General features: G+C 42.1%; 3 protein-coding genes across 4 annotated transcripts in view; all 3 read left to right on the top strand.

Moving 5' to 3' along the window:
• HAVCR2 (hepatitis A virus cellular receptor 2) overlaps positions 1-6,965 on the top strand; it is a 19,791-nt gene extending 12,826 nt beyond the window's left edge. Inside the window, exons 6-7 of the mRNA XM_075543174.1 lie at positions 2,698-2,734; positions 5,641-6,965. Of these exons, the coding sequence (XP_075399289.1) occupies positions 2,698-2,734; positions 5,641-5,800 (197 nt within the window). The 3' untranslated portion in view covers positions 5,801-6,965. The remainder of the gene's footprint in view (positions 1-2,697; positions 2,735-5,640) is intronic.
• A 15,656-nt stretch (positions 6,966-22,621) lies between these two features.
• HAVCR1 (hepatitis A virus cellular receptor 1) lies at positions 22,622-57,866 on the top strand. 2 transcript variants are annotated; one of them, XM_075541883.1, is made up of 7 exons: positions 22,622-22,946; positions 27,637-27,969; positions 36,044-36,148; positions 44,252-44,307; positions 51,413-51,524; positions 53,289-53,325; positions 55,987-57,866. In XM_075541883.1, the coding sequence occupies exons 1-7, from the start codon at positions 22,901-22,903 to the stop codon at positions 56,090-56,092; spliced, it is 795 nt and encodes a 264-aa protein (XP_075397998.1). In that variant the 5' UTR covers positions 22,622-22,900; the 3' UTR covers positions 56,093-57,866. The 2 variants fall into 2 exon arrangements, with proteins under 2 accessions (XP_075397998.1, XP_075397999.1); XM_075541884.1 differs by lacking the exon at positions 36,044-36,148.
• LOC142438889 (lysine-specific demethylase 4D-like) lies at positions 38,746-40,284 on the top strand. The gene has a single exon (XM_075540909.1). It carries the CDS (start codon positions 38,746-38,748, stop codon positions 40,282-40,284), a length of 1,539 nt encoding a protein of 512 aa, XP_075397024.1.
• Positions 57,867-72,089: the final 14,223 nt, after the last annotated feature.

The raw sequence follows: 72,089 nt of genomic DNA, 5'->3' as shown, positions 1-72,089 counted from the left end.
TTAATTTTTTCAACCTCAACCTGAAATTGCATATGAGCAATTGATTTCCAGTTTCACCGTCAGACCCTGACCTGGCTTTGGCTAACGCTATTGAGCTCGATTGTCTCTTTAGTCAATTTGATTCCTTTGTGTTTGCAATAGCATTCATTAATTTTGTAATTTAAAAATGAGAGCGAGAGAGAGAAATGGACAGAAAACAAATCACCATCTATGATTATGCTTTTGGGAATAGTCCCATACCCTGATATCCATCCAAGACTCAGTTTCAAATGAATTCCTCAGAGGTCAGATTGACAACAAAAAATGCTACCCAAACCATAAATCTCTCATAATTTGATTTTATCTGAAGTTCGATATAAAATCATTCATCATAAATAAACTTAAGATAGAGAGAATGGAAAAAAATTAACTGAAAAAATACTACTTTCTGTCCTTATTTCCTTTTAAAGATTAATTACTTGCTTTTCTTTTTAGATTACAGAGAAAATCATGTTCATTTCTAATAGATTTTGAATTTGTTTTACTGTAAATGAACAAAGAAATCCAACAACAACATAAACACAACACACAGGGAGATACAAAAAATAAAAAATTAACTTGGAGTGCTTTTCTCCTCCAAAGCACCAGACCACACAATCCCCTTGATCATTCACTTTAGTTCCTATTCAGTCAGAGATGCCAGTTCATTTCAAATGTGTGATCACAATGGTGTGGGAAGAAATCTCTCTCCAGGTCATAGGGAGTTAATACTGCTTATTCAATTACCTAACCTACATCTCCACTTAGATGTCCCATACATTCACCATGTCCAAACTTGAGCTTTAGATTCTATATTTAACTCTCCCAAACCTAAGCGCGCTATCTCTGGTCTTCCCCCTCCACCGTCTATCTGATAACAAGCCAGATCATCCCGAATCCCTTCTTTTCTTACTGTGAACGTACAATCCATCTTCAATTCCTAAATCTACCTAAAATTGATTTTTGACTCTATATCTCTCCTGCCTTACACCAAGGTACTATCTTTTCATTTCTTTTTTTCTTTTTTTTTTTTAGGGTACCCTCTGTGTAGCGGGCTCAAAAACTTGTGCATCTCTTTTCCCGAAAGTACTTGTTAAAAAGAAGAAGGTTCACACAACCAAAAAGCGAGGAGCATTCTTTTCATTTCTTTAATCATCATTTTTAGCCATTTCATTATTCATCCTTTCACTTCTTTATTCATCTTTCTTCTCCATTTTCAAAACAGTGACACCTTCTTGAAACATAAATCAGATCATACATCTACCCTTCGGTGATTCTCTATTGTTCTTAGAATAGAACCAACAGTCCTGATTATGGTTGAGAAGATTTATCCTTGTCTACTCTTTAGACTGTATGTTGGCTCACTTCCTTGCTCCAACCAAATCCTCAGCATGTCCTCTATCAGGATTTCTGTTTACTCTCAATGTTCCCCTGCTTCTTCACTTCGATGACTAATTCTCTTCTTTCATAACTGAGTATAAAGGTCACATCCTCTGAGTGTTCTCCATGACCACACTCTTAGGTCAAAGACTTGTTAGTTTCCTTCTTAATACACCTCATTATGAAGTTATTTTGCTTTACCACTTAATGGTTTTTAAATACTTTTTAAAATATGCCTCCTATACTGGAAAAAAAAATGGCTTGGAAGAAATACCGCCTGAATGCTTCTTAGAGGCCAGGGTGGAGACTTCTATTGGGCATCTAATCAGGAGAGACCTCACCCACTGCCACTAAGTTTATCCAACTCATAGCAAACACATGGGACATTGGAGAGATGCCTCCATGGATTTCTGAGACCGTGACTCTTCTTTTAATTTTTTTTTATTTTAACAATTTATTGGGGCTGATACAATTCTTTTCACAGTTCATACATATACATACATCAATTGTATAAAGCACATCTGTACAGTCTTTGCCCTAATCATTTTTTTCTCTTTTCTTCTTTTACATTTTATTAGGGACTCAAACAACTCTTACCACAATCCATACATATACATACATCAATTGTATAAAGCACATCCATACATTCCCTGCCCCGAGACCGTGACTCTTTATGGAAGTGGAAGCCTCGTCTTTCTCCAGAGGAACAGTTGGTGGTTTTGAACTACTGACCTATCAGTTAGCAGCCCAATGAGTAACTATTATACCACTAGGACTCCTTTTATCAAGGGAGACCCATCCTGGAAAAGCACATCATGCCTGGTAATACAGAGGGGCAGCAAAAGAGAGGAAGACCCTTGACAAGATGGATTGACACAGTGGCTACACCAATGGGTTCACACATGAGCGCACTTGTGAGGAATGTACCGGACTGGGGCTGTTTCCTTCAGTTGTACACAGGGTCATTCTGAGTCAGAACCAATTCAACAGCACCTAACAACACACTGGAACATCATTTTCATGAGATCAGGGTTTATAATTTGTTGTTGTGTCCAGTGCCCAGAAAACTGTCAGACACATAATTGGTTCTCTGTAATACTTGTTGTATATAAGAAATGCAACTTTATCACTTGTATGGCCCATGTAATAAACCAAGACACACCTTGGGAGTTAGATTTAACTCAGTGTAAGGTGAGGCCAGAGCTTCCCAAACAGCTCTACTCTCTAGGAAGTCTATTTTATTTATCTCATAGTGCTATGAAAGTATTTTTATTTATTTTCTTCCCCCTTTTTATCTAGGGTATTTTCATAAGAAAGAAGAGTTACAGGATTTAAGGTAAGATTACGGGTGGGAAACATTGGAGTCTTAGAGATTTCTGTTCTTTGCCCTGAGAAGTCCTGCAAGGAGCTTTGAGATCTAAGTTTATGCAGTATTTCCATTTTGCCAAGGCTTCAATTACAAAGTGCAAATTCCACCAGGGCTTTGCACCAGTTCATTCTTGGTTTGATCCCATATTTGCATTTCCACCTATATACATATATTGAATCAGAATCTAAAATTTAACAGCTCATGTAGACCTAAGAAGCACCCAGGAACCTGTAAGAATCACCAGGGGAGGTAGATAAGCTGTAGGTTCCAATTCAGTGTGTCTGGGGTGAAAATGCCAAGTCTCAGCAGGAGTCCACCCAGAAGGAGCTAAGTCAAAGCCCTGATTTCAACATTCTCTCTCTCTCTCTCTCTCTCTCTCTCTCTCTCTCTCTCTCTCTGCCATCAAGTCAGTGGTGATTCGCAGGAACTCTCTAGGCCAGAGTAGACTTGCCCCTGTGGGTTTCTGAGACAGTAACTCTTTACGGGAACAAAAGCCTCCCCTTTCTTTCGAGGTGTTACTTGTGGTTTCTAACCTTGACCTTGTGGTGCTTATAGTGTTGACCTTGTGGTTTGCAGTCCTATCACTACACTTCTAAGGCCTCTTAGAGAACCACCTAAGACATGCACAATCTCAATGCAGGGCCTTCCCGGAACAATTACATCAGATTCTCTAGGGAGGAGGCACAAGTGAATTACTAAAAGCTATCCAGGTGATTCCAACGGGCAACCAGGATTGAGAACTACTGGTCTATTTTATGCCTGTCTTAATCTTCATTCCTGAACACACACACACACACACACACACATTCTATTCCAAATAAACATGTTGTTGTTGTTAAGTGCCATTGGGCTGGCTTCAACCTATAGCAACTTATGCACAACAGAATGAAACACTGACTGGTCCCTCACCGTCCTGACAATTGTTCCTGTGCTTGAGCCCATTGTTGCAGCCACTACGTCAATCCATCTCCTTGAGGGACTTCCTATTTTTCACTGCCCCTTTATTTTATCAAACATGATGTCCTTTCCCAGGGACTGGTTTCTCCTGACAACATGTTCAAAGTAAGGAAGGCCTGGCTTATATAATTTTTTACTAGATTTTAGTGAGAACCACTACATGGGTATGATGCAATATAATTCAAGGAACAAAAAGACTATCCATTAAATAAGGAACCCCATGGCCCAAGATTGAATGCTTGAATGCTCTAAATAAAAAGTAATACAGAATGGGTAGTAGAATAAGGTTGTTCTACCAATCAGTTACACAATTGCGAAAGTAAGATTTGTGATTATCAGTATTTCTTCTTTATATGTGCTTACTGAATATCTTTCCTTTGTTCATGTATAATATACCAGATATAATTAGATTCGGAGTATTTTCATTTATATATATGGTAGATGTATGATGCTAGGTGTCTAAGTGTGATTTCATTAATGTCTGGAAATTGTATGTGGCTAAAGAATTATGTACAGGGGTCAAGTTGGCAAGGGGTGGACTGAGATAGTCAGAGTCAGAGTCAGAATTCACTCAAGAGCAATGGATCTGGTGGGTCTGTTGAATGCTACCTAGACCACTAATGATTTCTAAATTGGAGACTAAGGAAAATGGATTAAAATTATGAAGACAAAAAGTAGTCTGCATTAAGAATGTCAAACTATAGATGGTTTCAGGTTTTCTTTGGCAGTCTTCTTTACTAGAGCTTGAACATTGAAATCTGCTAATATTTATAGGCAGGCAACTCTTCAAATAACAAAAATATAACCCCCCAAAATATTTGACCAATCTCATCCTTTTAAAAAAAAATAAAATTTAAGCTCAACAGAAAGTTAGGAATTTATTTAGTGTCCAGACACATATTTGATGATAAATTAAATACATGTTCCCCCAGAAGCATTATTATTCACAATAAACAGAATAAGACCTTGAGGCACAAAGTTTAGTAATACTTTTCTGCAATTGTTTTAAATGGATTTGTGTGTGTGTGTGTGTGTGTGTGTGTGTGAACTAGGTGGGGGATTTTTATAGGATTTTTGTGTGATTTGTACACTGCCAAAGCAGGCCTGGTGGTGTCGTGGTTACGATCCACATGGTCGGCAGTGCAAAACCACCAGCAGCTCCTTGGGAGAAAGACTGGACTTTCTACTTCTGTGAACAGTTACAGACTGAGACAGTTACAGTCTCAAAAACCCAGAGGGGGTCACGATGGGTCACCATTGCCTCCCTGACAGTGAGCTGGCAGTGAATTGTTCACTGCTAAATCCCCAGCTGCCTCTCATAGCTGTATAGTTCTTGAATGAATAAAAATATATTTCTTGAGTGAGTGAAGAAAATATTTCTTGAATGAATAAGGAAAACAAAACAAACCTAATGTACCCAAGTCATATGGTGGATAAATGACATAGGCAACATTTCACCTCGGGTCTTATTGATCCTTTCTTTCAAAATAGATCAAGCGTGAACAAGAATTGAACACAATGCAAGGCATATTGGAACCCTTCCCCCAAGCTTGCCATTAAACATTTTAATACAGATGCTTTATCTGGTTTTGAACTTATTTATGTATTATTTTCTGAATCATTTATAAGAGAGCGGCAGACATCTTGCTGATTCACCCAAACACTTCAGACTGCATCTCCGACAAATAAAGATATTCTCTTAGATAACCCAATACCATTTTGTATACCTAAAAATTAACATTACATTTCATCAACTGCTCCCCAAATAATTTAATTACAATGTGATGGTTTCCCCCTTCTCAGATTTCAACTAAAGATCACCTACTGCCTATGACTACTGTCTCTTCAGAAAAGCTTATTTCTCAACTCTTTTGCTTCAGAAATTGCTAACTGAACTGCAATATCTCATTCCACAGACTCGTCTCTTTGGCCAACCTCCCTCCTTTAGGGTTAGCAAATGCAGAAGGCGAGGGGATTCGCTCAGAGGAAAACATCTACACCATTGAGGAGAACATTTACGAAATCGAGGATGCAAAGGAGTACTACAGCTATGTCAGCCATGAGCAGCAGCCCTGAACTCTGGCTTGTCACCTTCTAAGCCCGGAATCTTGTGTCCTCGGATTGCACCACTTCATTTAGGTTCTTGTTGTTGTCTTTCTCAGAACTGTGAAATGTGTCTGCCAAAGGGTTTGGGAGGGACTTTCCGAGACAGCAGAGCAACTTCTCCATTATCTGAAAGTAATTGGTTCCCATGGGTATTGAACTACATGGAATGTGGATGGGCATCTCATTGTCCAACTCAGAAGCAGTTGATCAGAGGTCTTAGACTAGGATGGGGCTATGAATCAGTTCATTCCATGCCAGATATGATGAATTAAGATCTACGTTTGTTAAGCCTTATAGATTCTCAGGTGATTGTTATGTATATGACACAGTAGAACTTCCCCATCAGGTGTCCACGGCTGTAACTTTATAGAAGCAGCTGTCACGTCTTTCTTCCGCAGAACAACCAGTGACTTTGGATAGCAGACCTGTTTGTGATCAGCGGAGCAGTTAATGCCACCACGACACCTCCGGGGCTTCTCTAGCGCCCCTCTCTGTCTCATTCTACGTGACTGTGTTTGCCTGGGCAATTCCAAGGAGGGCTCTGTGGCATCAATTGTTTTACAGGATGTTGGGATCCTGAATGAGCATAATTTAAACATCTTGATGTGAAAAGACACATCTGGTGGCTGCTGGTTGGTTAGCTTGCTTCCTCACGTATTGTTATTTTTCAATCTTATAATTTGCAACAAATGTTAGATTTACAGGAAGGTTGCTAAGACAGTAGAGAGATCCTGTCCCTCCTTCACCCAGTCTCCTCAAATAGGAAGAGCTTGCAGAACCATGGGACCTACATGAAAACTGAAACAGTGGACATGGGTATAATACTGTTAACTAAATGTGGACTCTCCTTGGATGCCCATTAGTCATTTTTTAAATCTAGGATTATTATTTTTAAAACCAGAAGAATGTAAGCGTGTAAGTTATTGCTGAAAGTCTCCTTCCCTTCAATCCCTCACCCCAGGAGCTGTCAGTGCGATGACTGTGACTTACAGCCTCCTATACCAGCACTAAAGAAATGTCCTAAATCTTCAAAATGCCAACGAGTCACATTTTCAAAAGCAAAACAAAATAGTAAAGTTAATTTAACTAGTGCATTTGTCTGATGAATAAATACATCTAAATTACTGTTGTTTGAACATGGAATAAATATGAAAATGAAGCACGAGAAAGCTAGCATTCATTGTTTTGTTCTAAGTCTGAACAATTCCGTGTGTATTTTATATTTCTAGCGCATCTCAACTCCGACGAGTGCAGCAGTTTGAGTGCTCAACAGCCACATGTGGATAATCGCGTTCATACGAGGAAGCACAATTCTAGACCATTCTCTGTTCTCCCTCACCCTCTACAGGCACACAGTGTTACTTACCCTGGGCTGCTTACCACATAGTCCGCAGTTTGAAACCACTCGCTGCTCCATGGGAGAAAGATGAGGCTTTCTACTCCCATCCAGAGTCACAGCCTGGGAAACCCACTGGGGAAGCTCTACTCTTTCTGAAAGAGCTATAATGAGTTGGAATCGACTCGATGGCAGTGAGTTCGGTTTGCGGTATATAGAATTAAAAAGAATAAACATGCTTAATTTGTTGAAACATTTCACTATGGATGGATATTTGGATTGCTTTTCCCATTACAAACCTATGCTCATTCATGAATGACCAGAGTCTAGAACTCTAGGTATGGAATTACTGTGTCATAGGGTATGATCTTGCCTGAAGTAATATGACTATAAAAGAATAACATTTATGAAAATCTAACATGTCAGTATTTCTATAACTAAATGGATACTATCTTTTTCAGGGCAGTAATTTTAGAAAACAGAATTTTTTATTCTGCAGCTCTTTTAACTCAAAATATATTTTAAAACATTTATTCAATAACCTATATAAGCGGAAAATCCAAGTCAAATGACTCCCATAGGCCCTGTTTCTATGTAACGAAGCTATAATTCACTTATTTATCCATCTTGTTCCTTCTCTATAAAACTAGCTTTTTTTGGCATCATCTTATTCTACTTCTGTTCCTCCCTCGCCCTGCCAACCTATATATTGTTAGCTTCTTAAGAAACCATTTTCAAGCTCCCACCAGCCCAAATTACACCATTATTTAAGACCTTTCCATAGCTTCCCGTGAGTAGGACTGTCGAGTCACCAACCTCTCCTTGTTCATTCTGTTCAAGCCACACAGACCTTTTGGTTCCTAGAGTAGAGTGTGAGTTCGGGTAGACCAGAGAAACAAATTCATAAACACGCATATGTGTCTAAGAAAGAGCTTTATATACAAGAGCAATTGAATGTTGAGAAAACATCCCAACCCAGTCCAGGTCAGGTCCATAAGTCCAATATTAGCCCGTATGTCCAATACTCATCCATAAATTCCTCTTTAGACTCTCTCAGCCATGCAATGATGCCAAATGCAGGAAGATCACAGGTCAGTGTGTGGAACGTCTTATGGATCCAGTGGTGGTAGAAGTGTCTCAATGTTGGCAGGGGTCTCTACGTGGCTCCTCCAGCTCCCAGGGCTCTGTCTGTATCAGGTTCTTCCTCAGTAATGTCTCACAGGGAGCTTGTGTCCCACTTCCAATGAGCTATTTATTTCTGCAGCATCACCAAATAAGGTCATCAAACTGTGACCTGACAGGCTAAACTCACCCCTTCACTCATAAGTCTTACATCGACATGGATTATGTAACTACCACAAGCAGATCATGTTCTTTCTGGTTTCAATGCATTTTCAGTGGCTGTTCCTGATGTTTGGGATCTTCCCTTCCCTTTGCAGAGTGAGGCGCTGTGGTTGGTTTTGTGTTGGGCTGCCATTTGCAAGATCAGCAGATTGAAACTACAAGCAGCTCTGCAGGAGAAAGACTGGGCTTTGTACTTTCTTCTTTTTAAAAAATCATTTTATTAGGGGATCATACGCCTCTTACCACAATGAGCGTTGTACTTTCATAAACAGTTATAGTCTTGGAAACCCACAGGAGGTCGCTATGAGTCATCATTGGCTGGAGGGGTGAATTTGGCTTTTTGGCTTTTTTCTTTTCAGAGTTGCCTCATTCTTACCTTTCAGTTCACACCATATTTTAGGTTCTCACCAGGGGCGTCAACTCACAGCTTTGCCTGATCGCCCTATCTAAAATAGATTCCAGCCTATCATCAGCCCAGTTTCTTTCTTTCATTCACCGATTTCCAGCCTGTCTTCTCTGCTCCACAACTAGAAAGCAAACGCTACAATTCATGCTGTATCCCAGGGGCTTGTGCAATAGCTGACACATTATAGCTGTTAAAAAAAAAGAATTTCAAGATGGACAGAATGACTGAGTAGATGCAGAGCCATCCAAAGGTCGTGGAAAAATCCATTATCCTTTAATTCCATTTTCCCACAAACTTTTAAAAACTCCTTTGTATAAATGTTGGTAAAATGCAAATTCAAGACGAGCGACATTGTAAATTGCAGTGATCTGTACACTACTGTAGAACACTCAAAGGATACGTAAATATACAGCCCCAGATTCAAGTTCTTTTACTTTCCACTGTGCCTCTTTCCCAGGGGACCCAGGAGGCAGAGGTTGAGCATTCAGCTGCTAACCAATAGGTTGGCATTTCTAAGCTACCAACCACTCTGACGGTTAAAGATATGGCAAATCTGCTTCCGCAAAGATTTTCAGCTTAAGAAACCGAATGGGACAGTTCTATTTTGTCCTCCTGGGTCACGCTGAGTCAAAATTGACTGTATGATAGTAAACAGTGGGTTTTTTGGGTTGTTGTTGATTTCCATACCAGTTTTGGTAGGTGCCTTGGGGTCGATTTGACTCACGGTGACCTCATGTGACAAAATAGACTTGCTCCCTTAGAGTCGTCTTGGCTAAAATCTTTACAGGAATGGATCAGCATATCTTTTCCCCAGAGATCCGCTGGGTGAGTTTGAACTACCAACCTTCTAGCAGCCAAGTGTTTAGCCATTGCACCAAGGCTGTTTCTTCTTTGCCAGAGAAATTCTTTTCCAATGACATTTTCCCACATAGATACACGTACATTTACATACATTGGATTCCTATGAAATACACTGTCTTGCAAATTTGCTTTATTTCACTTCATATTTCTTGCTAATCATTCCATGTCAGTGTCCCAATAAAGTGTTGACATTCTTTGTCCACGTATTTGTTAACAGGTTAATTTGACCACCTTTGAAGCTACCCCACCACCATCAACACCAAGGACTTGAGAAGGATTTCAACAGAGCACAGTGCAGATATTTATATCGGTGCTGTTAGCAAAGACACTTCAAGGTAGAGCCCAGGATTCGGTGGTGTTCTTGGCGTGGGAGCACAAAGAAAATCCCCTTCTCCCCATCTGGTAAAAGTCAAATACTCTTAAATTTCCGAGCCACCCAGCTTCCTGAAAATAGACGTGGGGACAAGGCCTCACCTTCCTGGGACGATGCAGCAGGGAATATCTTGTTAAAAGTGAAACTCTGGCCCCTAAACAAGTCTGAGATGACATCATCAATGCCTTTAAGTAGACAGTGCCAATTGTCTAAAAAGAAAAAGAGGATTGTATCAGCCCCAATAAATTGTTAAAATAAAAAAAGAAAAGAAAAAGAAAAAGAGGAGGGTGGCTTGTAATTCCTTAGCAAACAACTGCTTTTTGTGAATCTAAAATCCTATAGCCGAGTGAGAAGAATTCTGCACACACATTCCACCTTCTAACATCCTTATCTGACACAACTACAAAGCCACGGCGAACTCAACCAGACATGTTATGAACATCTGAAAGTGTATATCAATTTTATATGAAGGTACAAGTAGCTCGACGGCTTTCATTTTGAAGGTGACAGTTTGTGTCCTTACTTTCCTGAGGGCAGTGACTGTAGGTTTGTCTTATTGACTTAGCATGATGGTGTTTAATAAATATTTGTTGAAATAATGTTTGTTGAGCGGCAAGAACGGTAGACCAGGAAGAGTCAAAGCCAGCTTTCATGTAGGTTTGTGCCCCGAGGGACTTCCATGCGTCTCAGGCTATAATTTCCTTTTGGGACCTCAGTTCATTCATCTACAAATAGATAACCCCTACTAGTTTAAAGTTCCTTCCTGCATCAACCGACTCGGAGCTTGTATGCTTTCTTTCAGGGCTGGAGTCGGACCTCAGGTGTCTGGGTGGTGCAGTGGTCACCAAGCTGGGCTGCTCAGGATCCACGTGGTCGGCAGTTCACAACCACCACCTGCTCCTCCTCAGGAGAAAGATGGCATTTTCTACTCCTGTAAAGTCACAAACTCATAACCCCACAGGGGGTCGATGTGAGTAGAATTGACTCCATGGCAGTGTGTTTTAGGTGTTTTTTGGTCTGGAGTCTGACCTAAAATTGAGATAATTGAAATACCTTTCAGAGAACACACCGTGTTCCAGCCTACAGAGGCTACAGTGGTCCCTTGTGTCCGTGAGCACACTGCTCGCGGGGTTTCTGATAGCTGATGCTTCAGAAAGAGATCGCCAGCTCTTTCTTCTGAGCCGCTTCTGGGAGGACTCAACTCTTCTGTCCATAGCTGAGCATGTTAACCATTTGCACCAACCCAGGACGCCAGCCCACTAGGCTGTTCGTAAGAAGGTCAAATCTAAACAGAAGATAGAGACATGCCAAAGTTACTTTTCACTAATCTTATGTAAATGTGGATCAGGAAGATAATGACTGGATGCTGGCAAATGTTATCTCCGTCCATAAAAACCTTGAGAGAAAGAATTCATGACCAACAGATTGGGAAGAAAAGGCTGGGGAACTACCTTCTAATGATAAAGGGCTACGTGCTGAACGGCCGACCACTGCTCTTTCGGTTGCAAGCAGAGCACTAGACCATTGCACCACGAGGCCTGCATTTAGACAGTTGCAGTGATCTGAAAGGAGGCATGGATGTATAGCTTACTGTTTATGCTTCTTCTGGGGAAGGCCAGTGTAAGAAACACGTGGGAGAAACTACCTCCAGCTGAAGCATGTGAGACTTCTGGCATAAGCTGTGTTTTCCTTGCTGGCAGGTTGTGAGTTTCAATGAGTCACTGAGCAGCTCAGCTCTAAAACGGGTGCTACAAAGGAGTGTTGACATAAAGAACATAGCTTCCCTCGCTGGCTTTGGTTATTTGTAGAGTACAAGGGTTGTATGAAGTGTACTGCCCACTACAGGAGGACATGCAGTCAAAAGCATGGGAGGCAGCCATATTTGGCCTGTGGCATCGCTATGGGCACGAGACAGGGATTGAACATGTACAGCTCGCTCCATCCTTTTTTAACCTGTCTGACACCAACTCTTTCTCCCATGGCTCTCTACTTCCACGTTGGGGCTCAATAAGTCATTGCAAAGGCTACAAAGAACGCATAGACAATACTGACAATGAAGGGGGTTGGTTAGAGAAGGTCATTGGTTACTGCAAGTTAGGATCAGTAAACAATAAGGACCCAGTAACTGCTCCGCAGCAACACTTCTCTTCAGTCAGCAGCCATGTCTCCCTCTTGTCCTCAGCATCTCAGTCATGTGGTCCCTTGGTTCCTGCCATGGCGGGTCAGGAGGCCAGCCCACCTATTGTTCTGCCTCACTGCTCCATAGTCTTGGGATAGACGAGAAGTGATCTCATAGTTTCCCTGGTGTTTCTCTGAGTCTCTGGTGCCTCTGGTCTTGGCCTCCATGACTTCAGACAGATCTGGAAAATGCTATTTCGATGGTCGGGAAATTTCTTTCTCTGTCGGAGATGGCTTTTACATGTAGAGGAATGGCTCTTATGGGGGTGTGGTTTTTGTCTTTCAGCAGACCATTCCCTCGAGGAAAACGAACAGTAGTGTCTGAAGTCATGCACTCTAGTAAAGGAGATTGTCCATGGTATAGTGGCTAAGCTAGGACAGTAGTTTGAAACCACCAGCCTCCCAGGGAGAGAAAGACAAGGTTTTCTACTCTCATACAGAGTCACAGTCCTGGAAACCCACAGAAGTCCTACCTTGTCCTACATGAGTCAGAATTTACTCGATGGCAGTGTGTTTTGGAAAGATACCCACAAGGCTATAAAATGTCACGGTTCACATCCTCTCCTGAGGTTAGGAAATAATCTAACTTGAATTCTTCCCATTAATATAGCAGGGAACTACTCCCTCCAAAATGGGATCAAAGCTACATAGTTCAGAATAATATTTCTCATTAGGGATTATGGCTAGAAGGGCCATATTAATTGACTACATCTCAGTTAAACTACTGCAATGAAGCTGATTCTGACTCCTAGTGACCCTATTGAGCAGGGTAGGGCTGCTCCTTTGGGCTTCTGAGGCTGTAAATCTTTACTGGAGTAGAAAGTCTCATCTCTGTCCTGTGGAATGACTATAGAGGTCCTACAGAACAACCCAAGAGGACAGAGTAGAACTGCCCCTGCGGGTTTCTGAGACTGTAACCCTATAAGACTAGAAAGCCTCTTCTTTCTCATTTAGAGTGGCTGATGGTATTGAACTGCTGAGTTTGTAGTTAGCAGCCCACAGCGTAACTCACTAAACCACCAGGGAGGGCTCCTGAAAGGACCAAGCGGACTGCTGTATTTTGTAAATTCTGGAAGTCTCTCATGTGTTAGAAACACTGCGTTTTCAAAGGTAAGCAGTCCAACTGGTTTGGCTCTGCTGGAGTTTAGCTGGGCCAGAACTGGAGGGTGTAGCCAGATTGGGAAGGTGGTGGTTTAGATTTTGCCTTGAGGGCATTGAGAAGTCATGGAATGTTTTTAAGGCAGGGAGATATTTGATTAGACTATTTAGAGATACCTAAGAAGATTAAAAACTAAGCCAAAGGACAGAAGGTGTGGATTCCTCTACTCCTCCCACACAACCTACCTCTTAGTGTGACCCCTACTTCAATTCCTTACAGCAAGGACCTGCCCCAAGTGGTTCTCATCTCAACAGCCTCCCCAATCCCAGCCCACTGCTGGCCCTTCAATTCCAACTCATAGTGACCTAAGAGGCCAAGGAGAATTGTTTCATAGGGCTTCTGAGGCTGTCAATGACTGCATTTTCTCTTCAGTAGAGAAGTTTGTGGTTTTGAACTGTTTATTTTTGGTTAGCAGTCCAACGCTTATGTAAAAGCTCTACCACTGCTAAGGGGTCCCCCTCAAAAATCAAAACTCACTGCCAATGAGTTCCTACTGACTCATAGTGACCCTGTAGCACAGGGCAGAACTGCCTCTGTGGGTTTTTGAGGCTGTAACTTTTTACTGGGGTAGAAAGCCTTTCACTCAATAAAAGCTGGTGGTTTCAAACTACTAACCTTATGGTTACTAGCCCTCTCATAATGGCTGCACCACCCCCAGGCTGCCAACTTGTTCTACTTTAGTCCCTAGTGTATTGCTCTCCTCAAATCACCCAACCCTCTTCCCCATCTTCATAGTCAGCTGATGATTGAGTTTCCCACTTCACTGAGGAAATTGTCAATCAGTCGTTTTCCCAGACACACATACCCAGTGTGTGTGTCCACACAACAGTTCCCATCAATTTGATCTTGACTCATGGGTCAAGGTCAAACTGTGCTTTACATGGCTTTCTGTGCCTGAATTTTTCCAAAGTAAATCTCCAGGTCGTTCTGCAGAGGCAATTCTGATGGTCTTGAACCTAAACTGTTTGGTTAGCAGCTGAACTTGTTAGCAGTTTGCACCACCCAGAGACTCCATCTAGGCACATACCACCCCTGAATTGGGCACCTGAACCTTCAAATTGGTCCTACACCAAATCAGTTGTTTATTCCCCTTTCACTCATCCCCAGAACATACAAATATTCTTTTACCATCTTATAAAACAAGCTTTCTCTTGACCTCCCTCCTCCACCTGCCCCCTTTTGTTGCTGTTATTCTTTGTTGCAAAACTCCTTGGAAGTTTCTTGTCTCCAACTTTCCCGATAATCCCTTGCTTCGAGAGTTTTTCTTGAACTCTATCATATACTTGGAAAAGTAAGCACTCACTCTACTCTTAATAGAAACTGCTTTTGTGAAGGTCACCAACGGCCTCCAGCTGGCTCAGTTCTGAGGACAAATGTCTTCCCTTGTCTTGGCAGCACTGGACTTCTGATCATTCTCACACCTTGATGCATTTGCTTCCCTTGGCGCACTGGACCCCATTTATCTCTCTTCTCCTCCTCCCTCCCTGGACTGCTTCTAACCATATGTTGATGCCTCTTCCACTTCCACCTTTAATGTTGGCTGTCTCCAGGGCTTAGTCCTTCTTCACAACCCTTCTCTTGGAATTTTATCTAGGCTCATCATCTTATACACCATTTTCATGCTGATGACTACTATACATGTATCTTTAGCCCAGACCAATTCTGAATGCTACTGGTCTCCACCTGAATCTTGTCTTAGTTATCTAGTACTCCTATCACACAAATACCAAAAGTGAGTGGCTTTAACAAACAGAATTTTATTTTATCACAGTTCGGATCTGTAAGACCAGAATGATTCAGGGGTGTTGGCTCAAGTGGAGAGCTTTCTTTTTGTGTTGGCTCTGGAGGAGGGTCTTTATCTCGTTTGAACTTCTGCTCCTGTGTGATATTCATGCTGTTTGGCATTTTTCTTCGCCCATCTTTGCTTACTCCCTTGCTTAGTCTATCTCTCTTATATTTCAAAAAACACTTAAGACACAACTTAACTAATATTGTCTCATTATCACAACAAAGAAAATTCATCCAGAAGTTGGGTAAGTGTTGATTTTTAATCTAAAGGTTGGTAGTTCAAGCCTGTATGTTCCTATATAGATAGTCTCAGGAGCCCCATACAAGGCTGCTATGAGTCAGAATAGATTTGATGAGGGTGGGATTTGGGGTATAAATATCTAAACTCACAGCCATTGAGTTGACCTTATAGGACAGAACTATTGACCCTATAGCAACCCTATAAGACCCTATAAGACATAGAACTGCTCCCATAGGTTTCCAAGGCAGTCATTCTTTATAGAAGCAGAATGCCTTTGTCTCTCTCTCTCTCTCTCTCTCTTTTTTTTTTTTGAGAAGGGCTGGCATGCTTGAACCTGTGGTTATCAGCCCAACACATAACACACTATGTCATTCAAGCTCTTCCTTTGAGTATAGGGGGTTAGGATTTATAGTATCCATGAGGAAAAAGAATTCAGAAAAATGTATAGAATTATATCATAACATAGACCTTTTTGAACAATGGGTGTGTGATGTCCTTGAATTGTATTCTCCTGAATGACATCTCATCATCATTGATATATAGTCAATGTGTTAGTAGTTAAACCAATGTAAAGTAGGGTTATTGAATTGAAGTGTAATCAAATGGTAAGACCTAATGTCAGTAGACGTGCTGAGAGAGAGCTCCTCTCATGGGTCATGGGCTTGGGTTAACTATATGGTAAGCATGAGTTTGGTGGGTCATTAAGAATTATCATGTGGGTGCATAAGCAAATGTGGTGAAGAAAGCTGATGGTGCCCAGCTATCAAAAGATATAGCATCTGGGGTCTTAAAGACTTGAAGGCAAACAAGCGGCCATCTAGCTGAGAAGCAGCAAAGCCCACATGGAAGAAGTACACCTGCCTGCATGATCACGAGGTGCTGAAGGGATCAGGTATCAGGCACCAAAGAACCAAAATCATAGTATTGTGTGCTCACCTCTGTGATACAATCGCTAAAGACAAATGGGTGCATAAGCAAATGTGGCAAAGAAAGCTGATGGTGCTTGGCTATCAAAAGATATAGCATCTGGGGTCTTAAAGGCTTGAAGGCAAACAAGCAGCCATCTAGCTGAGAAGCAACAAAGTCCACATGGAAGAAGCACACCAGCCTGTGTGTTCACGAGGTGTCAAATGGATCAGGTATCAGGCGTCAAAGAACAAAAAATCAAATCATTGTGAATGAGGGGGAGTGCAGATTGGGGACCTAAGACCCATCTGTAGGCAACTAGATATCCCCGTACAGAAGGGTCTCAGGGAGGAGATGAGCCAGTCAGGATGCAATGTAGGAACGATGAAACATACAATTTTCCTCTAGCTCTTAAATGCTTCCCCATACACACACACCTCCACCCACTATCATGATCCCAATTGTACCTTACAAATCTGGCTAGACAAGAGGAAGTACACTGGTAGAGATAGGAACTGGAAACACAGGGAATCCAGTGCAGATGATCCCTTCAGGACCAGTGCTGAGGGTGGGGGGAGGGTAGCGTGGAAAGGGGGAACTGTTTACAAGGATCTACATATAGCCTTCTTCCTGGGGGACAGACCACATAAAAGGGTGAAGTGAGATATCGGACAGTAAAAGATATGACAAAATAATAATTTATAAATTATCAAGTGTTAATGAGGGAGTGGGGAGCAGGGAGGAAGGAGGTAAAAATGAGGAGCTGATGCCAAGGGCTTAAGTGGAGAGCAAATGTTTTGAGAATGATGTGGGCAACGAATGTACAAATGTGCTTTACACAATTGATGTATGTATGGATTGTGATAAGAGTTGTATGAGACCTCAATAAAATGATTTTAAAAAGAATTATCATGTAAATAGAGGCTAACTGGGAGGGTGAATACATATGCTTGGATGAGTACATTGGAAAATTCTAAAATAGTCAGGAGACTAATAATAATAAAAGTAATGAAGGCAGTTGGGGTTCTGATTGACATCAATACAAGGGTAGCACCACCAATTAAGTGACCAGCTGTAATATTTGCGGTCAAGTGGACAGCTAAAGCTATAGGTTGAATAAACAGACTAATAAATAGATAATAATGAATAAGTGGAATAGATATGCCTTGAGGTAGAAAATGTGCTAATGGTGAAGTCCTAATACTACTGCTCCAGCCCCTAGTGGGAAAGCCATGTCTTCATTTAGGGATACTTTCAGGAAGGTTCTGTAGATTCCTGGAGGCATTTTGGTTATGTGTTGGAACCATCAGCAGCTCCCCAGGAGAAAGACAGGGCTTTCTACTCCTGTAAAGAATTGCAATCTGCCTGGGAAACTCACAGGGGCTGTTCTACCTGATCCTATAGGATCATTGTGAGTCTGCCATTGTGACTCAATGGCAGTGGGTGTTATTTTTACAACGGAGTTCTACGTCCAAATAACTATTACAATGGCTATATAGAAATCACAGTCAAAATTCATAATTAAAGTATTTGTTACAGAAGTTAGCAAGTTGTGGTGCTAGTGAGAAATGCTCAGTCTTGTGTTGTGTATCAGGTCTGCCAATAAATGTCAAAAGGGCATGCCATTCTGATGTGAGCCTCAACCCAAAGGCATTTCATGAGTTAATAAACCCAGCTCCCTGAGTTTGTAGGTTCTAAAGGCATCTCACTCTTGTAAGCCCAGGCTGAAGGCACTCAACTCCACTTCCATGGTCAGCAAGTCCAACTTCCTGAATTATGTACTCAGAGACACCCCTGTCTGCAAGCCAGCCCCTTAGCTACTGGCTCTGCTGCTCTTCCTCGATGTGATAGCTGCCTTCTGAATACAGGATGTTCACTGCACAGAGATCTAGGGTCCAGAGTACACGGTACACTCTCCATTTCTGGCTCTTACTGGTTATGAGCTCCCTTCCTCTGCTTCTCAGAGGAGCACCCACCGCTTCTTGCCAGACCCATACAGCAAAAGGTCGTCTGCTGGGCGTTAGAGACTTTGGCTAGAAAAGTCATAAAATGCAATTCACTGCCCCTGCAGGTAGTATTACTTTCTTTTTAAAAAATAAGAAGATCAGTACATTGGAAAAACAGATGCTTGTTAATGTAGAGCATGAGTGAGAATGGGGAATTAGGATGACAATTGATGAGATCCGTTGACATAATGGCAGCAACAATGGGATCAAACCAAACAATTGTGAGGGTGTCAGAGGCCTGTGTCCGGTGTAGTGTTTCGTGCTTGTGTTCATGGGGTCTCTCAGAGAACAATACAGCAGTAGCCTAGACCGGTGGAAGGAAGTCTGGGTTTCAGATTAAGGATCGCTGGTGGCATAGAAGTTAAGTGCTTGCTGCTGACCTAAATGTTGGTCGTTGAACCCACCCAGCAGATCCCTGGAAGACAGACTTGGCAATCTGTTCCCCCAAAGATGACAACCAACAAAAACCCCGAGGGAAAATTCTACTCTGTCTCTTGGGGTTGTTATCAGTTAAAAACAGAAAAACAACAGATGTTGGATCATGGAAGCCTGATTGACGGTGGTGGAAATGACTTGCCGACTGACAGGTACCCTGCGGTGGATGTGGTGAACCACTAGATGTGGGGGTGTTGAGGAAGAGACTGCTTTGGGGAAGGGAAGGGTAATGCAAGAACTGGAGCTGCTTGGTAGGCTGCTGGGCACTGGGCAGCAGGGAGAAGGGTGACCACATCAGCGAATAATGAATTCAGTTTCGGATCTTGTATTCAACTATGCATTGTGGGTTTCATGTTGGGCTGCTACTGTGGACCTTGCCGTTTGATCCCAGAAGCTGCTGCGCAGGAGAAAGAGGAGGCTTTGTGTTCATATAAAGAGTCACAGCCTCGGAAACGTACACAGGCAGTTAGCGCCTCCCCTCTGTCCTCTAGGGTAGAGTGGAAATGGACTCACTGGCAATGACTTTGATTTTGTTTCAGGTTAGGTGGGGTTTCTGCAAACGTAGCAGTCCAGTAAGCAGCGAGAATTTCCAGTTAGGAGCCTGAGTCACTTCGTTATCCCTTACCCCTCTTTCCTGGACTGTCCTTCATGTAGCCACAAGGTTAACCCTAAGAGAAATGGTTCATGAAGATTGTATAGATTTAAACGAACAAATAAATAAGAAAATAAAATCCACTGTGCTACACTATTTGAGAGCCTAGGGGACCCAGCAGAGGTTTACAGGAGCTCATATCAACACTTCAATTCTATGAAATAATACAGTAATTTAGCATGTAGAACCTCGGTCCATGTCTTGGATCCTCATCCTCCTCTTCCTCGCCTTGGCTTTTGCTCATCATTCTCCCAGGTCTCTGTTTCAATCCCACTGGCCACTCAGCAGGAAAAAGACTAGGCTGCCTGCCCCTGTGAAGACTTAGACTCGGGAACCCGATGGAGGGTCGCCATGAGTCGGAGTCAACTCAGTGGCAGTGGGTTTGGGTTTTGAGTTCTGAGTCATGCTGGGGAAGCATTATTGAAGTGAAAATGGCATCATCGAGGGATGGGTATCTAGGCAGAAGTCACCATCAGGGAAAAAAATAAATAGCCCAAGACAGAGATAGTCTGAAAGAGAGCAGAGTGGCTGGAGTCATGTGAGCAATAAAGTGGTGTCAGAAGATAGGCAAGGGCCTCATCAATGGCAGTTGATTCACTGAGGAAAACCGTTTGGATACTAATTTCCTTTCTGGAGACAGCCATGGACAAGGTCTAAGTGTGATGGAGTGACACAGTCTGATTATGTAGTCACCTCTTATCTCACTCTGCCGGATTTTATTAATGACTTACCTTTGTCATTGCCAGATTGCACAATCTTGGATTTTTTTCATTCTTAGAATCTTGAGTCATGCCCCGTTAGCCTCCAGTATTAGTAATAACTGTTAGAGAATTAAATTAAAATTTTAATCCTTACCACCAACTAACCTGACTTTTGACCAGTCTCAGAGCATAACATTAGTCATAAAATATTTTGCCTTCAAAAAATGGAAGTGGCATGCATACGCTGTGAACCATAGCAGAATTGGGCCCGCATGCCCTTGGTGAAGGGAGCCCTGGGGATATAGTGTTTTATACCTTGGACTGTTAAATGGGGGCCAGAAGCTCAAAGCCATCAGCTGCTTCCTAGGAGGAAAACGAGACTCAGTTCCTATCAAGATTTACAGTCTTAGAACCCCCACCATGTTAGCGCTGAGTTATAGTTGACTTGATAACAGGGAGTTCAATTTGGTGAAGGCTATGTTGGAACCTACGTTGTCCTTTCTAAGCTTATGAAGGCAAAGAATAACAGAAAGTCAGAGATCTCCAAAATTGCGTTTATTGCTCTGTAGAGCTCATGGCAGCATTCAATTCCAATGAGGAGGGAAACTGTAAGGAGCTCTGGTGGTGTAGTAGTTGTGTGTTGGGCTGAGATCTGCATGATTGGCAGTTCGAGACCATCAGCAGCTCTGCTGGAGAAAGACTGGACTTTCTTCTCCCATGAACAGTCTCGGAAACCCACAGGGGATCCCTGTAAGTCAGCATTGACTTGACGGCAGGGAAAGTTTGGCAGGGAAAGCTAGAAGAGCCTAGAAGGATCACATGGTCCAATTCTTTCATTAGAGAAGAAAAGGATGAAATAAGCCAAGGGACAGTCTGTGTTAAAACAAACAACAGACAGTGACAGATAGCTTTTTTTGTTCCAGAAACTGGAAGAAAGATAAAGCGTATTATAGATTGAATTGTGCCCCCACCCCCTTCCAAAGAAGAAAAATTCTAAAGTCTACACCTGAGGATATAATTCCCTTTGGGAATGCTGTTGTTATGGCTATGTTAATGTGGCCATACCCGTGTAGGGTGTATCCTAAACCTAATCACTTCTGAGTTGCAAAATGAGCAGATTAGGCTTAAGAGGAAGCACATAGACAGGTGCCAAATGAAGGTTATCAAAGAGGAGACATGGAATGTTTTCCACAACGCAGACACGAAGCCTTCCACCAGAGCCAGTGCTTCTAGCCTCTTGAACTGTGAGAACACATATTTCTATTTCTGCTCTTGGCATTTCTTCGAAAGCAGGTCTAGATCACTAAGACAGGCTCCATGGGCCCTGTGTTGTTAGTCGTTTTACCTTGTACTTCAGGAAAAGTTAAAGATGCTCTAGCTTTAAAATGTTTTCAGTTAAGAAATGAACTCTGAATAGTGTCTAAAAAGTATTCCCACAGGGAAAACACGGCCTTTGGCCTATAGTTTGTGGCATTAGTGTTACAGCCAGCCTCTTCCCAGAACAGAGGCTGCTGAATTGGGGATTCTCAGCCCTGGCAATGGCCAGACCCACTGTCACAGCATACTAAGGCCACCTACTTCTCCATGAAGCTGTTCATGGGCTGAAAGACCACTCAAGAAAGCTAAGGATAGAGCATCACTGCTCACGGAAGGAGATACTGGATCTTTAGACCGGAAGGGAAGTTAATGAAGTACAAGACAGGCTTACTCATGTTTGCAGAATTTAATGATTGAGGCAGAAGTCCAAAGACCTGGTTGGAATCTGGGCTCATTTTACACCCTCCATCCCTCACTGCCTTCCTGGGAGAAGGTTAGTAGCAGCTTTTACTAATGGGCTTCTGTGAGGACGAAATGGCTTAGCACAAAGTCTGCTACACAGAATATTCTTTAAAATCTTAGCTCAAAAAATTTTTGCTCACAATGCAAATTGAAGAGTAGTTCTCACAATTCTCCCACTCTATTTTTTGCTTATTATAATCACCCTTTGAAGGAAACTGAGCAGGTACATTCAGTCCAGTTTGCAAATGAAGAAACGAAGGATTAGAGGGCGGTGTGTGTGTGAGTCCTAGAGACATCCAGCAAAGGCAAAGCTGGGATTTGAAGCCACGTCTTCAAACTCTACTGCTTCTTAATTCATTCTTGACCTCCATCACTATGGTATAGAGTTTGACTCATTCCTTACTGTAGCATGAATGGTTAGTCATGGTGATTCATAGTCTTGCTCAATTCTTCTAGCTAAACAGCAAACTTTGCGAAAAGACAGATTGAGGCTACGGATTACCCTTTGTGGTCACAGGGGAGGAAAAACCCTATGTCTACCAAAGGGACAGTGTTCCCTCTAGAGGCCAAGAGTGAGTACACTAGTCTCGTCTCCAGGCTTTCCGCCCACCCCCCACCCTGCATTGAATCATGATGTTAGTCTGTGCCTTTCGCTCCTCCCTGTTCGAAACAGGAAGCAGTGTATAGGACCCCGGGTATAAGGGACTGCTTCTGAGGACGCTTGTCTGCTGAAAGGTGCGGAGACTTCAGCTTTCCGAGTTCACAGAGTCTGCTGAGAGCCTTGTGATTCACTCACTCAAGGTGAAAGGAGAAGTGTGAGGCTGAGAATTCAGACTTGTTCCAGTCCATCTGGTGGGGCCCCACCAGCCAGTCTGTGTTCTTATTTACTTCAGGCTGACCTCGTGATGCAGCCACAGGTAGCTATTTCAAGTCTCATACTGCTCCTAGCAGGTAAGTGAGGAAGTGGGCTGAGGATGGGGGTCAAAGGTGAGGGTGTTGGCATTGGTGTGGTGGAGAAAGCTTTCCCAGGGGTTATGTTGGATGGTAATAAGTTAATTAGGGAGCAAAGAGTTAGCCTGAAATCTTTTTTCAAAGAAGTTGTTTAGGCGCTATGAATGATCAATCCCATGGCTAAGCAGACCTGGGCAGATGTAGAATATGTGTCACAGGCTGCTGTTCGTGCTTAAATGAAGGGGTGAGTAGACCTTGTGGAAATGGATGTTTTCTCCAGCAAGTAGAAGAAATACTCAGAGGATGCCACAGCGTGGGGAGAGGAAACGGTAATGGGAGGAACTCTTGCTCTTCGTGATATTAATTAGTCACGTTGGTGCTCTTTATTTTAAACCTGCAATGATTTTCTTTAAAAATACATATTTTTATTTTAAAAGTTCTATGAGTCTGCATTGACTCAAAGAACTGTTTGTTGTTGTTTTTAATGTATTCAGGGAGGAAACTACCCTAAAGAATAGATACACCCTAAATTATAGAAGTAGTCGTCCCTGGATGGTGTGATTATGGAGGGAGGACCTTTGTAATTGTTTTTAAATGACATGTATTAATGCTGTTACATGTTTTCATTTTGATGGCTAGTCTGGAGTAAACTTGTAATGAGAAAACTCAGGCAGTAAGTACAACGAGTGCTTTAAGAATTCCACTGAAAAATATATTCTCCTTTTGTGAAACAGTGACCCCACCCCTTTCTTCCTAGTGACTTCCCAAGCGTCCAGTCCAGTAGTAAATCTATTTCATTAGTGAATCTCAGATGTTTTGTCAAGGTCACCTTGACTGAGTTTGGTAGCAAAGGCTTTTCATGCTGCTTCTCCAGGAGACGGGTTTTTTGTTGTTGTTTGTTTGCTTGTTTTTAAGTGGCACGATTTAGTCTTTAAACTAATATTCTCCTGTTTTCTGATAGTTTTGCCTGGCTAGCATGCATTGTTCAGGTACTGCACTCTCCTCAGCTTGTGAGAAGAGACCCTGTGCTTGGATTTTTGTTTTTGACCAACTCTACAACAGTGATAAACCTCAGCCCCTTCTTTGTTTGTATTTTTTGAAAGTTAAGTGTACAGAAGTGGGAAGTGATCCCATTCTATTTATTTATTTGTTTATTTATTTATTTATTTATTTAGATTCCATTTTCAATAGCAGGTTTTAAATTGAATTAAAATTTTTTTTCCAGCACCCACCCCTTGAATTAAAATTTTAAACTAAAAGTTGTTTCTAAAGCATTAGAATATAATATTTTAAAAACAATATTTGAACTGATTCAACTGATTTCTAGGGAAAGGCATGTTTCATGTACATGCCCTTTGGTGCTATTTCCATTAACAACAGTAACAATAAAGACATGTTTATACCTCTTCAGAAATCAACAATATGAAGAAGAGGTCTGGCAAGCTAAGGGGACAGAAATACTCCAGTACTACTGAAGCTTGCATGACAGTAATGCTTTGTATTACTGGATTGTCATTTATTCAAACCTTTTGGAAAGCAATTTGACCATATTCCTAGAAGACTGAAAATAATTATTCCTGTCCTTTATTCTAATAAATTCTCTTTCAGAAATTCATAATCTTAGGAAAAAATTTTAAATCTAGAAAACAAGTTTTATATAGAAACATTTTATGAAGTTATTTATCATGGTAAAATGGAAACAACCAAAGCGTCTTACAGCATAATCAGTGATATTTTATCCATAAGCATAACTATTAAAAATAATGCTTATAAAGTGTATGCTAACAAAAATATTCATAATTATTAATTTTAAAAAATACAAACCGTAGAGTCATGATATGAACCAAATATAATACATAAAGAAAATATGGAAATAAATATAGTTTCTCACAAATGTAAAATTTCAACTCCTGGTTACATGCCTCAAAGTCTTGAGAGCAGAATCTCAAAAGACTGGAACACCAAGGCTCAGGGCAGCACTCTTCACAAGGCCCAGAGGGAAAGGAATGTCGGTGCTCAGCAGCAGAGGAATGGATAAACCAAATGCAGCACATGCACACAATGCATACACACAATGGGATCACTCTCAGTCAGTAGCAGAAAAGAAGTACTGAAAAATGATACAGATGGGGTGGAGCTTGAAGACATTTTGCTTAGTGAAAATAAGTCAATCACAAAAGGACAAACAATGTGTGACCTTATTTATATAAAAAGACAAGACAGGGCAAGATATGACAAAATAATAACTTATAAATTATCAAGGGTTCATAAGGAATGGGGGAGTCGGGAGGGAGGGGATAAAAAGAGGAGCTGGTGCCAGGGTCTTACGTGGAGAGCAAATGTTTAGAGAATGATGAAGGCAATGAATGTACAAATGTGCTTTACACAATTGATGTATGTATGGACTGAGATAAGAGTTGTATGAGCCCCTAATAAATAGATAGATAGATAGATAGATAGATAGATAGATAGATAGATAATAAATAAAAGACAAGAAAAGGAAAATGTAGCGTAGTAGGTTACACATTGGGCTGCTAATTGCAAAGTTCATAACAGCAGTTTGAAACCCTCAGCCTCTCCAGGAGAAATTCCCGGAATGAGCTATAGTCTCAAACCTGCCTAAGGTCACTATGAATTGCCATGACTGGACTTGACTCAATGGCAGTGAGAGTGTTATAGAGACTGAAGATTATTAGTGGTTAACAAGGGCAGGAGGGGGAAGTAAAAGAGGGTTAACAGTGATGGAAAAATTAAGGATCTCAAGACAAATTATTGTAATTGCTGTCAGTAAGGTGTACATTTGTAAAACATGGAATTGGCCAAATTTGGGTAGTAGTTGTGTTAACAACAATGATAAAAGAATAGAGTAATTGGTGAGTTTGCTTATGTACAACCAAATGCCTCCCAGGATTTTGTTCCTTGATTTGGAGTTTCAGGGTCATGATTCCATGGTATGCCTAGCTAATTAGCTTAATTATGTGTGTATTGCTTCCGCTCTGCTTCCTAGTCTGCTGTGTAGGGTCTGTGGCTTAAAAAGCTTGCAAGTCGTCATGCAAGACACAGTTCTATATTTATCTGCAACAACAGAAAAGGAAGAGAAGTCAGCAGTAGGAGGAGATTTTGGGATATATAATCTTGGGAAACAATTCTAAATGCAGAAAAGTTTCATGTCAAGAGATCTTGTGGCCAATTGTTTCCATAAAATACTGCCTCCTTTCCCATGAGACCAGATATGGGTGGCGCCTGGCTACCCCTACTGAATATTTTGCTAAAAGATTCTATAGAAGAATTCTCATTAAAAGTGGGAGAGGAGGGATATGCAGACAGCATTTTAAATTCTCTTGGACTCTAGACTCTCTGAAGCCCTGGAGGAGAGATGTACTCCTAAAACTTACCTGAAGATAATTTTTAAACCTTAAACCAAAAATTTCTTCTGAAGTCTTCTTAAAACTGAAATATAGTTTAGCGTAACTAGTAAAAAATGTCATAACATTATGCCTTTTAAAGAACTGTCTATATGGCAATTGATAACAGCAAGTGGAAAGATTAGCCAGGAGGAATACAAAGGGGTAGCCCTAAAAACCAGAATTGTGCAGGCTGGAGCGGAGCTTTCAGAGTTCTTGTTTTCCCAGTAGGAGAGCCTCAAGCAGCTCGCTCTGAGTTAGTGCACTCGGCGGTGTCTCCTGGGAAGGTTCTCTATGGTCACAGTGAATTTTTTCAAGAAAGCAATTTTGCTCAACCCCGTGAGCAAAATTTTATTACCTGCTCAGGAAGACTGCTGCAGAAACTGTTGTGATGTTGAACACAGTTTACAAGGACAGGGATATGGGAAAAATTCAAGTGTGTGAGCGGTTTTCTCATTTCAAAGAAGGTGAACTATCAGTTGATGACAAACCTCATTATGGATGTCCACCAACTTCCAGAACGGAGGAAAATGTTGACTTAAAGTCCATTTGGAGTTCCTTCCTCCAGGTCAGACTGTTACTCAAGCTTTCTATTTAGAGGTTCTGAAAAGATTGTGTAACAGTGTGAGACAAAAAAGACCTGATTTGTGCCAGATTGAGGGGCGGGGGGCTGATTTTCCCATAACTACAATGCACCTGCTCATGCAGCCATCTCTGTGGGCCAGTTTTGGGCAAAAAAAACAAACAAACCCCAAAACACAGCAGGCCTCTCTTGCCCCATACACCTTACATGAGCTCACTCCATGTGACTTCATTTTGTTTCTGCGAATGAAGAGGGACATGCAAGGACAGCAATCTGACGATGTAGAAGAGGTGAAGAAAAAAATGAGGGAGGGGCTGTCAACCATCCAAACAGATGCATTTGAAAAATGTTTCCAAGAATGGAATAACAGATTTGACAAATGTATTAAGTATAATGGAGAGTACTTTGAATGTCATAAGGTTATTTTGTAAAAATATTTAAATACATAGCTTTGAAAAGATTTTAATTTTGGGGACTCCCCTCATAGCTCAGAAAAGGAGGGTTCAGATGGTTGTGCAACAGAAAAATGTAATCAATATTCCTAAATCGTACATGTGGAAACTAGGGAATAAGTGTATGTTTAGCTGTGTGCATTCTCAGTATCAACAAAAATAAGCACAATTTAAAAGAAAAAAATCCATGATACAGTAAAACAAACAGATACTGAGCCACCATTTTTTGTTTCTTTCCACTTTTTTTACAGATGCTGTAGTTTCTTACCCAAAAGTGAGTGGAGTAGTGGGTCAGCCAGTCACCATTCCATGCACGTACTCGGGAGAGCTCACGTCCACGTGCTGGGGCCGAGGACCATGCCCTTCTTCCAAGTGTTCTGATGTAATCATCTGGATTCACGGCTCCAGTGTCACCTATCGGAAGGAGAGTCGCTATACGCTAAGTGGATCCCTTTGGGAAAGAAATGTGTCTTTGACTATCGAGAATGCAGTCGAGGCAGACAGTGGTCTGTATTGTTGTCGGGTTGAGCACAGGGGCTGGTTTAATGATGAGAAACATACATTCTCTCTGGAGGTTAAAGCAGGTGAGTTTGAATCCTCTTCCTTTGGTCGCTCAAGAAGGGAAAGTGAGGTGCAGGGTTTTCTATTTGATAATAATGTTCCATTTTCCCTCAGTAGAATAGAGGAGTGCCTATATCTTTTTTGAATAACCTTTGCACTTCAGGAATAGAAAATCTTGCATGTGTTTGGGATGGCATGCCAAGCCCAACCTTGACTCAAGGCCATTCGCTAGAAGATCTGTGGAGTTAGCAAGCGCTGTCCTGGAGCAGTACTTCGAAAGTGTTAGTGGGTCCATGCAAAAACATTCATGCGTTACACCTAGTGAATATTGTTTTTTTATCAAACTTAGTTGTTTCAAAGGTCTGCTTTTTCTGGGAAAATTATATCTTAGAAGAATATGAAAATGGCTTTTAAAACTTTTAAAAAAGGAAGATTTTAAAAATAGAAGATTTAACTTACAAGTATAAAAGTAGAGAATATAACAGTGTTATTTATTTTATTATTATTCCAAACTACTTTATTTAATGTAGTGCTTTTAAACACATTTAAAAATCTTTGTATTGCTCTATTTACATCTCAACAGTTGTTCAATCATTGTCTTTACAAAGTTATAAAATCAGAATAACTCAGAATATTATATCTTCCCATTTTTAATATAGACACCCGAATTTTCCTTACTATTCAATCAAAAGATCAAACCCAAGCCCTGGTGGCATAGTGGTTACATGTTGTGCTGCTGACCACAAGGTCAGCAGTTTGAACCCCCGAGCTGCTCCTTGGCAGAAGACGGGGCCTTTTATTCCCATAAGGAGTTATAGTCCCGGAAACTCAAAGGGGCAGCTCCACACGTCCTTGTAGGGTCGCTTTGAATCAACGTCTGCCTATGGAAGTGAATTTGGTTTTGGAGTTTTGATCAAAAGAGTAAGTTCTTGAGAATTCTGTGGTCTCAGGTGCTATTGTTAGCTAATGGATTTCCTTTCACTAACTAAGATCACTGGATCATATTAATAATAAAACCCAATACCCGGGGCCTTAAAAACCATGACCCTAGTTAGTAATCTCTTGCTGTGTCTGTTTGTTTCTTCATTTAATGAGGAGGAAGAGGCACTCCCTGAGCCCTATTTTGCAATCTTCTAGCCTTTGCGTTGGACTCGTTTCCCTCGACAGACAAGCAGGATGAGCTGAGATCAGGCTAAAAGAGCTGACTCAGAAACTAGCCAAGAGAGGCACGTAGGGGAAGTTGTCAAAGAAGGAGACCATCCTGAGTTTGAAGAAAGAGACACATGAGAAGAGGCCATAGTTCTCAGGGGCTTTTCCTCTTCAGTTGCTTCTACTCTTACAGCTTCTTGAAAGGAGGAAACAAAATACTGACTAAAGAAAAGACAGCTCAAGGTTCAATTCGGTTTCCTTCACTTTACTATCGACCCATTGGGAGTCCTTTTTATTAGACTCTCTCTGTGTGTGTGTGTGTGTTTGCTATTTTCTCCAGACTTTATTTTAAGCTCTGGAGGGAGAAGACTAGATTGTTCTGTTCTTAAGAAGCCTCTGACTACATGTTGGCCTAGGGTTATGGCAATGCCACAACCCAGAGCCAGATCAGGCCTACTATCTTTTAAAAAGGTTTTACTGGAACGCAGCCACCTCCATTTATTTGCATCTTACCTATGGAGCTGAGTAAGCTGTGACTGGGAGCACACGGCTCCCCAGATTAAGCTATTGACTCTGTGGTCCTTTATGGAAGACGTTTTCTGCTGTCTGCTTTAGACTAATACCTTGTATACAATAAAACCCAAACTTCTGGAATCAAATCGATCTCAACTCGTGGTGACCCTGTAGGACACAGTAGCATTGCTCCGTAGAGTTTCTGAGGCTTTACATCTTAAGAGGACCAACCAGCCTCATTTTCTCCCATGAAGCGACTGCTTGATTCGAACTGTAGACCCCTTGGTTAGCAGCACAGTACCCTATCCACTAAGCTACCAGGGCTCCATTTTCACATAATGAGCACTGAAAAATATTGTTGTAAAACATATTTTTCCTTCTCAAGAAAATGTTGACTAGACTCCTAATTAAAGGGGAGTTTTCAAACCAATCGACTCCTGTGCTAGGACCAGGGGGCGTTAACACAAAAGATAAGACAATTGAGATTTAAGGAAATGATACTGGAGAAAAGTAGTTCTTGGTTTTTTATTCTTTCATTGATTCTCCTTTTGTCCCAGGCCATATTTTCAGATTTCATTTTATTCTTAGTTCTTTCTCTCTGGGTCCCTCTAAGACTTATAAATTGTTTACATACCTATACCATTTCTGACTCTAGAAGCAGTCAGTTATTACCTCTTATAGATTATCTCTTGGGGAGGAAGGAACTCCAGTAGACCCCGTTCACCTTCCTACCAAATGCACTTCCTACCATAAATGCTCTCTGCACATACAAGCCAGCATGGGTCAGAAGGTCTCAGTTACCTTTCAATTAAAATGCAAGTTTGTAGAGTGGATACTCAGGACTGACTGAACTCAAGGCTATCAACATATGTGGGAGACACTGTGAGCCTGAGAATTACTATTTGGCTCTTAGTCATACACTTAACCCACTAACCCAGTGCCATCGACTTGATTTCAATTCAGAGCAACCCTATATATGTAGAGTTTCTAAATCTTTAGAGAAACAGACAACCTCATTTTTTGCCTGCGAACTCCAACCCATAGTGACCCTCTGAGCCCTGATCGAGTAGGGGATTATCAGTTCGGCTGCTAATTGCAAGGTCAGTAGTTCGGACACTAGCTGCTTTGTAGGAGAAAGATGAGACTTTGTATTCCTGTAAAGAGACACAGTCTCAGAAATCCACAGTGGCAGTTCTAGTGTGTCCTCTAGGGTCACAATGAGACCTAGGAGCCTAGAGACAAAAACAAACTGTAGACCTGTAGACCCTATATCCTTTCCCTGTCTTATAGAGATGTTTATGAAGGCACATACATTAGATATACATGACTCCCCTTCTAAAAGTGTTTCTATGCAAATGCCAGGTATCATTTCTCACCTCTAATCTCCCCCAATACATATTTTCCACTGCAGCTGTTTTCTTTGGGTGAGCACGTCTTCCAGCCCTCCCCTAGAGAAGGGCCTGATTCTGTTGGGGCTGGTCTTGTTGGCTCTGCTGACATGAAGTTCCAGGATTTCTTACTGGGTGATCAACACTTTCATGTTGATTTTTAAACCCAGCCCAGGACACCAATGTTCCAGCATCACCTAGAGTAGAGACCCCTGCTCCTCCAATACCCAAGCAGAACCACCAACCAGCTCAAACATGTGTTTCTGAGCCCAGAGACTTTCTAAAAAGTAAATGTAGACACTTCAGAGCATTCTTTCAAAGCAGAAGTCTGCAGAGCTTTGTGGGATCTGTGACTCCTGTTCCCCACCCCCAAATCATATGCAAACATTTGTGTATGCAAACATTTACAGAGTGAAGGACCCATGACTCTCAAAGGGACCAATTATTAGTTAGTTAGTTTGTTTTTATTTTAAGGTAAGGCTGTCAGGTAGTCAGACAGGGACAGGGGTTGTCCCTGCCCATGCCTGTACAAGGCCCCCTACAGGACACTGGGAAGAGAAGCAGGCAAGGATTAGCCACCATGCTCCAATTCAAGCCCCCCACCCCCTCGCACTAAGCCAGATGGGCGTTACCCCTGGGAGGGCCAAACTAGGCTCAGGCTCATGACCCCACCCAGGTGGGCGTAATTCAGTCATTAATACCAATACCTCCCGCCACACCTCTTCAGCTGGAGGTTTCAAATACCATGGCTGCAGGCCCGTGGTCTCTTGGATCCTCACTCCCGGTCTGTGGCCGCTGGGAGAGGGTTCTCTACTCTCCTGTACCCCGCTCTGGCGCCCGTTTGCGCTGTGCTGCTTGCTCTCTGGCCTCGGTTCACCGCATGCGGGCACAGCCCCACAAAGTTGCCGGTGTTCAGCGGTGAGCCCCCGCGCAGCTTCCACGCAGTTTGACACGCTTCCCTAAAGTAGCGTGCAGTCTTCTGAGACTCGAAAACCTGAAGCTTCTCCTGTCCTTCCTAAAACCTCACTTGGATTACAAAACAGGCTTCTGTGTGAATTTTTTTTATCGTGAGCAGCCAAGAACGGAGGGATTACCCACTCAAGAAACCCCAAGGCCACTGATCTAGAGCCCGTACTGTGGTGATCTAGAGCCTGTACTGTGATCTAGCACCTGTACTGAGGTAGCCATGGATTGTGCCCAGCTGGCCACAGGTTTATGTGGGGAAAATTGGGCATGTCAAAGAAAAAGGGTCAGATTAATTAGATTCCTCGAGAACTTTGAATAGCCTTAATTCAGTTCACTTTGAAGTAGGACTCTTCCATTTCAAGGAAACTAACATTCACTGTGTTTCTTACATGCTAAGAGCTTTAATCCTTTACTTCTATGACATTCTTATATATTATAAGTGTTATTCAATTCTATTTTATAGCCTTGGGGACTTACCCCAGGGTTTAAGTTGTTGAACGCTGCACAGATAGGAGGTGGTTACGGTAGCAGTCTGTCTCCGTTATTTAGTGCTTGTACTCAGACCTACTCAATTGTGTCACTGTCACAGGCACTGGGTTTGTGTTTCAGTGTGATTTATTGTGTTTGGATGAATCTGCCCTAGTCCACAGCCTTGTGGAAAAAGCCTTTTTATGTAACTACCCTATTTTCTTAGGGTCAGTCATTGACTTACACAACTTTGCTTCTCGTATTTCTTCATTTATTTATGTAGCATGGAAATTGCAAAAGTTGATGTTTATACTGATGAAAAAGTAAACATCATGTTTCAAAGACTTCAGGGACTTGGAACATACATGTAAATTTTTCAATTCAGGTCACTTGCTTGATACTTCACATTGCTCTTAGATAAGAGATTAGATTTAAGATAAGTGGAGAATAAGCTAACGGACAGGTAGGTGGAGAAACGACTTGCCAGTGTGAGGACAAGTTTAGGTTCAAGGCTTTAGTGTGGGGATTAGAAACATAGCTCTCAGTCCCCAGCTCAAGAGATGCAATTCCAATGGTGTGGCGAAGCAGGTCTTGAAGGAACCTCAAATTACAGTGATGCAGCCCACAGGTTAGGTGTCCCACAGGTAGTGTAGCTTGCAAATTGAGGCACAGAACAAACAAGGCAGCTTCACACTGGTCTGGTGATCTAAGAGTGAGAGGCGAGGCTTGCGGAGCCATTTATCTCTCTGCCCTTCAATTAATCCCACATGTGTATATCGGCCAGGCTGACACAATAAACCAATTACCTCAGATCCCTTGAGCTGGCGCTGGATTCTAATGCATAAGAGAGATGTCGCAAGTTTTTAGCCCAGAAAAATCTGAGGGAACATTGATTTCCCTTGATTCCTATTCAACCATGTGTATATTTAATCAGGAGGGATCTGAAGGATCAGGCAGGAGCTGAGTTGGAAGGGAAGGCCTTGGGTCACGACTGGAATTTTTGAGTCATAAAATTTGGAACACAAACAGCTTTGTCCCAGGCAGTTAAACTCAGGGGACAGTCTGTTGACTTTCTCAATGTTGATTTGACTTCTTCCTACAGGCAACCTCTGGGTTAGGAATGTCTGATTTACATGTAATTTATAGGTATGAACCAATACCTACAAAGCTTAGATTATTAAAAATTTGGGGTATGTATAAAGAATCATAATAACAAAATAGACTATTTGTGACCCACATTAAGACGTTATTACTCTAATCTGCAGTGTTATTTTGATCGTGTCCCAGTATATCTGGAAGTGTTTCTTTGTGTGCAGAAAGGTATGCTGCATACGAAACACTAAGATAAACATTTGCCTGATGAACATGATGTACAAACTGTAACTGTTCCAATGTATAATATTTGACTTAAGACAGATTTAGGAATGAAACTTGTACATGATCTGGGAACTGTCTGTACTTCTGTGTGTGCTAAAGTGGATTAGTAGACTTGGTTTGGAGAACAGATATCATTTATTTTTCTCACTTAAAATGTAGATCGTGTGAACTCATGGGGGGTTGTATTGTTTAGCCTTATCTTTAGCCTAAGATGTCTTCTGTAGATGGGTAGGAGTTAGGATACCAAAAGGCTGGCAGTTTCAGTCTCTTGGAAGAAGGGCCCAGCAATCTATTTCTGCAGGATCAGGACCACTAAAAATCCGATCGAGCACAGTTCTGCTCTGACATACCAGAGGTCGCTATGAGTCAGCATGAACTGAACAGCTACTGGAATCCTTGTCCTGAGAGCGTCTGAAGAGCTTGTGCTTGGAGTCTAACGTAGTCCACTACATGGATTGGCTTTTTAAAATCCACCTCTTCTCTGAGCTCAGTGGCTCTAGGCCATGCCTAAAACATTCATATACAATTGTAGAAGAGAAGAGAACTTAAGCAAATAATTTAGCCTCAAGAGGTCTTTTGCACAGACCTAAATTGAAGAAAGTCTCTGACCATCTGACTCTCTTAGGTTGTCTTTATCTTAGTTGCTAAGAAAAGCCATATCTTTGAGCATTTGAAGAAATTAACAAAGCACTTCCAAAGACAAGAGAGGGCAATGTTGAAATGCAAAATCATCAAAACTGTGATGGGGAAGGGAAATCAGAGAAAGACCAACAGATTCAGAGCTCATAAGACATTTGTGCAAGTGAGAGAGTTGACGTGAACAGCCTGCCTGTGCTCAGATCTGTCTTATTCCACAATGTGCACTCTTAAATATATGTCAGTGGTTTAAAAAAAATGGAATCTTCCAAATCTTCAGAGAAGAAGATGTAGTCTGTTGGACAAGAATGCCATAATGAGATGGTGGCCGTTAGGAAAGACTACATTTGGGAATGATCTTCAAGGCGCCACCACAAACAAGCTGTAGCAGTCTGTGGTGCTATCAGAGAAAGAACTCATGGAAAGAGCTTATAAAGAGGCAGGAGAACAACTTTGTAGATCAACCCCGAGCTGCTTCCAAAATCCGTGGCACTCCAAATGGGTTACAGAGTAGAACTGATCTCCATAGGAGTTTCTTGACTATAATCTTTATGGAAATGGCTTTTCAGCACTTTCTTCTGAGGTGCTACTGGGTAAGTTAGAACTGCAAGCTTATTCAAAAGAAGCCAAGGGTGATTTCAAAACAAGAAATGGGAACTTCATTCTGTAGTGGAGAGTTAGTGGAATTTTTTTGGGGGGGAGGATGAGAAATGGAAGATGAGTCAGAGATGACTTACGAAAGAGGAGAATAGAATAAAACTGCAGAAAGAGCCAGGGATAGGATTTCCAGGAAGCTTGCCTTGGGTATCACGAATCATTGTGAAGGGAAAGCAAGTGGCCAATATGATCAACAAACTCATTATTATGAGGATCTGCCCAGCGTTGGAGTCACTGGGTAGTGTGAACATGCCCAGTCACTAACTGAAAGGTTGCAGGCTCGAGTCCATAAGGGCTCAGTGAACTATTTTCAAGATTCAGCTATTGATAATTCTATGGAACACTGTTTCACTCTGACACACACGGGGTTCCCATGAATTGGAACTGACTGGACGGCAACCGGTTTCAATCCTGTGTTGACCAACCTGCACGTCTCTCTGGAAAGATGTAATTTGGCTGAAAAAAAGCAAGGAATCCAGATTGGGACTATTGTGAAGGGAGATGGGAAATGTGACTTAAATTCCCAAGGTGCTGTTCTTTGAAAGTGAAATCACTTACACGAATAAAACTTAATTTAGTTGTCCTGCGTACAATGCACTCTTGTAGGTGTTGTATAGGCCGGAAGAACACAGGAGAGTGGAAAGTGTGACTTGATCCTGTATACTGATACACTACCCACATTCTTATCTAGGTTAGATTTCCTCATGACAATGAAATAACTATAGTAGTGCATAGTCTTAAGGCCAATTTTGTACACATTTCCAAGAGGGGGTTGCAAACGGTGGAAGTGGATAGGTGAGAGACATGCCTAGGAGAAAGTTGGGTGAAGGCGCTAGAAGAATGGATGACATTTAATTTGAATTTTGTTTTTATAATTTTTATTGGTGATGGAAATGTTCTCCACAAATAGAATATAGCTCTTTCATTTTTTTTAAAATTCCAGTACCGACTTCACCTTCTCCAATACAAACAGCAATAACTCAGCCTAAGACACCACCACAAACAGAGGCACAAGCCACCAGCCTACCGTGGTCCTCTTGTTCAACAGGTAACTAACTGTACTTTCTTTACTGATGACCTGGGAGAATTCGAGGTTTTATTTTTAGCTTTTTAACATAGCCATTGACAGATATATAAGAGCACATGCTCTGAAATAAGACATATCTGATTTGTGTGCCAGTTCTGGTCATTCAAATCAGCTATGTGACCAGCAAATGTCTTACTCCCTCTCATTTGGGTAAAATTGAGGTAATGCTATTCATTTTGTAGAGTGCTTGTAAAAGGTGAATGTGTTAGTCTGATTAGACTAGAGAAACAAATCCATGGACACACATACGCGTATAAGAAAGATATATAGATACACACAAGAGCAATTGAACATTGACAAAAAATCCCAGCCTAGTCCATATCAAGTCCATAAGCCCAATATTATTCCATATGTCCGATACCAATCGATAAAGTCCTCTTCAGACTCACGAAACACATGTAATGATGCTGAATGTAGAAGATCACAGCCAGCGGGTAGAAAGTCTTTGGATCCAGAGTCATTGGAAACATCTCAGCGCTGGCAGGGGTCTCTGCATCAGGGTGGGTCCATGTACCTTGTCAGCTTCTATGTCCCCCAGGGTGTGAGCAGAGAGTCTCCCACCTCCAAGGAGGAAAATTTAGCAATTCCCAGAATCCTTAGGGGAAGTCCATGCCCACACAGAGATCTCATTGACCAGATCCTGATTAACAGCCTAGACTCCACCCCTACACTCTTAATCCTCAAATTGACACTAGATCATGTAACTACCACAGTCAGTGAGAGGCTTGGGACATGATTACAAGAGGACAATTAGCAAATATTACAGCAGCTATATGTATAGTTTTATAAATCTCCAGGATTCATATTGACCAGCACAGGGAGCTTATGTGATTTGGCGACATCAGCATGGACATTGCTCTAAAATTTAATCAGTCCTGATTCAGAACCTATTACTGGGCTCCCTCTCTGGAGCCAGACTTTCAGCAGTTAAATCCAGACTTGTGGTACTAGGCCATGCTAGTCATCCATATTATATGCTTTATCCAAGCTTTGGGCCCCTGAACCAGCCAGGGGCTTCCCATACTGCCTTACTGTGCTTACACAGCAACATTTTGGGAACATTTTTAAAATTTAATAAATCTTTTATCGGGGCTCGTACAACTCTTATCACAATCCATACATACATCAATTGAGTAAAGCACCCTTATACATTCGTTGCCCTCATAATTCCCAAAATTCGCCTTCCACTTGGGTTCCTGGAATCAGCTCATTTTCCTTTTTCCATCCCCCTCCCTCCCGCTACCCCCTTCCCCCTGGTCCCTTAATAGTTTATAAATAATTATTTTATCTTATCTTACACTGCCCGGCGTCTCCCCTCACCCACCTCCCCATTGCCCATCTCCCAGAGAGGAGGTTACACATAGATCCCCAAGATCGGTTCTCCCTTTCTATAGCCCCTTTTGGTAACCTCAGGATCAAAGTGCCAAATCCTACTGAAATCTTGCCTTTGGACCTTCTACCTTTCCCTTGTGTTAAGAATGTGCTGTCATGGCATTTAGTCTTCTTTAATTTGATTCATCAGTCCAAGGTTAATTCCTATGAAGTGAAAGTCAGAACACGACTTTACCCTCCAACCCTCTTTACCAATTTCGACCTCTCCTTCCTCCAAAGGTACCCTCTACTTTTCCCTGGGAGTCATGATTCACTGCAATGGCCACACAGAGCTCACAGACAAAACTCATGATAACCACGTTTATCGGGGATGTCAACAGGCTACAGTTCCGTCAGTCATGCCTTCAGGCACACCTCTCTCTCTGGTCCTTAGCCTCTCAGCCATGCTGGCCCCTTGGTCTACCCTGCTTGGACAGTACAACAAAGCTGGTTTAGTGCTGTCAAGAAATGTCCAAAGAGGTACTCTACCTTAAGTAAGCCTCAATGTACTCAATTCTAGCTCCATGCATCTCCAAATCTAGCTCTCCCTATGAAGTGCCCAGGTGGCTGCTCTAAGGCACTCAGATTTCTCACTCCATGGGCCAGGAAGCCCACCACTCTGTTTTGTGGTCTTGGCTCAATTCGATGTCCTGGATCGAGATTTAGCACAGAAACCTTGGGGTCCAAAGAACATACTCTACTCCTAGCTCTTGTTTCTTGATGATATCGAGATTTCTGACTCTGCTGACCAATCTTCAGATTCGAGTTCCATAAACTCAATTTGCATGGTCCCACTCATTTAGTAAGAATTGCACAAACTGGAGTGAAGCAGCCACTGGAGAAAGGCTTATCTTTAAACATAAACACAATCTTGAGGAAGGCACATTCGGCTACAGAATCCCAGGTGTAGGTGATTCAGTAATCTCAAGAGGACAGCCAGGCACCACCTGAGAGCCAGCACAGAGTTGCAGGCACAAACCTCATTAGTGCCAGAGCATAGCTGCTTTCCAGAGCAGAGCCAGCCCACAGAGGGTGCTCCTCTCAATCGCTTCAAAGTCGGCTGGTGGTTCCCGCTGCCTCACAGCTACCCCAACCCATTTCTTTTTAATACCCTTTCCCAGCACCCTCAGCTCTCTATCTAAAGCGCACTGAGAACTTAGGCAGCGGTTGCTCATTAACATACAGCTATGAAGTCTAAGTGCAACGCTCCTCAGAACCCTGCTTGTACCATAATGATATTTCGTCCAACCAAAGAAGAATTTAACGATTTCGACAAATACATTGCCCACATGGAATCCCAAGGTGCACACCGAGCAGGCGTGGCTAAGATCATTCCTCCCAAGGAATGGCGAGCCAGACAGAACTACGAGGACATCAGTGACATCCTGATAGCCGCGCCCTTGCAGCAGGTGGCCTCCGGGCGGGCTGGGGTCTTTACGCAATACCACAAAAAGAAGAAAGCCATGACCGTGAGGGAGTATCGCCACTTGGCCAACAGTGACAAGTACCGCGCCCCGCAGCACCTGGACTTTGACGACTTGGAGAGGAAGTATTGGAAGAATCGCCTGTACGACGCCCCGATCTACGGGGCTGACATCAGCGGCTCCTTGTTTGACGAGAGCACTGAGCACTGGAACCTGGGGAACCTGGGCACCGTCCAGGACCTGCTGGAGCAGGAGTGCGGCGTGGTCATCGAGGGCGTCAACACGCCCTACCTGTACTTCGGCATGTGGAAGACCACCTTCGCCTGGCACACGGAGGACATGGACCTGTACAGCATCAACTACCTGCACTTCGGGGAGCCCAAAACGTGGTACGCGGTGCCCCCGGAGCACGGAGGCCGCCTGGAGCGCCTGGCCAGGCAGCTTTTCCCGGGCAGTTCGCGGAGCTGTGCGGCCTTCCTGCGGCACAAGGTGGCACTCATTTCGCCCACCGTGCTCAGGGAGAACGGCATCCCCTTTGGGCGGGTCACCCAGGAGCCCGGGGAGTTCATGGTGACTTTCCCCTACGGCTACCACGCGGGCTTCAACCACGGCTTCAACTGTGCCGAAGCCATCAACTTCGCCACCCCGTGCTGGGTGGATTACGGCAAAGTGGCCTCGCAGTGCAGCTGCGGGGAGGCCAGGGTCTCCTTTTCCATGGACGTCTTCGTGCGCATCCTGCAGCCCGAGCGCTACGAGCTGTGGAAGCAGGGCCAGGACCGGGCCGTCGTGGACCACGCGGAGCCCACAGCGCCCAGCAGCCCGGGGCTGCGAGCCTGGAAGGAGGTCCGCTCTCCTGGTCGAGCCAAGCTGGGCCTGCGGCTCCTCCGGCCTTGCAGGGTGCCGCGCTGCCCTCGCGCTCTGCCTGTGGGCAGGGGTCCCAGCCGTCAAGTCCTCGCGCGCTCTGCGCCCGTGGCAGCAGCTACCTCTCGAAGTTCCTTTAAGAAGGAGCCAGGTCTTACTCCGCCATCGACGCCGGACCCATCTACCCATCATCTCCAGTCTTCACAGGTCAGAAGGGGTCGTGGTCGTCATCCTCGGGAATCTGAGGTCAAGGAAGTCAAGGAGCCGACGCTTCAAGCTTCTGCTAAGAGGCGCCTCTCAGTGGGCAGAGCATGCATAGCACCCGTGCTCAAGGCAAAGCCCCAACGTGGGGATGTACCTTTGATGGACAGCCCCGCACAGCTGAGACCCGGACCTCTGCACACTGCTAAAGCTTCTGGGTGCTGCGCCCCTCCCCATTAGCTGCAGGGCGTGCCTCTGTACCCTGCCGCTCTTCTAGCGTGGTCCCTTGCTGAGACGTTGATATCTCAGAACTTTGGGACACCAAATTTGCAGGACACTGGTTGTACATGACAGAGCCCTGCGGGGATGATTCCCCTGGACCGTGCTGTGTCTGTGGGATTTTCCAGATCAGTTCCTCATACTCTGTTCTCCCTTCTCCACCCTGAATTTCTGTGGATACTATCTGCACCATCAGCTGTTACATACACCGGACACCTGTGCCTCTGTTCACTGCTACCATTGAGGCTGCTGGAACTTGAACCTTAAGGCCAACTCTAGACTCTGCTGCACTTCTGAATCCTGGGCTTGGGTTCACCTGTTAGATCTCTTTCTTCTCTTCCGGACCCTCTCCTTTTCCTGGCAGAAACAAGTCCCTTCCCAATTCTGTCAGCCAGTTCCAGAGCCCCAGAGCCATGTTATGACCTTACTACGTTATTGATGCATTTAATGTATCTCCAGTGTTTGTTCACACACCTATTAAAGGTGACTAAGAACATTTTAAAAAGAGAGAAAAATTTTAAATAAATTAATTTAAAATGTGAAAAAAAAAAGAATTGCACAAACTAGCTAGGAGAGCACTAGCAAGTAATTTACTGAAACACGTTTTCTAAATTTTGTCTATGTTTCCCCCTTTCTTATGAATGTAAAATTGAGCTTATAAAATTGAAATGTAGAGAGAGGAACCGTATTCACTACATTGAATCTCTTTTCATACTGCCCTATTGAGCAGAGTAGAATTGCTTCTTAGAATGTCTGCTACTGTAGTTCTTTTCAGAAACAAACAAGTTCATCTTTCTCCCACGGAGAGGCGGATGGGTTAGAACTGTCAACCTTCTAGCTAGCAGCCAAATGCTTAACCTTAAGAGAGGGGAAAGATGTTAAATTTTATCATCTCTTCCCGAGAACTCTCTTCATTGCTCGTGGCAGCAAGTTCATGGAGTGCTACATGCTGGACCCCTTCGGGAAGCGTCACTCTACAGCTGGCCCTGCATCCTTGTATTATATCCAAGCAAGGCCACACCTTGAAGGACCCCTTGTGTGTATGACTCACTGCACTCAGGAGTGTCCAATCTACAGGAGCCCTTTGAATGGCCTCCCTTTTGCCAAACACTCCTGGAAGCTGGTTAATTTAATATGGACCTGCCGTGAGACACACAGGGACGGACCCATTCACATGGGATTAGAAAATTGTGACATTTGGTTTTGAAAATGAAATCCTTGGTAGGAACTGTTTTCAGGCACAAAAACAAAATGAAAATAGATAAAAACATGAGGTAGCAGCCATGGGAGCAGCTGTATACCACACTTTTAGGGTGTGAGGAGGAAGGGAGTAGGAGTGGGGAGTTATTCTTTAAAATGTCATGTCACTAAAACCCAACCAAGGAAGAGTTTTCCACAGTGGAACAGACATTGGAGCAGCTGTGTTCCTGGGGCTTGGGGGGCTGCTGCCATCTGGGCAGTGTCTCTGAAGCTCCTGGGCCAAGTCCCCACTGTGCCCAAGTCTGCCCTCGGTTGGCTAAAGCATAACTGAGGTGTGGAAGGCATTTCTGGTTGTTCATGATATGGCTGGCCATACATTTGAAAGACAATCAGTTATCTCATTTAATTCTTCCAAGGAATGTCTGATTTATTCTCATTGCTAGAGAAGTCGTGTATGTGAACATATGGTCAGGAGAGACCAGTCCCTGGAGAAGTCCATTCTGCTTGGTAATGTAGAGGGGCAATGAAAGAAGGGAAGGCCCGCAGTGAGACGGATTGACACAGCAACTGTGTCAATAAGCTCAGGTATAGGAACCGTTGTGAGGATGGCACAGGACCAGGTAGTGTCTCCTTCTCTTGTGCATGGGGCCACTATCACTTGGCACCAACTCAATGGCATCTAACAATAAGAGAGCTCTATTTAAGGAACACTGGTGCCACTGTGGGGCAAGTGTTGGGCTGCTAACCTAATCACAATTGTGCTAGTTCAAATCCACCAAGTGCCCCGCAGGAGAATGATGAGGCTGACTCTTCCCATAAAGATGTATAGTCTTGAGAGGAAACCTTACATAGGATCACTGTAAGTCAGAATTGATGCAATGTCCCCGGGTTTGTTATTTGCATTGCAGCCAAATGCAGTTGCTAGCTGAGTGCTTTGCCACCTACCACTGTGCCCTTGGGAAGTTGGTGAAGCCACGGCACTGGATGTTTGAGAGGCTGAAAGGGCATTATGTGCACCCCACCCCTTCCATTTTATTGTGATTCCCATGCTGTTCTTTGTGGCCGTCAAGTGGATTCCCACTCCCGGTGTTCCCACGCTTGACAGAGTAGATCTCTTCCCCAGGGCTTATGGGAGCAAGTCACTGGGTCTGTGTGTAGAAAAGCCACTGGGGAAGTTGGAGTGGTTGGCAGCTGAGTTCTTTTCATTGTTGTTCAAAAACCATTTTATTGGGAACTCCTACAGAGATCACATCATTCCATAGTTCAATCATATCAAGCAGTATTGTTCAATTGCTACAGTTTCCAAACATTTTCTTCCTTCTTGAACTCCTTGACATCAGCCCCTCTTTACCCCCCCCCCCCCCCCGTACCCTCCAGGAACCTTTATTCTACTCTTGCTAGTTCAGTCCTTAACTGTTGACATACGAGGACTGGAGCCCTGGGGGCCTTGTGGGGTTTGTGTTGGGCTGCTCTTTACTAAGTCGGCACTTTGAAACCACCTACTGCTCTGAGGGACAAAGAGGAGACTTTCTACTCTTGTAAAGATGGACAGTTTTGAATTTCAAACCGTCGGGGAAGTTCTACCCTGTCCTGTAGGCTTGCTCTGAGTCGGATGGCATCGACGGTAGTGAGTTTCAGTGGGGTCGTGGGATTACTGTGGGCTGCTCAGTTGGAAACCACCAGCCACTTCACTGGAGAAAGAGGAGGCTTTGCAGAAACACACAAGGGCAATTCAACTCCGTTCTAAAGGGCAGCTATGAATTAGAATCGACTCGATGGCATTGGGGTTGGCTTTGAGTTTTTCGTCGTGGAATTAGAGGTTAAAGTTATTTTTGAGGGCCAACATATTTTGTTGTCTATTATAAAAAGATAATTCCAAAATACTGCTAAAGTTCCACAATTTGAAGGTGAAACATCCTTTTATTAGGATGCCGGTGGTATGGGAGGCATTGGTCTTACTCTATTACATGTTTTGGAAAGGGCTTTTGGGCAAAAGTATAGGCACACTTGAATACAATGTAGGAGTGATCTGTGATCTACTTTGGATCTCATAGTACATTTTACTGACATTCTGAATCGAATGCCAGTGCAATGTCCGTTCTGATTGGTTGGTGTGATCTGTGTGTGTGTGTGTGTGTGTGTGTGTTGGGCAGGGGTGGGGAGTGTCTCCTGGATAGCACAGGTGTGTAAGTGTTCAACTGCTAACTGGTGCTTACTACCCATGGAATGGCACCGCAAAAGAAAGCGGTTTCTGAACAGAGGGCAATGCTACTCCACAGCTTGTGGGGTCTCCCAGGTCATAATCAACTGGACAGCAACATTGTTTTGATTTTACTTTTCTTTCTGGGCACACACTGATAACTTGTTTCATAACATGAACATGATTGCTTTTAAACGACATCTTTGCCGTCTTAGTTTAAAAATGAGTTTACGGAGTTCTATGCCTTCCCTAAAATGGTAGATAAAACTTTGGACTTTCTTTACCCCCATAAAGAAAAACATGCTTTCCATTTTCAAAGGGTTCTATGACCCAAAGCTGAAGGGTCAGACTCACAGGTTAAACTGATGTGTGCTAATAACTTGTTAGGACTAACTCAGTGCTGAAGCATTTGGCCATGTTATTATTCCACTTTTCATCCTCAAAAGACAATGTGAATGTGTTTAGTGTCTGCAGTAAAAATGCAATGCTTTTTTGTAATTCTAATTAATTTTCCTTCTTTCTGAGCAGATGTGAATGATACCGTGACACCGTCTTCAGATGGCTTTTGGCATAACAATCAAACCGTAAGCATGTTCTTTCCTCTTTTATTAGCCAGATACACTTCCATATGTCTCTGTGGAAGCAAGATACCTGTAGAGTTTAATTCTGCAAGACTAGCCCACAAAGTTTCATTACGAGAGAAAGATGAAGGAAAGAGACTGTGACTCTCATTGCTGTTCCTTGCTGTTGAGTTGATTTGACTCCTGGTGACTGCTCTATGAGGCTTTCTTGGTTCCCATCTTAAAAGAAACAGATTACTAGGCCTATCTTCCATGGTATTGTTGATTGAGTTTGAACTGCCAACCTTTGGGTTCACTTGAAATATTCTGTTAGGCGGACTAGTTTGTTACAGATGACCAATGAGTGGTATTTTATTGTGTGTGTGTGTGCGCGCGCACACACACACACACATACACACACACACACAGTATAGACTTTCTATGGCCCAAAATTGGAAGCAAAACGCAAGCTCATTCAAGCAGCTTGATGCAATATAGCAAGAAAGGCTGCAAAGTATCTTTCGGGAAACAACATGCCTTAAGTCAGTGAGGGGGAAGGGGAGAACCTCAATTACATGTACAAAACAAGTGAAAGTGTGTTTGTTATGACATCTTAAGAACATGCTCCCTCCTATCCTTTCCAACCTAACTTCCATCCTTTGTAGAAAATTTGAGACTACTGCAGTTGCTTTTTTCTGCATTATTATGTTCCCATTTGAAGACTCATTGAAATCTTAAACAATTTTATTATTCTGACAGTTCTTGTTTTTTTCTCACAGTGAGCCTGAGAAACATCTAAGTGATCCCAGTGTTATGAAGTTCTATTGTCATCTTTCAAATAAGTCAGGCAAATATGTCAATAGCTCCTTCTCGTTTGGCTCCCTTGAACAAAACGAACTGTTACTATGTGCAAGTAACACTTAGAAGCAGCAAAATAAAATGAGGTTGAGTGTATAAAAACAATCCTTTGATAGCAAGTGATGAAAGATAACAACATGACTATCTAAGACAAATGATAAAGTGAAAAAGCTCAGACAAGGTTGTGCAAGTTAGTGCAGCCTCAAATGGCTTTCAAACCATAGTGACACCCAACAAACGCAAAGCATTTCAAACCTTGTGCAGTGTGGCTCCTGACCAATGCGACACAGCGAGACACAGTCAGTGGATTTGCCTTCTCTCTTGCATAGCTAGAAGAGGTTAGATGTTGATCCCCTGGCATTTAAAGACACGGGCACTGATTGATATGATAGGTGTTAAAAACTTGTATACACTGCCCCAATAGCAGAACTAAAACTGTAAATTATAATATGATCAGATTTATGTGTGTGTGGGGGGGAACTGTGAGCTTCTTTTAAATTTCACTTATCTGCAAAATAAGCGTGCTTAACAGCAAGTAGAAACAATTTAGAAACAAGTGAGGCGATAGAGAAGGCATGGGCTTTTGATGCCTTGAATATGCCATGATGTATCCTAGGTGACTTGAAAATGTATAGCTTATATTTTGATTGAGTAGGTAACTTCTCATTATCTTGAGAGAACTGAACAAATACATGAAAATGTATGAGAAAAACCTTCATTGCTGCTATTTTTAATCACAAAAATGGCATAAACCACCTACATGTTCAAACTAAGGGCTTAATTATTTACGCAGTTATGTGTATCCACGTGTTGCCCCTAAGCATGCACTTACTCTGTGTGTTCACTAACCAGTTATGGTGAAAAAAGTCACATTTTATGATAGCTGTTGTTAGGGGCCATTGAGTCAGTTCCCGTGGAATACGACCCTTTCCACAACAGAACCAACATTATGACTCTACTTCCTTTAAGGCACGTTTGTTTGTTTGTTTGTTTTTGACAGTCCACGGTACTGTCAATGTTTTATGCCAACACCCTAATTCAAATGCATCAAATCTTCTGTGGTCTTTGTTATTCCATGTTAAGCTTTGCATGCTTATGGAGTGAATGAAAATACCGTGGTTTTGTTCAGACACACCTTAGTCTTCAAAGCAACATCTCTGCTCTTGGACATTTTAAAGAGGTCCCGTGCATCAGATTTGCCCGATTCAATATGCCATCTGATTTCTTGACGGCTGCTTTATGGATCTAAGTAAAATGAAATGCATGAAAACGTGAATCTTTTTTCCCGTCGATCATGCTGTTGTTTGTTGGTGCAGACATGAGGATTTTGCTCTCTTTAGATGGACATGTCATCCGTACTGAAGGCTGCAGTTTCTGATCTTCATCAGTAAGTGCTTCACGTCCTTTAGCTTTCAGCTAGCAAGGTTGTCTTTGCACACTGGACACTGTTAATGACTTTTTCTACCCAAAATGTCACCTTCTTCAAATCATCCAGGCTCTCAGTTATTTGCTCAGCATACATATCAAAATAAGTAGAGTGCAAGGATACCACCTCAATGCATGCCTTTCTGATTGTAAACCATGCAGTATCTTCTGGTCTATGCAGCGATTCCAAGTGAACACAATTACATGTTCTCAAATTCCCATTCTTCTCTACATGACTCATAGTTTGTTATGATTCACCCAGTGGAATAGCCTTGCATAGTCCATATAACACAAGAAAACATCTTTCTGTTGTTCTCTGCTTTTAGCCAAGATCCAGCTGAACTTAGCAGTGATAAATAGTCCTTGTTTTGTGAACGTTTCTAAATTTCTGGCAACTCCCTCTCAGTGTATTACTGTAATTGGTTTTTTTAATTATCTTCAACAGTTTTTCCATTGTTGTTGGGTGTCATTGAGTTGGTTCTGTCATATATTGACCCTTACATACAACAGAATGAAATACCGCCAGGTTCTGCCTTGTCCACACAATTGTTCTAATGTTTGAGACCATCACTGTGTCAATTCATCTTGTCCAGGTCCCTTTTTCCCCCTCGCGTCTCTCCTTACACTTTACTAAGCTTGACGTCCTTCTCCAGAGACTAGTCTCTCCTGACAACATGTCCAAAGGATTTAAGATGAAGTCTTGTCATCTTTGCTGCCAAGGGGGATTCTGGCTGCACTTTGTCCAAGGCAGATTTGTTTATTTTTGGCAGTCCATGATACTTTCAGTATTCCTCGTCTGCACTATATTCAAATGCATCGATTCTTCTTCAGTCTTTATTACTCAATGTCCAACTTTCACATGAATATGTGGTAATTAAAAATACCAGGGTTTGGGTCAGGCACACCCAAGAAATATCTTTGCTTTTCAACACTTGAAAGAGGTCCTGTGCAGCAGATTTACCCAATGCAATGTGTCCCTTGACCTCTTGATTGTGCTTCCATGAGTTGATTGTTGAGCCAAGCAAGAGAAAATCACTGACAACTTCAAACTTTTCTAGTTATCATGATGTTACTGATTGGTCCATTTGTGGATATTTTTCTTTTACATTGAGTTGTAATCCAGATCGAAGCTATAGTCCTCCATCTTCATCAGCAAGTGCTTCAAGTCTTCCTCATTGTCAGCCAGCAAGTTTGTGTAATCTGCATATCACAGATTGTTAAAAAGCTTTCTTCCAATGGTATACTGCATTCTTCTTCATATAATCCAGCTGATCTGTTTGCATAACTGCCTCTTAATCCATGTATAGTTCTGCATGAACACAGTGTAGTATTCTGGGTTCTCATTCTTCTCAAGGCTTACTAATTAAAATTTTACTAGCATGTGATAGTAGCAATGTTGTTCAGTACTTTCCATATTATGTTGGATTACTTTTTTTGGAATAGGCACAAATATGGATTGTTGCAGTCTAATTTTCTTGGAACAGAGAGTGAGTGCTCCCAGTCCTGTACCAGCATTTCTATTGGCATTCTGTCAGTTCCTGAAGCCTTAAATTTTGCCTATGTCTTCAGTGCAGTTTGGACTTCCGTCTCCTCAGCATTCTATTGGTTCTTGGTCATAAGTTGCAGATTGAAGTAGTTGATTGTAGAAAAATTCTTTTTGATATAGCGACTGCAAAATCCTTGCGTTTTCTTCAATGTTCCCGGTATAATTCAGTAGTTTGCACACAGACTCCCTTAATACTTTAACTCAAATTTGTATTTTTCCATATTGAGATGCGACTGAGCTTGAGCCTGTCCTTCTCTCTGGATTGTCTAATTCCACATCTTTGTGCATTGTGTGATACTACTTACTTTGTCTTCTCTAGATACCTTTTGAAAATTGCCATTCTTCCTTTTTCCTTCCTCCCTCGTTTAATTTACTTGAGTACTCTATGTTCAGGAGCAAGTTTCAGAATCTCTTCGGACATCCATTTTAGTCTAGCTTCTGTCTGTAGATTTATCAATCTTAAGCTGCATGTAAAGAAAATCACTCAAAGAAAAATCCTTCAAACTACAATACAGAAAAACCCAAATCAAAAGAAAGCAGAAAATAATATAAGCAGACAAATTAATAGGTCGAAAGGGAAAATAAATAAGATGTTAAATTTCAACTTAGCCCTATCTGCATTAATTCACTTTCCAAAACACTCTGTCTGAGGGCAAGGCTATTCATGTCTGAAGACAAGGGCTCAAGGGAATTCAATAGAGGCTTAACCCAGTGGGGACTGTGCACGTGGATTTTAGGCTGTCACTGTCATCCACGATCACATAGGTTAGTGTGCTGTTTCCATGTGGACTTAGCTGACTCCTAATTTAGATGACTGCTTGTTTTAAGGAAATTTTTAAGACCTTTTCTGATAGGTTGGCATGATCTTATTTCTTCATCATCCTTTGCTGTCATACCTGCATCTTCAGTGACCATTTCATGGCAAATATTGAATAGGACCATATCATAAGAACTAATTGCTCTTAGGTTGGGGCTTATTGTTTTGTGAGAGCTTAAAATCCATTCATATATTTAAGGTCTATATGTATCTATTTCAGTTTAGTGATAGCATTATCAGATTTATTTTTAGAAATATAAGTAACTTCAATGGAGTCTTTGGTATTTGGCATTTCTACTAATAGTGTCAATAAACTATTCAATGGTATAGACTTTGAAAGTGGCATGTGTAAGGTAGTCTTAATTTGCTGACATCAAAAGCAAGAGGTTTTAAGCAGAAGTCCAATAACGTCCAAATCCATGACCTTGGGGAACAGCCTTCCTTTTCTCATTAGGGTTCCCTAGGCTGTAATGCTGATCATGTCAATTGCCAGTTCTCCTCTCCTGAGAAGTGGCGGGTAGGTTTGAAGCCCACTTCTTATTCAGCAGCTGAGTGCTAATCCACCGAGCAAAGAGGGTTCCTTTCATTTCACCTCAAAGAAAGCTAGACCCTCTGCCATTGAGTCCATTCCAACAGATAGCAATCCCGCAGGCTAATGTATGGGGTTAGGCTAAATGCTCCTTAATTTTTCCAAGATAGTGCATCTTAACAGGTGTCATGCCACCTCGGGCTCACACCTCACAACCACTGAGGATTCAAACCCTATACCTTGTGGTTACAGACCAATGCTGATCCCACCATACCAAACCTCCTCTATATTCCTTGTAGCATCACTAGGAAACACTTGAAAGTACCTTTTCCCAAAAAACGATTGAATAAGTGCTTCTCAAGGCTTCAGAGAGGCTAAAGCACTTGTCCAGGGTCACACGGCGAGCTAATAGAAGAGCTGGAATTTTTACTCCAGGTTTAATTTTTCTCAAGAAAAGATTTGATTCTGACCTGAAAGGAAGATTAGATTATTCATTTTCTATAAAGTATCCACTCCGTAGGAAGTATTTAGGATTACAGCTAATTTTTATAAAGGGGCCTAATGTGAGGTCTGGCATTTGTCTGGTTTCTTCTGAAAAGGGTGATCCCTTGTGTGCAAGAGACTTAAACAAAATTCTACATCCCTACTTTAATTGTGTGTCAGGGCTACATCTGTGAGAAGTTTCTTTCAACATATTGAATCATAGCTAAAAGAACTAATAGGCAACATAACCCAGAATCAAATTCAATCAATAAGAAGCATATTCAGATAACTTTAGCCAGCATGATGGTCAATTTATATAGGAACTTACAGTGATTAGTCTTTTTTATTTAGTTAGTTTACAATATCATAGACCCAAACCAGTGTCTATGGAATAAATTCTGAGTCCGGAAAAGCCCGTGGATTTGAGAGAAGAACTGCTCCATCAAACTTCCAGGGCTGTGACCTTTCAGAGCACAGGCTCTTTTCTGAGGTATCTCTGGGTGGGTTTGAAACACCAACCTTTAGGCTAGGTAGCCCAGCACCTAACTGTTTATGCCAAGTAGAAAATTTTTTTTCTTTAATATAATAAGAGTATATATTATGGAATATTTATTGAGTTTCTTCATTTTAAAAAGTGATTTTAACTTCTTGAAGCATAATTTATATATAATAAATGACACCAATTTTGAGAGTTTGAGTGTGCATTTAACAAATGCATACATGTAGGTAAATACCACCCCAAGCAAAATATGAAATATTTCCCTCACCACCTGTGTTAGTCTGGGTACACTAGAGAAACAAATCCACAGAAACCCATATGTATAAGAGAGAATTTTATATAAAGGGTAAGTGCACATCAAGAAAACATCCCAACCCAATGCTGTCCAAGCTCACAAGTCCAACATTAGCCCATATGTCCAACACCAATCCACAAAGTCCTCCTTCATCTCACAAAACACACGCAATGATACTGACTGCAGGAGGAAAGCCGAATCAGTGTAAGCATCTCAGAGCTGGCAGGGGAGTCCACACGGCTGATCCAGCACCCAGGGCTGCATAGGAGTAGGTCCATGCGGCTTCTCCTCAGGGATGTCTTGTAGGAAGTGAGCCTTGCCAGCTGAAGCAGGGAACTGACCAAGGAAGCTGCACCCTGGTCTGACCCTCAGAAAGCAAGAGAACTGAAAACTAGAAAGACAAGGCTCACCGAGCCATTTATCTCTCCTCCATTCAATTAACCCCACATGTATTTATCAACTAGGTTGGCACAATAATCTTTAACTATCTCACCACCCAAGATATTTGAATTTCAAATTGCCGTGGAATTTTTCCACATGGGTGCAATCTCAGACTATTTGATTTTACCCTGGAGGACCCAAAGGCTGAAAAGAGATATATGTGTAAGGCATTCAGGAAAATGTTTTCTATTCATGACTCTAAAAGGACTCTTCTTCCCTTGCTGATGTTTCCTTAGGAAGTGTCCCTGGTACAAGAGACCCAGAACACTGCTGCGAAGGAAGTCTACATTGGAATTGGGATTTTGGCTGCAGTGCTGCTCGGTCTTTTGGTTGTCTTGATTGTCCGCAGTAAGTCATTGCAGGCTTGTGCCTAATGCAGCAGAGCTCCAGTGTCACAGGGCTCAGGCTCCCATAACTCCGACTCTTTCCCGCCACATGACTTTGGTTTTGAATCACTTTCCTGTAACCCATCCATAAAATGCATGTGGCTGTACCACCTACCTCAAGGTTGGTGTGAGTTTTAAATGAGCTAAAAACAAAGAGCAAACACATTGCTATCGACTCGATTTTGACTAACAAGTGATCCTGCAGGACACAGTGGGATTGCCTCAATAGATTCCCAAGGACATAAATCTTTCTGGGAGCAGACTGCCACATCTTTCTCCCTTGGAGTTGTTAGTGGGTTTGAGCCACCAACATTTCGGTTCACAGCTCAGCCTTCTACCCACCCTGCCATAAGAGGTCCTTGCAAGGAGCGAGGGTCAACTGAAAAAGCTCTTTTTATTGGCATAGAAAAGGCTATTGCTATCTTAATGCTTAAAATGAATATTGAACGACTAGTATAAAGTGAAAACAAAGATAATGCATTGAGGATTTTGTAAGATATAGAATTAAAATACAGATGTATCCTGCCTGCCCATCTCCAGCCTCCAAGATCAGAATGAGCAGTCCTATGAAATCTTTAAACTGCCATGGAGTAAAGTGGAAAAGCAATCAGCCTTCACTTATATTGGGAAGTTATGATGAGCATTCTCTGCCTGAAAAATATCCAACCTACTAACACTAACTTACAATGTCCACAGTCACAGTTCAAAGCTGTGAAGGCTTGATGCTAAAGTTCTCAGTTTAATGAACGTGTAGACATCACTCTTGATACTGAAGTTTTGTGCTGCCTCTATGACAAACTGTGAACCAAAACCAAACCAAACAACTGCCACCAAGTGCAACCTAGAACACAGTGACCCTAAAGGACAGAGTAGAACTGCTCCCCAAGGTTCCCAAAGGTATAAATCTGTTAAAGGGCAGACAACCCCAACAACCCAATGCAACACCAAACAAACTCAAACCAAACACACTGCTGTCAAGCCAATCCCAACTCAGAGTGACCCAATAGGACAAAGCAGAACCGTCCCTGTGGGTTTCCAAGGCTGTAAATCCTTAAGGGAACAAACAATCTCACCTTTTTCCCATGGAGCTACTGGTGGTCTCAAACTGCTGACCTTGCACTAAGCAAGCAACTCATAAACCATTATTCCACCAATCTGTTAGACTCAGCGTAATATTTCATTTTCATTTATAATTTGACACATACACCCACAAGAGAGCGCTGGTGTCAGGTAAGCTTTGGACTGCTAACAGCAAGGCGGGAGGGGGCTGGTTGCTCAAACCCACCAGCCTCTCCTCAGAGAAAGATGAGACTATCTGAAAATTTACAGCATGGCTGGAATCAATTCAATGGCACTGGATTTGCATATACATCCATACATTCAGGTTTAATTTTCATCTGGTTATTAATAATTAGATTTCTATTTTTTAAATGAAGAAAACTCAGGATTTCAGAGATGGTTGCCAGAAAACTGGCATTAAATCCAAAATTCGAAGGAAATTACAGGCATTAATGAAGCTTTTAGGGAAAGATGTCTTCATATTTTCCTTGTAAAAATATTCTTTTGTAGTTCTACACATAATTATATTTAAGCTCTGATGTCCATAAATGCTTTGTGTTTATGTTAAACTAATAGGAGGCATAATATTTTCATTTGGAATACGATGTCATGAACCCATTTTCTGACATGTTTTGTTTTCATGTTGAACCCCCCCCCCCCAATATAGAGCAGTTCTACATGAGAAATAAGCTGCAACAACTAAGGTAAGTTGGACAGGGTTTGCACGGACACTTTTTGATGTCTCTACCCTAGTAAACGCAAAGAGAAATCTTTCCCTTTCTCTCCTTCTTTTTAAATATATATTTAAAATTAAAAAAATATTTTATATAAATACCCTGGGCCCTAAAAATTCAGCTTAATGAGCCCATCTTTCATTTTTCAAACCTACTACTAATATTACCAGCATTTCTATTTCATGTTGTTGAAGAAAACCTCAATTCTAGCTTCTTAAAGCAGTAGAACAAGATTGCACATTTTACTTGCTGCAACTGAACATTTGTATGCTTTCTTTGGTTTATTCTTTCCTTTCATTTAGTGCTATGATTATTGAATGCCTACTATATTCCAGAGAGATGAACAACACAGACAGAAAACATATAAGCAAATAAACAATGTACCTTCATGTGCTCTCAGATAAACACCACATGCAACATAGAATAGGGTAATGGGCTAGTTGGGAGATCACTGGAGGAGCTCTGCAGAGAGCCTAAAAGACAATTCCTGGCTAAAGACACAGGAAGTGCAAAGGCACTGAGGTGGAACCTATGTCTCCAGTTCTCCACAGTTCCCAACATTCCCTCTGCTACCTACCCAGATTGCTCCACTCATATATATTAGCTGTCTGCCCTGTAGGCATTTGAATTTATAACCATTGGATAGCTCTTTCACTCACGGGTTCATAAGCACGAATACTTATAATGGTGGAAGACTCCTATTTTCAAAGCCTGGGTCCACTTCATTTGGGCCAGCTTGGGTTTCTTTATGTTGATTCAAAACCCACCTTTCCTTGGCTGCCTTTCTTTCACTAGTTCTTCCTTAGTCGTTTGTATACAGACTCAAATGCCCACGCTATTTACATGAGCCAATGCGTAGGCTGTGTTAGGAACAGTGTCTAGCATGTAGTACATGCGCAATAAATGTTGCCTTTCTCATTGCAATCTTACCGTGGTTGGTGCTTCCAACAATGAACCTCTGCTGTAGGTGCTCCTATGATACCCATGTTACAGGTTGAAAAATACATTCACACTTACAATGGAGCAAGAAGAGGATTCCATTCCGGGGTTCTGCATTCCAGTTCTTATGCTGTTTTTAGTTAGAAGTCAGCTGCTTCTGAGAATGAGAAAAAACAAGCAAGCAAACAAAAAAGGAAACAACTTTTTATAGGCAGAAAAGTAGGGGACATAGCATCTTACTACTTTCTTAATTTCTTTCCTTGCACTTTGAATTTATCTTAAATTTTAAAAAGGATCTAATTGTAAAGCACAATGGTTATTGTATAAGATGCGGAACTATCTAAGAAAGGAGAGACAGACTATCTTACGTATGTTAGGAACAGTTCCTCATCAGATGAGCTTCTTTACGGTTTCATGACACTCACTTGTTTTGAACCTCTTCACAGCCAAGCTGCTTCTCACACATCTGTGATCAATCTATTTACAGGACGTGGACATTTTCCGTCTCCTGTCTCTTTAATTGTCCTTAGTGGGGTTGCATTTTTCTCTGTGGCTGGCTGAAGGCTCAGTAGCTGCTGTAACTTTTCTGGTCACTCTCAGGTGATAGAAAGTCACTCTACTCAAATCACAAAAGTCCAGCTGCAGCAATAGGTTACTCTTGACCCTGACTTGGGTTTCCACTCTCAATTCTGGTTCTCGTGCAGCCCCGCAGGGGGAGTGTTTGCCCATTGAGCTGCCAGCCACAAAGCCAGCAACTCTAAGCCACCTGCTAGCAGAGGCTTTCTGAGCCTGGGAAGGGTTTGGCTCCGTGAGATCACAGGGACAATAGGGTCCTTATGAGTAGGCATCGACTTGATGGGAGTGAATTTGAGGTTTGTGACTTTTCACCCACCCCCACACAACCGTACCCAAACTGTAGACGATGCAGTTCCCCCAAAGCCGCTGTCCCATAGCAGCTTTCCATAACATGAATCCTTTAATCTTCAGTCCCTGACAGTTTGTCCCCTAAATGTGCATGTATGTCTGTGTTCTAAAAGTCACCTAACTGATGGCTTTGAAATTTTGGACCATGGTCCAGTACTCACTATTCTCTGATACATTTCTATATATTTGTCTACGTGAAGAAAGCAACCCATTAAATAGATGTAAAGATTTTCCTTAAAGGGTCACTACCCACAGCTGGCGAGTCCCAGTCAGGCGAGTCCTTAGTCACCTTGGAAATTCAGACCTTTAGTTTGAAGTCGGATATCTCCCTTTTTAGATTTCCATTTTTCTCTTCTACTGTATGAATGTGCTGAAGGACACTGGGCTGAGGTTGAATAACACTGCGTGATCGTCGCACTGTTGGGCAATGCACTATTTCCCAGCCTTCCAAGGCTGGAATCTCTAGGGAAGCAGACGGCTCCAGTTTTCTCCTGGGGAGGGGCTCTTGGGTGTGGTCTCCTTTTTCATTCGCACCCCTGAGCTTAAATACTAAGCCGCCAGAACTCCATCGTCAACTTAGTCCTTATTTCACAATTTTATTTTTGTCACCCCAGGTGGCGCTATTCTCCCTAGTCTAAGTGAATGAAGCGCTGGAGCCCCATGTAGCCAGTCTTACCTGTTCACTAGGGAATAAAAGTGATGCTCCTATTTCAAACATGGTCTGTTCTGTCCCTTACTCGCTTTACTTCTCAACAACTCTTTCTACAGAGTGGTCACATTTAACGCCCCTCAGACTGGAGCGTTGCAGAATGCAGCAGGCCGAGCAGAAGACAATGTCTACATTATCGAAGAGAATCTCTACGTCATGGATTGAGACCGATTGGCCCACCAGGGTTTTCTCCCCTGAGGACTGCAGAAGGCACTGATCACGGGTCAGACTTTGAAAGTCCAGAACAGTTTTTCTGTGTCATTTCCTCCTGGCATCCACCATGTCAGTGACATTGAGTTGCATGACCCCCCCAGCTTTAATCTGCATGCAAACATCCCCAGTGGGGAGATACTAACCACCTTCTGTGAACCCTAAAGTGGCTCAAGCATTCTGACCAGATCAGGAGCGCTTTCGTGAACACAAACGTTTTAGAATCAGATAGTTAAAAAACAAACAAACACTGCATAGAGCCGGACTGCTTCACAGGGTGTCCTAGTCTGGGCATCTTTATGGGCACAGAGATGCCACACCCTTTTTTCCTGTTCTTCAGCTGGTTGCTTCAAACTGTTGAGTTAGTCACTAATTTCAGCATCCCAGCTGGAGTCAACCATGGGGACGGAGTTCAGAACCTGGAGGCTTAGGAGGGTGCTTGCTCTCAGAGACGACATGTCCTATGCTATTCTCCAGGCGTCAAGCAAATGGATGGCTCCTCTGTGAACAAAGGCCTATGGGAAAATAGATTGGGAAACACTGTATACTACATTTCCTGACAGTGTTAGCCTGATCTTCCTCCACCCAGATGCTGCTTACTCTCCAGGATCTTCTGTCTTTAGCCAATAGGCATAAAGCTAAAGATTTAAAATGAAAATTCAGATGTGTGACCTCTCTGAACAGACCCTTTACATAACACACAGGGCTGCATTTTTCACTTGATTGGCTCATGCCCTCCAGCCTGCCAGGCAGTGATCTTCCCAGCCCTGGACCTGCTGTGCTCGCACGCACGTTTGCTCCATGCCTGCTGTGGGGGGGTTACTGCTCTGTTCTCCACCCACCTCCTGGGGATTTCGAATGCCTGTTACAGGCTCGAGGAACCTTTGTTGAATCTAGCATTCCCCAAACTCCTTTGAGTAGACAACTCATTCAGAGCATACTCCACTAGCAATCTGTGGCAGAGTATGTGGGAGCATGGGGGTGAACGGCTGACAGATATGCTTCTGCAACAGCAGCATATACCAGAAAACATTAGGGCTCATTTTGTTTAAAAGCCTAAAATTTCCCATCTGGTAAAAATGATTATTTCCATCGTTACTACTATATTTTGTATTATGGTAAATTTCAATGAGATGGTTCTTGGTAAAATTCTTTGAAAAGTACACACTACAAAAAGGAAAGGTTGTTTTTGTTTGTTTCTTGTCCCCCACCCAGCAGAACTTAGTAGCCAACTCAGCAGTACTGCACAGCCGGTACTTTCTGTGGGGTTGCAGTCAAGGCTCGAGGCTGTGTTGAACCTCTTGGTTTTAATAGTGTTTCTTATTTTGAAAACAAAAAGGATGCTCGGTTATTTGGTTTTGTGCAATTACTGTGGGATTGAGATGTACAGATTTGTCAATAGCTGCAGAGCAAGAATGGTTAAAAAGGGAGCCGAAGGAGCATTTGGTTAATGACATGAAATCCTTTTCTGTAAATACATCAGACTTGTAAAATGTATAGACTATTTTTGTTTTTGATACTCTGAAACACAATTGAGATTCTGTTACCTACAATCTGTCTGGGCCACTAGGTCCCTGGTGTAATGCAGACTGCATAGTTAAGATTAGGCAATTTTGCACAGTTTAGACAAACAACAGAACTGATCTTTCACGATGGCATGAGGGGTACTTAGTGCCTGCCTTGTTTCATTTGTATGTACACTCACCAATAAAAGAATTTTCAAGTTGCAGACTGACTTGCTATCTTCTCAGGTTTATCAGGAGTTAGTTTGGCTCTGAAAGTCACAGCAGGTATAAAGGGATTGAGACTCATTAATTCTTCAAGTGCTGGGATGTGACACAGAGGATCCTGAATGCCACTTCCCAAGGACCTCACATTTAATAGAGAAGGAACACAAAATCCATTATTGCCGGTGTTAATTAATGCTAAGAAAATATGATACAGCAGGGCCACTCAACTTGTGGCACTGACATCTCCAAAATTCCAAAACCAAGCTCGCTGAGTATGTTGGAACTCACGATTGAATCACTGTGTCAGTCAATCTTGTTTTTTGCTGCCCCCACTACTTTACCAAGCATGGTGTCCTTTGTGATGGTCTGGCTTCTCCTAATGAATATGTCCGAAGTGAGAGAGACAAAGTCTTGCCATCCTCGCTTCTAAGGAACATTCTAACAGTCCTTCCAAGATAGATCTGTTTGTTCTTTTGGCATTCCACAGTCCTTTGAATCTTCATCTCCAGCACCACAATCCAAATAGATCCATTCTTCAGGCTTCCTTAGTCAATGTCCAACTTTCACATGCATTTGAGGCAACTGAAAATACCAAGACTTGAGTCAGGCGCGTCTGAGTCCTCCAAGTGACATCCTCGGTCTTCAGTACATTTAAAGATGATGCAGCAGAGTTAGCCAAGCCATGCATCTTTGGATCTCTTGACTCTTGCTTTCATGAGCATTGATTATGGACCCAATCAAGATAAAATCCTTGACAAATTAAATCTTTTTTCTATTTATCATGCTGTTATCTATTTGTCCAATCGTGAGGTTTTCTTTATAGACCCCATAGCATCGAGTAAAATTGCCTCTTTAGAGTTTCCTAGACTTAAAATATTCTCTGGGGCAAATGGCCTAATTTTCTCCCTGCAGAGTAACCGGTGGGTACAAATTGCTGATTTTCTGATTAACAGCTCAGCCCAGACCCTACTACACCAAGTCTCTTTGGTACTGAAATTTGGGGTCAGATAATTCTTTATTGTAGGATGCTGTTCTGTACATAGTAGGCTGTCGATCAGCATCTTTGTCCTCTACCCTGCAAATGCTAGTAGCAGCCTGTGCCCCTAATTCTGACAACCCCAAATCCTTCCAAATCCCAAACCCAAATGGTTGCCATTGAGTCGGTTCTAACCCAGAGGGACCTTCCAGGACAAAGCAGAACTTCCCGAGGGTTTCTAAGGCGGAAGGTTGATATGGACTCACACTGTCACATCTTCCTCCCACACAAAACATCTCCAAAGCGAGCCCAGTACTATTGAGTTGATGGCAACTAAGTGTTCATAAAGTACCTTTAAACATTGCCAAATGTCCCCTGAGAGGCAAAAGTACTAGAGCAGTAGGATATATGTGGGGACAGTGGGTGGAGAATGGTGTGGGCTTCGCTAGGTAGGTTAGGGACCCCCTGTGGGAAAGAGGAGACATTTAAGTTGAAACTGGAAGGATGAATAGGGGGCGGCCACATGAAGCTCTGACAACAGGAGCACCCCCCCCCCGCCCCCCCAATGTAAAAGCTCCGTGGCAAGGAAAAGCTTGTGTATTTAGAGGGAGGATGTTTGGTGTGATCTAAGGAACAAAGGTTGTCAATGTGGCCGGAACAACATAACCTATTGCCTCCAGGGCCTCAGACATCTTCATACCTCTGTTCTGCTCACACTGCTGTCTTGCTGGGATTTAACAGCATTGTTTTATGCTCATTAACTTTAAGCTCTGGTAGTTCAAAAGTTAAGCTAGGGAAAAGTGTGGAGGTTCCACTCTACCAGCACCTCCAAGGGGGAAAAACAGACCTTGCACTCTGATCCCTTAGGGATTCTAGCGTAGAACACGCCCTGAGGCAGTTCTCGTCTGTCACACAGGGTCACTGAATCAACTTGATGGCACCTGACAACAGAGCGGGGACTATCAAACACGAGGCAGACCTTCAAGTGATGGATTGATACAGTGTCAGCAACAATGAACTTAAACACAATCGTGGGGACTGTGCAGGACCATGTGATATCGTTCAGTTGTTCACAGGGTCACGATAAGTTGGAACCAACTGCACAAAACAGATACTATCTACTCAATCACAGGTTTGATTCATTCACGTTCACTGCCATTGAGTCAAATCTGACTCATAGTGACCCTAGAGTGCAAAGTACAACTGCCCTTGGGGTTTCTGAGACGGTAAACCTAATGGGAGCAGAAAGCCTCAGCTTTCCAGCGAAGAGCAGCTGGTGCCACTAGGGCTCCTTTATCTATCTATCTATCTATCTATCTATCTATCTATCTATCTATCTATCTATCTATCTACCAATATATATATCATATATATCAATAAAGTAGATATCTCAAGTGGATGTATCAAGTGGATACACCCACACAGATATACATAGATATATGTAAAACTCAACCATTTAAAAGCCTGCTACAGTCTTAACTGAAATCAGCTCCTGCTCTGCCTAACATAGCTTCTCAAAGCTTGAGGAGAGTGGCCTCAGCTGCTGCTGGGTTGAGGGCAACCAGAGAAGACTTGGTACCGGAGTGAGGAAGAGAGGAGAGGAGAGCAGCGTGGTTGGGGTGACAAGGAAAGAGGTGCAGAGGAATCTTGTCAGTGAGAGGCTTTCCCAGGGCTGGTGAGAGCCCCCAGTGCTAACACAGAGGGTTCTAGAAGGAGCTGGGAAAGGTTCCAAAGCCGGGCGGATTGTGCTACTCCCTCTTCTCACGCACCTTTGAGAGGCTGTAGTTGAGAGATGGGAGCTGAGTTTAGAGCAGTGGCTCTCAACCTTCCTGACGCCGCGGCCCCTTCACACGGTTCCTCAGGTGGTGGTGACCCCTCCCCCCCCAACCATAAGATGATTTTCGTTGCTACTTCATAACTATAATTTTGCTACTGTTATGAATTGGGAAACCCCTGTGAAAGGGTCGTTCAAGCCCCAAAGGGGTCACAACCCACAGGTTGAGAACTGCTGCTTTAGATGGTTCACACATGGGTTTTTAAATAGTTAATGAGTTGTACTTTTAAAACCAACTATACATCAGTTTCATGGTTAAATGCATATTACTTAGGGTGATTAAAATCAAAGTCAATGAACCTAAAGCGACGTGCACAAAAACAGTCAAAAGGACACTGTAAGTATGACAAAGGATGTGAAGGTTTTGAAGCTACCTGAAGGTGAGAGGCATTAGGCTGGTTCAACTGGGAGCTTGTTAGAATGTAGATTCCTGGCCCTACTCTGAGGGCTTCTGATTAGCAAGCTGGGCATGTTCTAGTTTATGAAGTGGACTGTGTGTTCAATATATTTCATAAATATATTAAGCAAATTATTATATTTGTTTAAGTTGAAGAAGACAAGTGATTATAAGTTTTCATTAAGAATAAGTAGAAATAAGAGCATGCAATTGTTCTTCCATTTCACTTATTTCAGACGCAAATTTTGGAAACCGAACACGAACAATTTATTTTGCGAAGATCGGAGCCCAAAGCTCTGTCTGATGTCTGGCTTCCGTGGCAAGAGAGCTATATTGGTGGCAGTCCTAGGAACAAGATGTCTGGGCATTGCCTCGCTCTGGTAAAGCTTCCTGGGGAGCTGGTCCACAGCTGTATCGCTGACTTGGTTCCTGGGTGTTGGAAGAACGAAATAATTCCCCATCCGATCTGTCAAATAAGCAAAGAATAAAGTCCCCTTACATCAGGAAATAAGTGCACTAAGGTAACCTTTGCTGTTTGTGTCCCTCACTGCTGAGCGGGACTTCCTCTGCTCGAGCGACCCGCACCTGGCTGAGCCTCGAGAAGACTGATGACTGATGCACACTTTTAAAGGAGTATTTAAATATTTTAGTGGTAAACATATATTTGACATTTCAACATATATAACTCAGCGATAGTCATGTTCATCATGCTGCACAGCCATCGCCACTACCGATTTCCAAATTTTTCCGTCACCCTTAACAGAAGATCCGCATATGATAACCAATGTCTCCCTCTCTCCCCTCTCTAGGGCCCCTGTGAACCACTAGTAACGTTTCTCTAGATATTTTCCTGTGCGAGCTATTTCACATAAGTCAGATAATACAGTGTTTTCCATTTAAAATGGACATAAGAAAGAAGGTCTGTATTGAATTTTCTAACTTTAGTTGACCCTTAATTCAAGAAATAATTTTCGTGCACCTGCCATACACAAGCACTTTAATGATTAAGAATGGGAGAAAATACAGGTGTAAATATGACCTTGGATCAGGCAATGGTTTCTTAGGTATGACATCAAAAGCAGGAGCAACCAAAGAAAATACAGATAAGCTGAACTTCACAAAATTAAAACATTTTGTACATCCAAGGATACTCTCGAGAAAGTAAAGAGGTAGCCTAAAGAATGGTAGAAAACATTTACAAATTATATATATGACAAAGGTCTAATATCTACAATATATGAAGAATGTGTATGACTCAACCCCCCAAAACAGCAATAGCCCCGTTAAGCATCATTGTTGTTAAAGGCTGTTGAACAAGTTCTTACTCAGAACAACCCAATCTACAACAGAATGAAACACTGCCAAATCCTGCAATATGCTCCATAATTGTAATATTTGAGCCTATTGTTGCAACCACTTTTTAATCCTTCTAATTGAGGATCTTCCTCTTGTTGCTGACACTCTGTTTTACCAAGCATGGTGCTATTCTTTGGGACAAGTCCTTCCTGCTAATGTATCAAAGTATGTGAGATAAAGTCTCCCTATCCTTATTTCTAAGGAGCATACTGTATGGCCATACATTCCCTGAACAGATTTGCTGTTATTTAAAATTTTTTTTATCTGCTTGTTAATTTTGTACCAATACTCAAATGCATCAATTTTATACAGTCTTCTTTACTAATTGTCCAGCATTCACACGCATAGGATGTGACTGAGAATGCTATGGCTCGGGTCAGTTGCACATCAGTCCTCAATGGGACATACTTGCTCTTTGGTACATTAAAGAGTACAGGAGATTGGCCTAATGCAGCACGTCTTTGGATGTCTTGTCTGCTGCTTCCATGAGCATTAATTGTGGATGCAAGCAAAATGAAATCCTTGACGGCTTTCATCTTTTCTCTGTTTATCATGTGCTGCTTGTTGGTCCAGTTGTGAGGATTTTGTTTTTCTTTACATTGAATTATAATCCATACTAAAAGCTGGAGTCTTTGATTTTCATCAATAAATGTTCCAAGTCCTCCTCACTTTCGATAAGTAAGGTTGTTAACCAGGTTTGCTCTGATCCTGAAGCTGAGTATGGTGGAAGGATACACTTGTTTCTGATTGAACAAGCCTTGTAGTATCCTTGTTCTGTTTGAACAATCACCACTTCGCACATATACAGATAGCACCTGAACACAATGAAATGTTCTAGAATTCCCATTCTTTGTAATGCTAGCCATAGTTTGTGACGATGTACACAGTCCAATCACATTGCATAGTCAATAAAATAGGAGTTAACATCTTTCTGGTATTCTCTATTTGGGTCAAGACCCCTGTATCCTCAGTAATGATATCCCTTGTTCCACATCCACTTCTGAATCCAGTTTGAATTTATGGCAGCCAATTGTCTATGCACTGTTTTAACTGTCCGTCTGCAACCCTGACCCATCTGTCAGTTTATTGTACTGTAGTGGTTTGTGTATTGCTTTGATGCTGGAAGCTTTGGTATCTTAAATACCATTCGCATCTTAAATACCATCAGAATCACCCATGGTGGACTGGTTTCAGCAGCGCTTCCAGACTAAGGCAGAATGGAAAGAAGAAATAAGTAGTCTATTTCTGAGAGGTTAACTACTGAAAATTCTATGCACAGCAGCATGACATTTTCAGATATAATGCAGAAGATGAACTGTTTGTGTTGGAAGGCATTGAAAATATTACTGAGGAAGATTTGCTTTTTCTAGGGGAACAGACCTTAATCAGGTGAATGGAGCAAGGGTCTTAGTATCTTCATTAGAAGATATTGCATAATTCAAAATGAGAAGAAAGAGATGAAAATATCAGTTAACAATCATATGGAATATACCAAATTAAAATCTTGGAAGATTGGAAATCATCACAAATTAAATGGGACACACAAAGGTTGATATCCTAGTGATCAGTGAGTTCAAATGGATTGGTTTGGGGATTTTGAGTCAGACAATCATATGGTTTACTATGCTGGGAATGACAAATTCAAGAATAGCATCACATTCATCATCAAGAACATTTCAAGATGTATCTTGTACAATGCTAAATGTGATGGGATAATATCTATTTGGCTCAAGGGAAGATCATTTAATACAATTATTACTCATACTGATACACCAACCACTAAAGTCAATGATGAAGAAATTGTAGAAGCCTACCAACTTCTGTCTAAAATGAGCCAAACATGCAGCTTTTAAGATGCATTGATAATTATTAGTAATTTGAATGTGAAAGTGGCAAAGTTTCACATGTATCTGTAGAAAGAGACAAATAGAGAAGCTCAATATTCTGAGTCAAAACAAGACCAAGAGCTGATGTGGGACAGACCATCAACTGCTCATATGAAAGTTCAGCTTGAAGCTGAAGAAAATGAAAGCAAGTCCATACGAGTCAAAATGCCCCTGAAGTACATCTGACCTGGATTTAGGAATATCGTAGGAAGGTCTTTGACACATTGAACACTAATGATGAGCGAAGACCAGGTGAGCTGTAGGATGTCATCGACAATAGAACATGCTAAGAAAGTGAAAGGGTCATAAAAAGACAGGAGAGAAGGAAAAACCGAAGATAATGTCAGAGAAGAATCTGAAACCTACCCTAAAAACGCAGAGTGGCTGATGTAAATGGGAGAACTCATGAAGTAACAGAGCTGAACAAAAGACTTCTAAGAATTCAAAGTTAGACATTATAACCAAATGCATAAGGACATGGATTAATAGAACCAAACAATAGAATATGTTTAACATTTCTCAAGTTGAAAGAACTGTAGGCATTCTAGCCTAAAGTTACAATCTTAAGAATTCTGTGGGGGAAATATTGAATGATGCAGGAAGCATTAAAAGAATATGGAAGTAATGAACAAAGGTACTGTAGCAAAAATAATTGGTTGATAACCAACAATTTCAAGGGGCAGAATATGATCAAGAGCTGATGATATTCACGGAAGAAGTCCAAGTTGCACTGAAAGCAGTAGCAATAAGCACAATGCTGGGAATGTATGGAATCCCAACCGAAAAGTTTAAACAAACTAAAATGGACTTGGAGTCTTTAGTGATAAGCAAGTTTATCTTAAAATATCAAATAACAACAAATAATTCATGTTCGCCTCTAAGGAGCACTCTGGCCATACGTCTTCAAAGAGAGCGATTTGTCCTTTTAGCAACCCATGATACTTTGAATATTTTTCTCCAGCACCACAATTCAAATGTATTGATTCTTCTTTGGTCTGCCTTATTCAATGACCAACTTCACATGCACAGGAATCACTTGAAAATACTCTGGCTTGGAGCAGGTACATCTTAGTCATCAGAGGAACATCCTCGCTTTTCAAAGCTCTGAAGAGGTCTAGTGCAGCAGGTTTAGCAAGGCAGCTCACCCTTTGATCTCTTGAGGGTGTTCCAATGAGCACTGATTGTGGATCCAAGCAAAACAAAATTCTTGACAATTTTAACCTTGTCTCCGTTTCCAATGATGTTACCGATTGTTGCAGTTGCGAGGACTCTGGTCTTCACATTGAGTTGTAATCAGCTGATGACTGTAAGACTGGATCTTCATCAGCAAGTGTTTCAAGTCCTCCTGACTTCAGCAAGCAAGGTTGTGTCATCTGCAATCGAAGGAGGCTAATGTGACTTCCTCCAACCCTGAGGCTGTATTCTGCATACAATCCCACTTATTATTTGCTTGGCATACAGATTGAATACATATGGTGAGAGGAGACGACCCTGACACACAACCTTCCTCATTTAAAACCATGCAATATCCCCTTGTTTTGTTCCTATGACTGCTTCTTGATCCATGAACAAGTTCTGAATGAGTACAAATAGAGTTTTGGAAGTCCCATTCTTCTCCTGCTTATCCATAGATTGCCATGATTCACATAGTCATGTACCTTGGCATAATCAAGAAAACACAAGTAAACACCTTTCTGATGTTCTCTGCTTTCAGCCAAGGTCTATTGACATCAGCAAATATATTTTTTGTTCCACATCCTCTCTAAATCCAGCCTTGAATCTTCCACTTTTTATTTTCTGTCAATACCTTCTTTGCTGCTCCTGACCATGTTCAAATTCCCCATCCTTAATTAACCAACAAACAAGCCTGTGTGATCACAAGGTGTCGATGGGATCAGGCATCAAAGAACAAAAATAATATCATTGTGAATGAGGGGGAGTGCAGAGTGGAGACCCAAAGCCTACATAGAGGCAACTGGACATTCCCTTACAGAAGGGTCGCGGGAGATCTGCCAGTCAGGGTGCAGTGTAGCAACGATGAAACACACAACTTTCCTTTAGTTATTTAATGCTTCCCCCTCCCACCCCCATCATGATCCCAATTCTACCTTACAAATCTGGCTAGAGCAGAGGGTGTACACTGGTACAGATCAGAGTTGGAATCACAAAGAATCCGGGACTGACAAACCCCTTAGGACCAATAATGAGAGTAGAGATACCAGAGGGTAAGGGGAAGGTGGGGGGAAGTGGGGGACTGATCATAAGGATCTACATATAACCCCTTCCTTGGGGGACAGACAACAGAAAAGTGGGTGAAGGTGATGTCAGACAGTGTAAGACACGACAAAATAATAATAATCTATAAATTATCAAGAGTTCATGAGGGAGGGGTGTGTAGAGGGAGGGGAAAATGAGGAGCTGATACCAAGGGCTCAAGTATAAAGAAAATGTTTTGAAAATGATGATGATAACAGATGTACAAATGTGCTTGAGACAATGGATGTATGTATGGATTGTGATAAGAATTGTATGAGCCCCAATAAAAGGATTTTAAAAATATATACAACTAAGTGACAAATGAAAGTCACTAACAATTTTCACTTTAAAAACCTCTAGCTATGACCCTTTCTCTTTTCTTCACTACTGAGCCAAACTTTTCTGTTCCAAATATCCATTTTCCTACCTCCATTTGCTTGATAAAGTAACATAATGTAAATTCTGGTCTCAGCCCTCTAAGGATGCCACCAGTCGAAAGTTCAATGTAACTTTTGTGGTTGTTTCTCAATCCTTATCAAATGTGACCTTTCTGTGGCACTTGACCCTACTCACCATACCATCACTCTTACAACACTTTCCCCGCCGCTAAGAAGTTGCACTATATGTTTTGTTTTCCTTCCTATTTCTCTACGTTTGTTCTTAGTATTTGTAGCTGGGGCTCCTTTCTTCCTCTCTTTAAGTATAGATGTTCTACTTTGTCCCCAGCCTACTGTTTCCTTGACGTCTTTTCCCTCGAGACTTCCACTATTGTGTTGCAGCCCGATATTCTAATGGTCTGAGGTCTCATTCTAAAATTCCTGTTGAACATTTCCACCCGATAATCTCACTGGTGGTGGTGATGAATTATTATAATTCTACAGTGGTAGAATTGTTCCCTTCAATGTTTGACCAGTGTGCTTCATGCAGAGAAATCACCCACTTGTCAGCAGAGGCTTGCATGTTGCCATGGTGCTGACCAGGTTTCCACAGACCTTCCAAACTTAAGACAGACGAAGAAGAAAGGCCTGGTGATATACTTCAAACCATTAGTTGGTGAAAGCCATATTGATTACAATGGAATAGAGTTTCATCCCCAATCACGCATGGGGATGTTGTAGGGCTGGGCTGTGTTTTCCCCCATCATCTTATATAAATACATATGTACATGACTCTATTTAGACTTCTGTAAGTGCTCTTTGCCTCCTAGTTCATTCCTTAATTTCCTTTGACTTTCCTCTTGTCCCAATATCATGCTCAGGCTTCATTTGGGTTTCAGTAATTCCTCTTGGTTACATTGCCCTTGATCAGTCCCTACAAGGCCTCTTACACCCTCCTTGCCACTGATTTGGATAACTTGTTCCCTTGTCCCTGGGTTTGTTAATACCACTTTCTTTCCCCCACCTTCCCCTCTCCTACCCTGTTTCCCAGAAAATAAGGCAGTGTCTTATATTAACTTTTGCTCCCAAAGATGCACTAGGTCTTATTTTCAGGGGACGTCTTATTTTTCCATGAAGAAAAATACAGTACACATTTATTGTTTTATTAAGAGACCTCGCACTTCCTGTTTGCTCCAGCTGCGCTGTGGCCAACAGTGAGCTGCGCAGCGGCGCCCACTGCTACAGTCCAGAGTCCAGAGTTACGGTAGCTTGGGGGGGGGCCTTATATTTCAGCGAGAGGCAAAACTGTAAGTAGGTCTTATTTTCGGGGGATGTCTTACTTTCTGGGAAAGAGGGTGTGTCTCCTCCCAAACTGTTGGTCCCGTTGCTTTCTCCTCCGGATTGTTTCTCTAGCCTATCTTACCTAGATAGACCTGCAGAGAAAATAAAATGCACAAAAACAATACAGCAAAACAAAAGAAAACAACAACGACAAAAAATGACCCAAAAAGCACCTGTAAATAGTTCAAGGTCTGTTTCTTGAACTTTAGGAGTATTTTCTGGTTGAGTCTGATGGCATGCTATGCCATGGCCCCAAAGTCTATTTTTGGTAGTCCCTCGGGACTTCCTTGCTCTACTCCCTTAGCTGTTCTGTTGCACTTCCTTAGTGTTTTACTCGGTGTGGTGGGGTCAGAGCAGGCTCAAGTCCTACACTCTGTCTCCAGTGTTGTCCCCTGAACCTACAGTATCTTACTGACCATCAAGTTTCATGTTTTCTAAGATTCAGTTTTATCCCACATTTTCTCCTAATTTATCCTGGGTTTCTGAAATGATCCCTTTTATAGTACTACTGGTAACTGGACCAATGGTCTCAGAGTTGTGAAGACTGATATTCAAGAGATCTGTTAGTCCATTGGATTAAACTTTTCTCCTCTTTGTTATTCCTTGTTCCACATCCTTTTCTGAAACCAGGCTAAATCTCTGGCAGCTCCCTGTCAATATATTTCTGCAAGAGTTGTTGGATAATTTTTAGCAATATATGTGATATCAACGATATGGTTGTATAATTTGAGTAGTCTATTGGGTCACCCTTTTTAATTAATAATTTTATTGGGGGAATCTTACAAATCTTATAATAATCCATCATTCAATTTTATTAAACACACTTGTACATATGTTGCCATCAACATTTCCAAAACATTTTCTTTCTACTTGAGCCCTTGGTATCAGCTTCTCTTTTTTTCTCCCTCCCTTCCTGTGTCACCTTTTGTGTTAGTCTGAGTAGACTAGAGAAACAAATTAATAGAAACTCATATAAAGAAAAATATATACAAGAACAATTGAGTATTGAGAAAACATCCCAGCCCAGTCCAGATATTAGCCCATATGTCTGATACCATTTATAATTCCTCTTCAGACTCAATGAAACACATGCAATGATGCCAAATGCAGGAAAGTCACAGGTGGAAAATCCAGTGGGTGAGAAATATTGTGTATCCAGTGGCAGTAGAAGCACGTCAGTGCTGGCAGGGTCTCCATGTGGCTCCTTCAGCTCCAGGGCTCTAGCATAGCTCCATGTGTCTTGTCAAATGCAATAACTCCCAGGGAGTGAGTGTGTGTACCGCCTCCAGCGAGCTATTTATCGCCTTTGCGCCTCCAAATGAGGTCATCAAGATGTGACCTAATTGATAGGCTAAACTCCACCCCTTCATTCTTGTCTCAAATTGACAACAGATTATATAACTGCCAAACCCTTTTTTGTAGTGAGTATAAATGTAAATCTCTCCCAGTCAGTTGGGTAGGTAGATGTCTTTCAAATTTCTTGGTATAGATGAATGAGTGCTTCCAGTGCTTCATCAACCTGTTGAAACATTTCAATTGGTATTCCATGAATTCTTGGAGCCTGTTTTTGCCTAAGGCTTTCAATTTAGTTTGTACTTCATTCAGTACCATTGGTTTTTATTCATATTCTGCCACTTGAAGGGGTATAATATCGGGGGGAAAAAAGAGGACTTGATACAAAGGGCTTAAGTGGAGAGCAAATGCTTTGAAAATGATGAGGGCAAAGAATATACAGATGTGTTTTATACAATTGATGTATGTATGCATTGTGATAAGAGTTGTATGAGTCCCTAATAAAATGCGTTAAAAAAAGAAAGGATATAATATCAATGAGTTACTTTTTATACAGTTCTGTGTATTCTCAGAATATTTTTGATGCTTCCAGAATATTTTTTCCATAAAGTCTTTCAATATTGAAATCTGATGCTTGAATTTTTTCATAAGTTCTTTCAGTTTAAGATATGCTGGGTATATTCTAACTTTTCAGTATTCTAACTCTAGGTCCTTATACATTTCATTTTTTTTTCTTCTTTTACATTTTATTAGGGACTCCAACAACTCTTACCACAATCCATACATATACATACATCAATTGTACAAAGCACACCCATACACTCCCTGTCCCAATCACTCTCAAGGCATTTGCTCTTCACCTAAGCCCCTTGCATCAGGTCCTCCTTTTTTTCCCCCCCTCCCTCCCTTTTCCCCCCTCCCTCATATGCCCTTGGTAATTTATACCTCGTTATTTTGTCATATCTTGCCCTATTCGGGGTCTCCCTTCCCCCCTTCTCTGCTGTCCCTCTCCCAGGGAAGAGGTCACATGTGGCTCCTTGTAATCAGTTCCCCCTTTCCAACCCACTCACCCTCCACTCTCCCAGCATCATCCCTCACGCCCTTGGTCCTGGAGGTATCATCCACCCTGGATTCCCTGTATCTCCAACCCTCCTATGTACCAGTGTACAGCCTCTGTCCTATCCAGCCCTGCAAGGTAGAATTCGGATCATGGTAGTTGGGGGGAGGAAGCATCCAGGATCTGGGGGAAAGCTGTGTTCTTCATCGATACTACCTCACACCCTAATTAACCCATCTCCTCTCCTAAGCCCCTCTATGAGGGGATCTCCATTGGCTGACACTTGGGCCTTGGGTCTCCACTCTGCACTTCCCCCTTCATTTAATATAATATATATATATACACATACATATATACATATACACATAAATACACATACATACACACACTTATATCTTTTTTTTTTTTTTGCATGATGCCTTATATCTGGTCCCTTGGGCACCTCGTGATCGCACTGGCCGGTGTGCTTCTTCCATGTGGGCTTATTTGTTTCTGAGCGAGATGGCCACTTGTTCACCTTCAAGCCTTTAAGACCCCAGACACTATCTCTTTTGATAGCCGGGCACCATCAGCTTTCTTCACCACATTTGTTTATGCACCCATTTGTCTTCAGCGATCCTATCATGGAGGTGTGCTGTCAATGATATGATTTTTTGTTCTTTGATGCCTGGTAACTGATCCCTTTGGGACCACTCGATCACACAGGCTGGTGTGTTCTTCCATGTGGACTTTGTTGCTTCTGAGCTAGATGGCCGCTTGTTTATCTTCAAGCCTTTAAGACCCCAGTCACTATCTCTTTTGATAGCCGGGCACCATCAGCTTTCTTCACCACATTTACTTGTTCACCCATGTTGGCTCCAGCTGTTGTGTCGGGAGAGTGAGCATCATAGAGTTCCAATTTAATAAAAGAAGGTATTCATGCATAGAGGGAGTGTTTGAGTAGAGGCCCAAGGTCCTTCTTCCACCTTAATACTGACCTATAAATATAGACACAAAGATCTATTTTGTGTCTATATTTATACATTTCATTTTAATAATTAGCTTTGTCTTCTCAAACTGCCCTTTGAACATTCTGTTCAGTTCTGTGACTTTGTCATTTATTCCATTTGCTTTAGCGACTCTATGACTGAAAAAAAGTGTCAGCATCTCTTCTGACTTCCATTTTTATCTTTTCTTTCTTTCCTGTCTTTTCAATAACCTTTTTCTTTCTTCATGTATAATGTTGCTCCATAGCATAGCAACTCTTGTGTCTTTAGTGTTTAATGCATCAAATCTGTTTTTGAGATGCTCTCAAAATCCGGATGGGAAATAGTCAAGGTTGTATCTTAGCTCTTATGGACTTGTTTTAGTTTTTAAAGCTTCAACCTGAATTTACATATGAACAATTGATTATATGTTTCACAGTCAGCCCCTGGCCTGGTTTTAGCTACTCACATTGAGCTCCTCCAT

Source organism: Tenrec ecaudatus, chromosome 2 (genome assembly GCF_050624435.1).
Source record: "Tenrec ecaudatus isolate mTenEca1 chromosome 2, mTenEca1.hap1, whole genome shotgun sequence".
Classification (NCBI taxonomy): domain Eukaryota; kingdom Metazoa; phylum Chordata; class Mammalia; order Afrosoricida; family Tenrecidae; genus Tenrec; species Tenrec ecaudatus.
The sequence above is the reverse complement of the archived record's forward strand: the minus strand, read 5'-3'. Positions and strand labels throughout refer to the sequence as shown.

Excerpts from the sequence above, each read along its gene's own strand:
- HAVCR1 (XM_075541883.1), top strand. The coding sequence starts at position 22,901 with ATGCAGCCACAGGTAGCTATTTCAAGTCTCATACTGCTCCTAGCAG. Across the intron at positions 22,947-27,636 it reads TCTCATACTGCTCCTAGCAG|ATGCTGTAGTTTCTTACCCA; the intron begins GTAAGTGAGGAA and ends CTTTTTTTACAG. Across the intron at positions 44,308-51,412 it reads TTTGGCATAACAATCAAACC|GAAGTGTCCCTGGTACAAGA; the intron begins GTAAGCATGTTC and ends ATGTTTCCTTAG.
- LOC142438889 (XM_075540909.1), top strand. The coding sequence starts at position 38,746 with ATGAAGTCTAAGTGCAACGCTCCTCAGAACCCTGCTTGTACCATAATG.